Source organism: Coenobita brevimanus, chromosome 1, assembly GCF_032717465.1.
Source record: "Coenobita brevimanus isolate Jiangsu-jjx chromosome 1, ASM3271746v2, whole genome shotgun sequence".
NCBI lineage: Eukaryota > Metazoa > Arthropoda > Malacostraca > Decapoda > Coenobitidae > Coenobita > Coenobita brevimanus.
This window is the reverse complement of record NC_136954.1, coordinates 70,333,566-70,405,654: the sequence shown is the minus strand read 5'-3', so window position 1 is coordinate 70,405,654 and position 72,089 is coordinate 70,333,566. Positions and strand designations below refer to the sequence as shown.

General features: G+C 44.4%; 2 protein-coding genes across 3 annotated transcripts; both read left to right on the top strand.

Moving 5' to 3' along the window:
* The first annotated feature begins 28,904 nt into the window (after window positions 1-28,904).
* LOC145390634 (bestrophin-3-like) lies at window positions 28,905-47,781 on the top strand. Of its 2 annotated transcripts, XM_080265454.1 has the most exons (10): window positions 28,905-29,241; window positions 32,409-32,571; window positions 33,606-33,716; window positions 34,046-34,217; window positions 34,744-34,873; window positions 35,280-35,404; window positions 35,893-36,006; window positions 36,470-36,703; window positions 37,805-37,963; window positions 45,881-47,781. In XM_080265454.1, exons 2-10 carry the CDS (start codon window positions 32,501-32,503, stop codon window positions 45,884-45,886), a joined length of 1,122 nt encoding a protein of 373 aa, XP_080121580.1. In that variant the 5' UTR covers window positions 28,905-29,241; window positions 32,409-32,500; the 3' UTR covers window positions 45,887-47,781. The 2 variants fall into 2 exon arrangements, with proteins under 2 accessions (XP_080121580.1, XP_080121616.1); XM_080265490.1 differs by lacking the exon at window positions 33,606-33,716.
* A 4,023-nt stretch (window positions 47,782-51,804) lies between these two features.
* Window positions 51,805-62,013, top strand: LOC145403284 (uncharacterized). The gene is made up of 9 exons (XM_080275109.1): window positions 51,805-51,815; window positions 53,200-53,258; window positions 54,407-54,516; window positions 54,857-55,048; window positions 56,970-57,114; window positions 58,168-58,288; window positions 59,473-59,605; window positions 59,969-60,114; window positions 61,518-62,013. Exons 1-9 carry the CDS (start codon window positions 51,805-51,807, stop codon window positions 61,714-61,716), a joined length of 1,116 nt encoding a protein of 371 aa, XP_080131235.1. The 3' UTR covers window positions 61,717-62,013.
* The last annotated feature ends 10,076 nt before the right edge of the window (window positions 62,014-72,089 follow it).

The following is a 72,089-nucleotide window of genomic DNA, read 5'->3' as shown; positions in this document are numbered from 1 at the left end:
CTTCCATGCTTCCCTACTCCTTATCACAGCTGTCAGTGATTCAGCAACATTTCTACCCTGCTGTACCCATTCAAGCAATTCCTTCCATCCTTACTCAGCACACTACTTAAGTACGGTACTTGGATGCACTCTCATTCTCTTGTTTCCTCGCCATCCAGCCTTACTGTGTATATTGTGACTTCTTTTCCCTCAAGACCATTGCTTGACTCATATATACATTCTCTTTTAGATTCCATTTCCTATGTACATCCCCAGACTCATTCACCAAGCATTGCAGTTCACATTCATCCTCACAATACAGTATCATCAGCAAGCAGTAGTTCCGGAAGTTTCCACTCCTTACCCTCTCTTATTAGGCACTCCAGTATATTCACATCCCTGCCTATTATCTCTTTTATAGCACCCACCATATACAAATTGAACTATCACAGAGACATGACATGCAGAAACATGACACAAGGAGACATGACACAAGGTATGACAGAGAGGCATGACACAAAGAGGCATGAGATTCTTGTCCTTATGCAGATTCATTTCCCATACCTCATTGGCAGAATAAGATAGTACTGTGGCCCAACATCCTTTCCATAGCACTTCTTCATGACTAGCAACATATTATAGTCTTGTTTCAACTAGCATTTACACAGGAAAAAAGGGAATTTAATCCCCAGTTAAACAGAGCCTAATTGAATAAAGTCTTCAAAATACCCGCATCCCCCATACCTGCAGAGTGAGCCAACACCATCAGATATATATGGGCAGCCCTGTATTATGGTTTAGTAAATTGTGGGCTGCTGTTGCTGTGGCCCTGTATTCCTCTGAACCAGTATAGTGTCAGCTTCAGCATTTTTGCCGATACAGTATTTACTCCCAGACTAAATAAAACAGTGTCAGTTAATTGTAGCTTATCTGTGTGTGCTAATCATCTAGCTTCTTGAATGAGATGTGGCTAAATGAGCTGAGAAATTTTGCTAAGGATATATGCATGTCATTTTCCAAAGTAGACTGCTGAAAGATGCACACACACATGTCAGAAAAAGATTATTAGAGAATAATCTCTGTTGTAAGAAAGAGAGGCCCCATATTGCCTTATTTCTTTGATTAAATTGCAGTATTTAGTTTGTCCAGCATTGACTCTAATTTTTTTAGTTAAAATGAACCTGGGACCACCACAACAGCAGGTATCATCAGCCCCAAAGATCGTAAATGAATGTGGCAAATGAAAGGACTTTTGCAAAAGCCATAGTGCTTTTTTACCAAACAGTAAAAAGTGGTGTTTTGCATATATTTCCTGAAGTATTGATTTTGGTTGTTATATTTGTATGCCTGTTTTCATGTAATGATGTGTGACTTTTGCATTATTATTATTATTATTATTATTTTTGCCATGTCATAGTGATATACTGCACAGTCAGCCACAGGAAAAAATATGCTGGAAAAAAATATGTACTCTAGTCCTTGCTTGGAAGATTTTAAGTGGCAACAGGTCAGCTATGAAATTGTTTTCCTCACTCTATATTTCCCCCTGCCTATGACCTCCAGTCTTTGAAATGGAATGTGTGCAGGAATTTCAGAATTAACAGATCTTGACATTGGCTTTCTTTTGTGTATTATTTCATGTAGCCTTCAGTTTCTCCTTCTCTGCATTAAAAAGAAAAATGTATTGCCCTAAATAGCACTGAGAATTTAAAACTAACAAGCATCCTTAGTTAACAGCCATTTATGTCAAAGATTAATGAGCATCTTGAGTTGTATTGCCTTATTTATATCCAGGAATAACAATCGTATTGAGTCGATTCCCTTCATTTATGTCAGAGATTAATAAGATTTTTCCCTGCATATATACGAACATTTGTTGCTAATATGGTTTATTTATTTATTTATTTATTTTTTTCTCCTGTGGCTGACTGTATGTTTATATATTGATGTGGGTATTTTTTGGTGCGTGTTTACTTCTGTTGATTTATTCTATAGCCAGTTTGCTTTCCCCTGACATACATTCTTAACCTCTTGCTTGGATTATGGCCAAGTGTAGTCAGACTGGAGTGTTAATTTGAATAGTAACCAAGGAGTCTCAGACCTACTACTTCACTAAGGCTTATAAAATTTTATGTAGCCACAGAGATTCATAACATTTTACCTTGGATTATGGCCAAGTGTAGTCAGACTTAGTTAATTTGAATAGTAACCAAGGAGACTCATCCCTGCCTCATCACCAAGGCCTATTGAATTTTATACCCCAGTGATTTAGTACTGAAGGTATAAAAGAATTTGAATAGTAACCAAGGAGACTCATCCCTGCCTCATCACCAAGGCCTATTGAATTTTATACCCCAATGATTTAGTACTGAAGGTATAAAAGTTGCCTCGTTTTGTCAGATGAAACTAAACTGGCTGTAGTTATGTATGTGTTGAATGGTAATATGTTATCTTTATATATCTATTCTTATATGTAACTGTGGGAAAATGTGCCCATTTTATGTCATCTTTAGGTGTTTAAAATCTCATACCTATATCATATGAGAAGATCCTATGGTACCTAATGGACTTAACTATTTTCATATACTGTTTTATATCACACAGTCATTTGCCATAGTTTCCTAAGCATGTACAAGAACTAATTTGCCTGTCAGGTCCCTATCGTCTATTAAACTCATGGCATCTCAGAAATCAGCAATGTTATGTGATGAGCAGATTATTTTGTGCAGTATGCAGTATATATTAAGTTAGGCAGACCATGTTGTTTAAAGTAAGCTCTCTAACGTCACAGGCAATGGTTTATACATTTTAAGAATTACTATCATTATGCTTATTCTTAGGCTATGCTGTCGATATTTCTCCTACATTGTTGCGTTTTCTTTGTGTATCGTTTGGGTGTTTGTGGTGGTGTTGGTGTCTTGGCTTAGGTTGTGGTTGTAATTTATTCGAGAGAGAGAGAAATACGTAAATGACAGTGATTTGATATTGGTGTTGGAATGAGCCAGGATGTGTGATGTCCCCATGGTTGTGTGTGTGTGTGTAAGATACTGGAATTTGAATGGTGAGTGAATGAGTGTCAGAGTCATTTCAGTGGGATTGCAGTTGGCTAGTTTCTCTCTCTTTTGGGGGTCCTCCTTGCTTTGTGGGGCTTGAAAAGAGAAAAAAATGGTTACGATGATGATTGGTTACCAAGATGATGATGATGGTGATGAGGAGGCTTAGTCCACTTGACAAGGCATGGCGCTGATAGGTCTCCCACTTTAAAGCTTGTTCATTCTTTGTTCCTCGTTCACTGGAAATAAAATTGAGAGAGAGAAATTGGGAGAGAAACCTTGCCCTAGTGCTAAAAATCATTACAAGCCTCTGACCCTTCCATCACCTATAATGAGAGTGTTTCCCCCCACCTTCCCTTAACATAAAAATTAATTCTTATATCTTATTCCTTTGTCAATACATGATAAACCTATTAGGTCAAAATTATGCTGTTTTAAGGAATATTTACTGTGTATATCTTGGCTTGTAATTCCACTTGATTGACTACAGATATCCTGGCAGTGCCAAAGATGTATGTTGAAGGATTGTTTGTTGTGGTAGTGTGGTGTGGTGTGGAAGGAGGCCTTGCACTGTGGTACATGTGGTGAGTGTTTTGTGGTAGTGTGGTGTGATAGTGTGTGTGGTGCATGTGTGTTGTGGTGTGGGAGGAGCCATTAAACTGTGGGCATAGTGTATTGTCTGTGAGATGCATATTGTGTTGGCATTAAAGTAGAGAAAGGTGATTGTGTTGAAGTCTGGTTATACTCATTTCACTGTAACTTGGCACAGATTTTAATGTTTTTGCAGCTTTTAACATTTCCGACTGGCAGAACCAAAATATTAGAGCTGCATTCTTTCCATAGCTTTTCATCGTGACAGGCATCATATTTTAATGCTTTTTACCGTTTTCTTGCAACTCAGCATTCATGAGAAAGCATAAGCCATTTTTAGACCAAGTTAAAGAGAGAGAGAGTATAGATGTAATTGTTTTTCTCTGGGTGTGGTTGTTTGAAGGGTGAGTGTCTCGTGATGATTTTCAAAGGCTTCTGTTGTGTACTTAGGTAGTAGCTATGTACCGTCTGAAATAGGGGAAATAAAGTTAGAAAAAAAAAAGAGAGAAAGTGGATGGCGGCCACAGCCACTGGCGGACTGCACTTAGGCTACTGGTATTGCAGATGGTCGGAGCCGGTGACCTGTACTGTGAAATTCCATATGCTTTTCACAGCACAGTTCCTCTGGAATGGGGGCCGTTTTAAGGGGATAGGAAAGAAAATATGTATCCTCGTGAAATTTAGTGTTGGGAATAGGATGAGAGAGGTTTTTGAAGCACTCTGTGTAGTGTAAGGTTTGATTCCATGCTTTCTGTAGCATTTTTTCATAACAAGCATCATACTTTAGTACATATATACTATGCTTACAACTCAGCATCTGTGAGAGAGCACAAGGCATTTTTAGACCAAGTTAAAGTAAAAAGAAGGAGAGAAAATAAGTGTATTTATGTTTCTCTGGGTATGGTTGTTCCTGAAGGGTGGGTGTCTGGTGATGGTTTTTGAAGACTCGTGTTTGGCTGAAGACTTTTGGATAGCTGTAGTGGCCTCGTGTGTATAGGTAGTAGCTATGTACAGTCTGAAATAATATAGTATATGTTTTGTCTGAATGGGGGCCGTTTTAGGGGGGAGAAAAAAAGAATGTATCAATTATATCTTTGTGAAATTTAGTGCTGGGTGTAGGATGAGAACAGATGTTTTTGAAGCACTCGTGTAGGTTTTGAATGGGTGTAGTTGCTGGGTAGTGAGTGTATACAGTAGCTAAAACAAGTATCTGTGCAGGAGGGGGTCAGTGTTCCCATAAATCTGAATGTAACAAGTGATAGGAGGGTTGATATACGTGATCTCGCCCACTTCTCTTTAGTGTTACCGTACAAGAATCGTATTACATTTGATTACTGTCTCTCAGTATAGGGAGACAGTTTTTATCACAGATAATATTTGGTGTACATAGTCCATCTGTCTGTAATCAGGCACCATGATCCCATAAGGGGTGGTCATTTGTGTTTGAGTTGGTTATTTTACAGGGAGAGGCACTAACCCCCTGCCAAGAACTTGTCCACACGCAGGGAACACATATGGTTGGGTTATATGGTTACCACTCAGCGTTGTAAATAGTTTCCTGGCTGACAGGGAACCTTTAGGCTTGTCACTCAGTGTAAAGCCACCTGAAAAGAAAGAGGAGTAATGAAAAGTGACAGAATGGATTTATATAGCCCTGGAATTAATGCATACAAACTGCCTTGACACTGAATGCCACATGATAATTGAACCATAAGATTAAGTGTATTATTCAGGAACCTGATTTATTAAACATCCCACTGCCATAGCTCTGCCAGGACCATCTATCTATCTATCTATCTATTGCCAGACGCCTTAATCCCGTAAGGGGTGGCCACAAACAAATCGCCTTCCTGTCACCCTGTCCCCTGCAAATTCATTGCCCTGCTCCCAGTTCACACACCCCTCTCTAATATACCTCTCCACTCCATCCCTCCATCTCATCCTTGGCCTCCCCCTCCCTCTTCCCCTCTCCATCTCACATACACTCTCCTCGTCAGTCTCTCACTCGGCATCCTCTCCACATGGCCAGGACCAGCTTGCGGCAATATCACATTTCACAATGTTAACACTTAATTTAGGATGCCATATCAGATGCCTATCAGTACAGAGAGAAGTGATATACTGTTTAGAGAGAGAGGCTATTGTTTACTCGAAGATATATGCTCTTACAAAAATGGAAGGTCAGACCTTTACGAGATTATTGCATCCTAAAATGTATTAGTGTGAATAATATCATAAAGCTGTTTACACTGTTACAAGCTTTATGCCCCGGATATTATCACCATAACTCTTCAGTCTTAAACGCAGTGTCCAGGCAACTCAAAATGAACAGATCTTGATTTTTTTTTAAGGAGCAGTCATGCAGGCTTCTGTTCCTTCTTCTTTGCATTAAAAAAAAATTCCTTATGTAGTATGCAAAGATACTTGTTTTAGCCACTCAGCAGTATGAAAAAAATAAGCTTTTCAGAACAGTTCCTTTAGGATGGAGGTCGTTTAGGTAGGGGAAAAACATTGTGTGAGGTGTTAAGTAGAGGAAGAAGAGAGAAGTGTAGTGCTGGGTATAGGAAGAAGAGGGAAGTGTAGTGCTGGGTATAGGAAGAAGAGGGAAGTGTAGTGCCGGGTATAGGAAGAAGAGGGAAGTGTTGTGCTGGGTAGAGGAGGAAGAGGGAAGTTTAGTGTTGGGTAGTGGAGAAAGAGGGAAGTGTAGTGCTGAGTAGAGGAAGAAGTGGAAAATGTAGTGTTGGTTAGAGGAGGAAGAGGGATGTTGTTGAGGCAGTGCATGTAGTGTTATAGGCTTTGAATGGTTGTAGTGGCTAGGTAATACAGAATAGGAAAAAAGAAAAATAGGAAAAGTAACACAAAAATGGCTGCATGTTTTATTTGGATGGAGGTCATCTTTTAATTAATTTGGGGCAGTGGTTAAGTGACAGGCCTCGTACAGCTTCCTTGGTGATTTGAATGGCCATAGTGCTGTTATTTTCCTCTGACAAAGTGGGACCAGACCGGAGGGCCAATTAAGTAATAATCAAGGAGACTCATTCCTGTCTCGTTACTAAATTCCATTATGTTTCCTGGAATTGGTCCAGTTGTCAGATAAAAATAACTTGTTATGAAGAGGTGTACATAGTGAGGCTGGGGGGAGGAGGCAGCCTTATAAGTCTGTGTGGGGATCTTCTTGGGGTGTGGTGGTGGTTTACGTGTTTGTGTTTTTCTGGATTGAGAGTCCCTTGGTTTCCTTGTGTCTTGTGTGTTCAGCGACGACGGATCTTTGGCATTGAGAACACCAGCTGGTATTGCATTGGTGTTGGTCTGGAATGGGGAAAGTCATGGAGTTGATAATTATGAAATGCTCATGTAGAGAAAAATGTGAGGTACTCAGGATTCCAGAGACTTAAATGGTCAGTGAGTAAGCATCTGGCCCTATTCACTGGACATGGCTTGGTTATATAAGTGCCACCACAGCACCAGCTTTTTATAACAATTAGGTGCGGAAGGTGAGAAGTGTGAATGTAAGGGATAGGGTTACGAGAGGCAGACTGAAAAAGACCTGGGATGAGATCATAGTGTGTGACTTCAGGTATAAGGAACTGAACAGGGAGGCAGCCAGAGACCAAGCAGCCAATAGGTGACCAAGGCCAACACAAGCATGTTGGAGCCTTTACAAATGATATGATACGAACGATACAGAAATACCGAACCACTTCTTCAGGCCCGTCATGCACTCTTTAAAGTTATTGCAGCACCTCAGGAGGTATATGCATAGGATTGAAATATATTTCAGCACGTCCTTTGAGATCTGCAGGCACATTTTCCACACTTATTACAAACTGAATATGTGTAAATTGTGAGTTTTGTTTGTGTGTAATGCCAGCAAAAAGTAATTCCTCATTTAATAATTGATGTATATTCCTGTAAATTGCTGATAGGTGAACATTGCTTTAAGTTAGGGTTGGGTCCCAGCAAGAGGGACTTTTCTCATGTATTTAAGGATCATATTTAAGGCAGCAATTAATTATGAATATATGTATTTGTATTTTTTTTTTTTATAGTGAATTGACTTTGCTCTTTCACAGCACACTGTTGAGATTAAGAAGTATATTATGTGAAAAGAGTTTGTATTTTTGACTGACAGATTAATAAAGAAACTGTGCTTAGTGAAAGTATCTTAAATGAGGAATTAATGACGTGGGCTTCACAGTATTTGTTATTTTGATTACTTGACTCTAACAGGCGACTTTTGAAGATTAAACTAATGATACGTACCTCTTGTTGGCATTATATATACTACAAACAAAAACATTTTTGAATGTTATTCTGTTTTAGTATTTCATATGTTTATTGGCTTGTAGTAGGCTTCCTCCCTCCATCTGCCCCTTCTTCCTCCTCGTTTTTCTCTTTCCTCCTCCTTGTTTTTCTCTTTTCTCTTTCCTCCTCCTCCTCCTCATAATCCTCCTCCTCCCCCTCCTGCTCCTGCTCCTCCTCCTAATCCTAATCCTCCTCCTCCCCCTCCCCCTCCCCCTCCTTCTAATCCTCCCCCTCCTCCCCCTCCTTCTAATCCTCCCCCTCCTCCCCCTCCTCCTATTTCTCCCCCTCCTGCTCCTTTACCTCCTCCTCTTCCTCCTTCACTTCCTCCTCTTCCTCCCATCCAACATGTCAACCACCACCATCACCATCACCCTGCAACCCTCCCTACCACCACCACCACTACCACCACCCTGCCACCACCACCACCACCACCCTGCCACCACCACCACCCTGCACCCCACCCTGCCACCACCACCACCCTGCCACCACCACCACCCTGCACCCCACCCTGCCACCACCACCACTTTGCACCCCACCCTACCACCACCACTTTGCACCCCACCCTACCACCACCACCCTGCACCCCACCCTACCACCACCACTTTGCACCCCACCCTACCACCACCACTTTGCACCCCACCCTACCACCACCACTTTGCACCCCACCCTACCACCACTACTTTGCACCCCACCACCACTCTGCACCCCACCACCACTCTGCACGCCACACTACCACCACCACCACCACCACCCTGCCACCACCCTGCACCCCACCCTGCCACCACCACCCTGTCACCACCACCACCCTGCCGCCACCACCACCACCACCATCCTGCACCCCACCCTGCCACCACCACCACCATCCTGCATCCCACCCTACCACCACCACCACCACCAGGCACCCCACCCTACCACCACCTCCCTGCACCCCACCCCACCCTACCACCACCTCCCTGCACCCCACCCCACCCTACCACCACCTCCCTGCACCCCACCCCACCCTACCACCACCTCCCTGCACCCCACCCTACCACCACCACCCTGCACCCCACCCTACCACCTCCACCCTGCACCCCACCCTACCACCACCACCCTGCACCCCACCCTACCACCACCTCCCTGCACCCCACCCTACCACCACCACCTCCCTCTCCCTGCACCCCACCCTACCACCACCACCTCCCTCTCCCTGCACCCCACCCTACCACCACCACCACCTCCCTCTCCCTGCACCCCACCCTACCACCACCACCACCACCTCCCTCTCCCTGCACCCCACCCTACCACCACCACCACCACCTCCCTCTCCCTGCACCCCACCCTACCACCACCACCACCTCCCTCTCCCTGCACCCCACCCAACCACCACCACCATCTCCCTCTCCCTGCACCCCACCCTACCACCACCACCACCTCCCTCTCTCTCTCTCTCCCTCTCCCTGCACCCCACCCTACCACCACCACCTCCCTCTCCCTGCACCCCACCCTACCACCACCACCACCACCACCACCTCCCTCTCCCTGCACCCCACCCTACCACCACCACCACCACCACCTCCCTCTCCCTGCACCCCACCCTACCACCACCACCACCACCACCCCCTCCCTCTCCCTCTCCCTGCACCCCACCCTACCACCACCACCACCACCACCACCTCCCTCTCCCTCTCCCTGCACCCCACCCTACCACCACCACCACCACCACCACCTCCCTCTCCCTCTCCCTGCACCCCACCCTACCACCACCACCACCACCTCCCTCTCCCTCTCCCTGCACCCCACCCTACCACCACCACCACCACCTCCCTCTCCCTCTCCCTCTCCCTGCACCCCACCCTACCACCACCACCTCCCTCTCCCTCTCCCTGCACCCCACCCTACCACCACCACCACCACCTCCCTCTCCCTGCACCCCACCCTACCACCACCACCTCCTTCTCCCTGCACCCCACCCTACCACCACCACCTCCCTCTCTCTGCACCCCACCCTTCCACCACCACCTCCCTCTCTCTGCACCCCACCCTTCCACCACCACCACCACCTCCCTCTCTCTGCACCCCACCCTTCCACCACCACCTCCCTCTCTCTGCACCCCACCCTTCCACCACCACCACCACCTTGCACCCCACCCTTCCACCACCACCACCACCACCCTGCACCCCACCCTTCCACCACCACCACCACCACCCTGCACCCCACCCTTCCACCACCACCACCACCACCACCACCACCCTGCACCCCACCCTTCCACCACCACCACCACCACCACCACCACCCTGCACCCCACCCTTCCACCACCACCACCACCTCCTTGCACTCCACCCTTCCACCACCACCTCCACCTCCTTGCACTCCACCCTTCCACCACCACCACCACCACCTCCTTGCACTCCACCCTTCCACCACCACCACCACCACCACCTAGCACACCACCCATCCACCACCACCACCACCACCTCCTTGCACTCCACCCTTCCACCACCACCTCCTTGCACTCCACCCTTCCACCACCACCACCACCACCTCCTTGCACTCCACCCTTCCACCACCACCACCACCACCTCCTTGCACTCCACCCTTCCACCACCACCACCACCACCTCCTTGCACTCCACCCTTCCACCACCACCACCACCACCTCCTTGCACTCCACCCTTCCACCACCACCACCACCACCTCCTTGCACTCCACCCTTCCACCACACCCTTCCACCACACCACCCTGCAACCTTACTTGACCTACTATTTTCCCTTCCCAGTCTTCTGCCCTACACTACCATGCTCCTTTGCCTCTACTCTGCCTCCCCCCCTTCCCCCTCAGGACTGCTACTTTGCCATCCCTAAGCTGTTCTGTCCTGTCCTGTTTTGCCGTGTCTTACCTGCCCTGCGCTCTTGCTGTGCCCTGCGCTCTTGCTGTGCCCTGCCATCCCTCGTGTGTCCTCCCTGCCATCCTTTCTCTGCCACACTCACCTGTCTCTGCTCTGCTGTCCTGGAACGTGCCCTGCTCTTGTCTGCTGCTCTTTTACCCTCCTTTGCCTTGCCATTTATGTTTTATATATTTTCTGTATATATATGTTCATGCTTTGCTTTTGTATGTTAGTCATGTCTTATATATTCTGAAGCCGATATTTTGCTAAGTCCCTAAGTCATGTTGCTGGTATTTTTTCCAAGTCCCCAAGTCATGTTTTCTCAATATTTTCAAAGTCCCAAAATTTTTCAATGTCCATCAATAGTCGGCTTCTGTATAAGTACTGTACTAAGTGAGATATATATCTGTATATATACTATGCATATGTCTATTGGTATATAAGTACTAAGTGATATATATACTATGCATATGTCTATTGGTATATAAGTACTAAGTGATATATATACTATGCATATGTCTATTGGTATATCTTTTTCTGATATTATTCAAAGTCCACTTTTATATATATAGACTTTGAATAATATCATAAAAAGAATACCAATAGACATATGTATAGTGTATATATCACTTAGTGCTTATATACCAGTAGACATACAGTATGTATAGTATATATATATATAAAATATATATATAAGTTGTATAAAGGTATATATATATATAAAATATATATATAAGTTGTATAAAGGTATATATAATAAACACAGTAGTAAAATACATGGGTTTTATTTCCACAAGATGTACACAAGAGTGAAGGATGTCAAAAAAAAAACTATCTCGATAAATCGGCCAGAGAAATACGGACTGGTAACCCTGAGGGTTGCCAGTCCGTATTTTCGTGGCCGATTTATCGAGATAGGTTCTGTGCCCTACCCCAAGATGCTTCCAAGAGCGTGCCCTTCAAATCACTATGTAGATGCCATGTCTTGTATTGCTCTGCCCAGCTAATGCCAGGCAGAGCTATACAAGAACACATGGCATACAACAGAGTGATCAAAAGGGCTACTTAACATGCATTGCTAAACACTGTGTGCACCACGCAACGTGTGTTTGCTAAGGCATGTTAAACAGGAAGCAATGCACCATTAGTCAACATGGCATACAGTATAACAAAGACATGAGTCAAAATGGCACATATCAAAGGACTGAGTAGGGCCAATTTACCCCTTCAGTACGGACTTTATTCCTGCTGACGCCACACGATTTCATTCAGCTAAGGAGCGGTAGGGGAGGGCAGGGCAAGGCTGGGTATTGAAAAGGGGGGGGGGGTGGACTTCATACTGGAGGGGTAGGGGAGGGCAGGACAAGGTAGGGATGGTACGAGAAATCTAAGCTGAATAAAATACTCTGGCAGCAGCAAGAATAAACCTGATTAAAATCATCTAGGATGTAGCAACAATAAACAAAAATCATCACGGTACTGAAGGAGTTCAAAGATACTAAAGCACTGGTTGTGATGCATGATAAATATTAAGAAATTCACATTCCACTGAACATAATTTTAATCACTTCAACTTAGGCCTATTTTTCTTTCTTTTCCAGCTGTGTCACATAACTCGAGACATAGACAGACAATACTATGGCTCAAAATCCTTTTCATAGTATGTTTGTGACTTGCATCATGTTTTTAAATTTTATTACAACTCTTAATTCTGGCTGGAAAGATTAAAATTTTAGGCTAAATTAAAGTTCACAGTATAATTGCACCAAAATATATCTTTACAAATACGTAACTCATGGCCATTTTACTCTAACCCAAAATGTGAAGGTGTGGACAAGCTATCTACCTCCTCCTATAGCCTGACTCCATAATCCTGCAAGGGTACATATTGCCTCCCTGTCCCCTGCAATCTCACTGCCCTCCCCCCAACTTGAACCCCCCCCCTCTCATATACCTCTCCTCTCCTACCCTCTTTCATCCTCGGTCTCCTTCCACCTCAATCACACACCCTTTCCTAATTAGTCTCATACTCTCCAGCCCCCAAACTTACACCCTTCTCATGTACACTCACGACCACTAATTTCTGCTCAGGGGTGCCGCTTTCCTACCCCTGTATTCCCAAGGGAGAGAGGAGGGGGGGACCAAATGAGCTCCACCCGCCTCTGCCCCAGCTCCCTACTTCCCCCATCCCCCTACCCAACCTCCTCCCCTCCACCCATCATTCTTAACTGGCGGTCACATCTCATGCTATCCTCATACTTAACACTACATCACACTACTAATACACAAACCACTAGGATATGTAAAAAGTATATTAACTATGAACACGCTGCAGCAAGAAATTAATGCATTATAACGTTGATAGTAAAACAAAAACGTTAACGGCCATTCTACATGCTTGTGTGTGTGTGTGTGCGAGCGTGCGTGCGTGTCCGTGTGTGTGCAATGCAGTGTACCCAACGCATGAGGCCTGTGGTGGCTATGGTTAACGTTTTTGTTTTACTGTCAACGTCATAATGCATTAATTTCCTGCTGCAGCGTATTGATAGTTAGAGGATTTTTACATATAGTGTTTTACGTTTGTATTAGTAGTGGGACCAAGAGAGTTACGTATCAAATCAACTTGAGATGCAACTGCCACTTATGAATGACAGGCCTGGGGGTACGGGTATGGGGAAGGGTTGAGAGCTGAGGTAAAGGGGGGTGGCGTTCGTTTCGTCCCCCTACCCTCTTCCCTTGGGTATACAGGGGTAGGAAAGAGTCAATCCTGAGCAGGAATTAGTGATCGTTAGTGTATCTCTCCACTCCATCCCTCCATCTCATCCTTGGTCTACCCCTCCACCTCAATCATACACTCCATCCCTCCATCTCATCCTTGGTCTCCCCCCCCCCTCTCCACCTCAATCACACACTCCTATTTTAATTAGTTGCACTCTCCATCCCCCTTAACTTCCACAATCCTCTATCGTATACCTCTCTACTCCATTCCTACATCTCACCCTTGGTCACCCCCTCCACCTCAATCACATACACTCTCCAGGTTAATTCTCTATCCTCTCCACTCCATCCCTCCATTTCATCCTCGGTCTCCCACTTTAATTTTTGGAGCAAAAGGCAACAGAATAAACTATCAATTCTGACTAGACTCGTGGAATGCTGCCGTAACATACCTAACATTAGCAGAGCGTCCCTTAAAAAAAAAAAATCCTGATATAACGGCCACAAGTTACAAATTTAACAACTGGTAACATTTCTCGCCTTTAAGACTTTATTCCCTTAAAAAAAAAAAAAAAAATCGAAAAAAAACTTATGCTTTTCTGAAGAGCCTCCTACAGTTTACACGCCTTATTAATTTCTTGATCATAATTATAATACAGACACGCATCTTAACCGAGACGGCCTTTAGTTTCAATTTATCACTCATGGTCTGGTGCAAGTAGGCAACTAATATAGTATATATGAAATCAGTATGCTATTCCTGGCCTACCCAGCCATTTCATACCCATGCAACTGGTCTTTAAGTCAAACATGATAGATGAACAGGATAGCAGCTAATTTTTAGGCAATGTTGTTCCCAGTACGATTTAAGTTAATATTTTTTTTAATGAAAAGAAGAAGGAACCAAATGCTGGAAAGCGTGGAAGATTTTTTCCTCGAACAAAAGCTTAAAAGCTACGAGCTGAATTCATGATCCGCTATTTCGAGATGCCTAGACACAAGCATATAAAAGACTGGAGGGTCATAGGCAGTAGGAAATTAAGGGGAAGGCAGTTCCATAGCTGAACTATTGCATACATGAAGGACTGAGGGAAATGGTTTACTCTTGCATTAGAGTTGGACAGAAAAGGGATGAGAGTTCGCTGCTTGACAGGTGCTATGCACCCATCGTAGTTGTGGATGCATGTACGCATATAGTTAATGGATGCATGTACGCATATAGTTAAAAGGACCAGTGACCAATGATGTAGCAAAAGAAATGAGATAAATATGCAACAGATGTCAGAGAAAAACTGGCACGCTGCATCGTTGTGTGCCATTAAGCAAAATGTCGAGAAGTTTAAAATAATTTTGTCTTCACTGGGATCATGGAATTTTTTTTAGCTGCAGTTCTCGGGCTGCGTGTTCTGTATTTCAAGAGCTGCCTAAATACTTCACTAATTGCCAAAACAACCGACTTAAGATTTTAAAAAGCAATTAATTTTACTACATCCAAAATATCGGAAATTCTAAGACTGCCTTGTCAAAATCAAGCAGTTTTTCAAATTATAAAAGTCTTAAAGGGCTAAGAATGTGTACTCCAAGAGATAAAATAGTGTACAGGTAATCCAAAAGAGATAAAATATTAAAACATAAAACAGTCATATATTGGAATAAAGAAAACATTTTACAGTGACAACACAAATATATAAGCAATGGATGTGGGATCATGAGGAAAAAAATATGTTAAAATCTAAATGAGTGAAGAACTGCTGAAAAATCAAAGGGTCTGACTGAATAGCTGAGAGATGCTCCCATATCCACAAATACAGACAGTGCATATACAGATGTCCTCGTTTAATGTCACATGTATGGCCTAAACTAACAGTATTCCCTCCATACAACAGGTAATGAAAAGTTTGTACCCTGACTATGCTCTATAGGAACACTTCAACTGTCAAAGCTGGGAAAAAAAGGGGAGGGGACGGGAGTTGCACTTTTTGATCCTTTGTTATGAGGTACGAATTAGTCTTCTGGGTGTCTACATTCGTTTTGTATTGCTTACAAGCTCTAACATGCACGAGTCGGCCTTGGTCACCTTATGGTAACCCTACATGCTTTTCAATCTCCGGCAGTCTCCATGTTCAGTCCCTTATCCCTGAGGTCTCACTATGACTTCACCCCAGGTCTTTCTTTGGTCTGCTTCTCACAACTCTGCCCTCAACGTTCACACCTCTCACCCTCCACACCCAACTGTCATCCTCCATCCTCTCTACATGTCCAAACCATCTCGATCTACCCCTCCTCATCATTACACCAATACATTCAAGCCCCATCCATCCTCTCAACTCTTCAGATGCAATCCTAACACCCTCCCCCCCAAGGCCTTTCGTTCAAGGATGCACTAGATAAATCTAAGCATTATCGTTTCTGAATGTCTGACCATACAAACAACTTCTTGCTTCACTTCCCAGGTCTCACCACCATACAGCATTACACTCATACAAAGATCCCTTAGCACTTAGTACTAAGGGAAAGCCCTCTCAATGTCAGGAGAGGCAACAGCTCCCTGAACTACTTCCACCCATTCCTTACCCTAGCCACAGAGCTAACTCCAGCCCCACCTCCAGCACATAACAGGTCCCCCAAATAACAAAACTCCTCACACTCAAAAGACTCACAAGCAATATCAACCCTTTCATGCCTGAACCTCTATGCTCTCCTGGACACACCACACACACCAAATTAGCATTTTTCAATTTACCTCTAATACAACCACAACTACATCTCTTATGTACCCACTTATCATCAACACTGAACAAGATGCAGTTAATTCCCACACTCTTGTCACAAACTGCACATGGTCACACACACACACACACACACACACACACACACATACACACACAATGCTTTGACATTACCGTCACCAACCCCACATCACTTTTTGGCCATATCAACCTTCCAGTCTCACTACACATACACACTGCCATCAACTGAGACAAAAGGGAATAGGGATCTGTCAGGTTTGAAAACATGCTAAAACAAGGAAACTTCCAGGCAATGGAGAGGGTTGCCTTCGTGACGTGGCACAGTCTCCTTGGTTACTTACAAGTCATAATGTGCTATAGCAATAAAACGTCATAGGCACAGGAGACTTGTTTTCATGAGTCTCCTTGGTTACTAGTCTTATTAACAAACTTTACAGGTACTGGAAAGGGTTGCCTTCACAAGTCTCCTTCGTTACTAGTCATTTACCTCCCTGACCATAATGGCTGACTACAGGAGTCTCCTTGGTTACTACTTACTAGTCATATACCTCCCTAGCCTATATACAACTATACATTAGTTCTTTCAGTAACTTTCCACAGCACTTCATGACTAACACAGGAGGACTCTGTATATACAACTGTAGTTCTTTCACCTTAACTTGGCCAAGATCTATCCTCTGGCAGTTTATATCACTTAGATCTGTAGCAAAAACACATAAGACAGCAATGCCTCTAGATCATCTCCATTCCACAGCACTTCTTGGTGACTAGCATCACCAATTTTAATATGTCACAGTGAAACACTTAAGATTCAAAAGATGTTAATTTTAGGCCAAGTTAAAGCAAAAAGAAAATTCAGTCTTAACACATTACCAATTTCCTTGAAACATATTCATTTATACAGCTGGTTGATCTTGATGTCTTGATACAACTTCAAGCATGTTTAAAGTCAACTCACCTCCTGCAAATACAAAAAAAAATACATTAATGGGTTTGTTTTCATCTGATGGAACTGGACCACTCCCCAAACTAAAATACTAAGCTGTGGTTCTTTAGGCACCAGCCACCCAAACCCACTCGACCACCAGGTATTTCCACACGAAACCACCAGGCACCTCAGTACACTAGCCCACCCGGCACCTCAATACACTAAACCACCAGGCACCTAAACACACTAAACCACCAGGCACCTAAACACTGGACCACCAGGCACCCACACAGGCACCTCAACCCACTAGACCACCTGGCACCTCAACCCACTAGACCACCAGGCACCTAAACACACTAAACCACCAAGCGATGCTGTTCCCCCACACCAGACACAATCCCAGCAGGGGTGGCCTCTGCGATCAAGCTGCCACTCCCCTCCAATTGACCCTAAGTAGAAATATGCGTTAGAACTCATTAACCCTTTAACTATAATGACAGTGCTACCTCAACACTATTGAAATCTTATGCTGAAAGACATAACTGAAGGCTGTATCTAACCCAGCCATCTCCAGAGTCTATCTAACCCAGCCATCTCAAGAGTCTATCTAACCCAGCCATCTCAAGAGTCTAACCCAGCCATCTCAAGACTCTAACGGCCGTAGTCTTAAACTGTGGGAAGGCGTTCACCTTGCCCTATCCGCATCTTCTGGTAGTCCTAAAGCACGAATGGGAGAGCGTTCCCCAGTGAACTGGAAAGGATTACCACAGGGTAGTACTGGAATCCGCGGGGAGTCTCATAGCACCCCTTCGCATGCCCCTTCGTCATATTATAGCAGCCTTGTGCAAAGAAAACGAAGTAGAATTTGTAGGCCCCTATGGTGTGTGTGAGATGGGCATTTTAATGATAAAAACAGTGTAAAGAACAAATAAGCGTTTAATATTTTTATCAATTTAAATGACTTCACCGCTACTACGGGGATGCTTAATTTACAAAGATAAATACTGTATCCACTTCCATTTTATTTCTCAATATTTCTACCAAGCTATTTATCAGATATGGTGCATGATACTTTTATAATTAGTCTGATTAGGACGTGAAATAATTCCTACTGTACAGAATGGCCGAGTGCTACCTAAACAGACGAATGGTGCACAGCCAGTTGGTTTGAATTACGAAGTGTCATTTGCGTTCGGTGAGCTTTTACAAGTCCGCACTATTTTGTTTTGGCTTGGCAGTATATCTTTCTGGTGTATTTTGGTGTGATCCGAACGAATTTGGCTTTTATCTCCGGTGTTCATGATTGGTTTTCAAATTAACCCCCACCCCCACCCCGTGTATTCGGGGATTGGATTTCGGGGTTCTGGGTGAGAAGAATGGCAAAAACAAGCATTTGGGGCAGAAATATAGTCAAAATCGGTATGACCAGCCAAGGCGTATTCGTAAGGTTATTACTGACCGCATGAACTCTTATGAAGCTATGTCTGACACCGAATTTTTCCAGCAGCGCAGGATCTCCAAATACTGTATGCATTCTCCTATACAGAGTATTTAAGAATAAATACCAGTCTTTAATAAGTGAAGAGGTAAGACTTGCAATCATTAATAGATTATATTGTGTGAATATTAGAAACTGTCATATGTACTGTTTTTATTTTAAGATTTTGAATTTTAAAATTAATCAGTGTTAGCAACTCTCTTCCGCGCCTACCCACACGAAGGGGTGCGCTCTCCCGCTTTCAAGATTACCACTTCCGTTGAAGGTGTGAGCTTCCACCTCGAGGGGGGTGCGGGAAGGGTAACCTCTGCCCTCAGTTGCAAGACTACGGGCGTAACACCCACTAAACCCAATTGCCATATTCTCCACATGCCCAGTTAAATGAACCAATTAAATATTAGTACTGCACTTGTTTAAGTATTATCGTACTTTTTATTTTTTCTGTGCCTGCCCTCCTCTCTTCCTATTTCTCCCATCTTCCTGTCACTTCTTATTGCTTTTCTTTCCTTTACAGGTGGCTTTACACTGAGTGACAAGCCAAATGGTTTCCTGTAAGCCAAGAGACCATTTACAATGCTGGGTGGTAACCATATAACCAAACCATACGTGCTCCCTACGTGTCAACAAGTGGGCTGGTGGAGGGTTAGTGCCCCTCCCCGTAAAACAAAGTCAAATGGCCACCCCTTACGGGATTATGGCTTCTGGCAATAGACAGGTAGATTTTACTTCTGCTCTCACCTATTCTGGATAAAATATAAATTCTTCTAATATCGCCATACTCTGCATAAAGCTTCCTAATACCTCTTCCTGAGTGATTCATTTTTACACCTTATTGTCTTCCTCTGGACAAAACTTAGGCCTCAGAGTTTCAGTGACAACCATTCTCTAATACTTCTTGAACAATTTGCTATATGCTCTATTAACCTGCTCTAACAGTACTGACATGATTTGAGATTAATTATGCTACTGAACGAAGTGCTATGGCAAAGGCATTTATGTAGTGTACTGTCATTGTGGCATTAGGAAACATTAAGCTATATTAAAATATAAAAGAACTAAAAAGCTATAACATTAAGACTAAAAAACCTCCCATCTCATTTCAATTTCTCAACCCTACGAACAATGAAATACCTATTGCCTAGCTATACTGTAGTCTTAATCACCTGATGGAACTGGGTCACTCCCACTATAGTGATTGCACTCAAATTCATTAGCTTTATAGGTATGGAAGTGGGTATGAGTCTTCCTTGTTACTACAGCCAGTTTGTTTACACTGGACAGAACCTACACTCCAATAGATTATGGTTGCATGAAATTCGGTTTTTCTATCAATAGCCAGACGTCTGATCTCGTAAGGGGTGGCCAAACACTTAACTATCCGTCTGCCAATTGCCTGCCCTCCCTCCTACTCTCACCCCCCTCTCTCCCATCTCTCTGCTCCATCCCTCCATCTCATCCTTACTTGTAATGTAGGAATGAGTGCCTTTGGTCAGTTCAACCTTCCATAATTACCTACACTAACAGCTGTAAGTGCCTTGGGAAGTTAATAAAATAAAACAAACAACAGGGTCTTATCTGAACAGACTTCCTCCACTCGCCAAGTTAACGAGGCCCCTTCGCTCTGGGCAGCCCCCTCTACAAGTACAGGCCTTGAATCCGGATATGGTGGCCACCAATTCACCACAATGTCAACCGTGCTGCCCTTCAAACTCACACACCTGAAAAAGAAAAATCCTTGTAAGTAATCGCCCTTAAAAAAACTACGAAAAAAAAATATCCATAAACATACTAAAACACCAAAATTCCCCACCCCAACCTGAGCTCCACACCAACCCCCAATTTCCACACCCGTCCACCCCACCCCAACGTCCACACACAGCTCTGTTATCGTTCTATTTTCAGCTGTTCCAATTTCAATTATCTGAGAAAGCTTTAGAAAGTTAATACTCAGGAGTGTTTACAATAAAAACAAACCAGTATCATGAAAGCAATCAAGAGGGAGGGAAAAGGAGTTAACAGCTTACCAAGATCGCAGCCAGCCTTCACCGTCACACCTCAAGCCAAAATGATCAAAAGCCGGCAAGTTCCTCCCCCTGCAGATTCTTTCCTCCCCCACCCCCAAATTCTTTCCTCCCCCCCCCCGGTCCTTCCCTCCCTACCTCCCCCTCCAAAAACTTGCCTGTTTCCACCACCTCTCTCTTCCCCTCCATTCCCACCCACCCCCCTCTCTCTCTCCTTTCTTCCTTTCCTTTCCTTTCCTCCATTTCCCCTCCTCATGTCTGCTTTCCTTTCCTTTGTACTCCTTCCCCCCTTAGCTTCTCCCTCCCCTCTACCCCCTCCTTCCCCTTTACCTCCTCCCTCCCCTCCACCTCTTTCCCCCTTTACCTCCTCCCTCCCCTCTACCCCTTTCTTCCCCCTTTACCTCCTCCCTCCCCTTCACCCCCCCCTCTCTCCCCTTCCTCCTCCTCGTTCTTCCATTCTCTCTGGCTTTCTAGGCTGTCTATGACATTCGAAATTTTAGGGCCAAAAATAATTAACACACACACACACACACACACACACACACACAGGATATGCTGTTCCGTGGATACCGTCTGCTAATGTGGAAAATACAAGTACCTATAAAGATAAGGCAGACATCTTTCCACACCAGCGTGGAAAATGTCTTCGCTGCCCATGACTGCTATTTTGTGCAATCAAGAATATTACGACATGATCTGAATGCATCACCATGTAACGATATGTAGATCTATCACAGTTAGAGCAGTGAATAATACCGATCTAAAACAATGAATAACAATGCCACCTGCACCCATCCGACGGAAGCAACTCGTTCCGTAAATCATGTGTACTTGAATATCGACTGACTCTGGCACAGTAAGATGGCCACCAATGACTTCACGGATTGGCCGTGATTCAAAATACTTACGCCGTTAAGTTATTTTCCTACTGTCTGTAGATAAAATGTAATTCCTATGTGTCTGGTTACCTGTATATATTTATCACGTCGGGTCAGAGTAAGGATTGAAACTGTTCTATGGTTGGGTATTGTATTACCTGTTAGGTGTAAATAAACAAATTTCAGCATTTACAGAAGCATTATTTTGTTATCTTAACCATTTAACTTCCGTGTGGATCATTCAGGCCAGGTATTAATTCATTACACACACCTACTCCTGCAATACCCATACCTACCACATATATATATCTCATGTTAGTTGTACCAGCATCACGTTTTCTGTCATACTGACCATTAAACGAGAACGTGTGGATTTACGGCAATGCTTCCCTCCACAACTTTCCCTCCACCTCCCCTCCTTTCCTCCACCCGCCCTCTCTCTCTAATTTCTAATCCTTCATTTCCTTTCCTTCCTTTCCCCTCCTTGTCTTTCCACTTCTTGTCATATTTCTTCCCTCCACATCTTCCTCCTGCCTGGAAAGCACGCTTCCTCCACTGCCCCCTCCCTCCTTCCCCCTTACCTCCTCCCTCCCCTCCACACCCTCCTTCCTCCTCCCTCCCTTCTAACCCCTCTTTCCTCCTCCCTCAATTCAACCCCTCCTCCCTCCCCCCTGCCCTTCTCGTTCTTCCATTCTCTCTCTTTCTTGATCATTTGAAATTTTGGACCCACATATATAATTACACACATACACACACACACACACACACACACACACACACACAATCTACTGGATGATGATACCTACACCAATAATCAATCTCTCTCTCTCTCTCTCTCTCTCTCTCTCTCTCTCTCTTTCTCTCCACCCAGCTCCTCCCATTCCATCTCCGACGTGACCCTTACCCTCCCAACACCTTCACGCCATTTGCACACACGGCTCTACACGCACACCAACACACACACACATGGTCATAGACGCTCATTATCATACACGTACACGATGATACACGCACACGACCATTAAGGCGAATGGATGTACACACGCGCACACACTGTAACGTTCCACACACACACACACACACACACACACACGTCGATATTGGGTAAATTAAAGATATGAAGCAAAAACGCGAAGGAAATATCCCGGGTGGTTGGGTGGGGATGGGGGGGGGATAAGGGAGGGGAAGAAGGGTTAGTGGAGGTGGAGGGGAGGAATGATAGAAGGTGGAGGCTGGCTGGAGAGAGGAACAGGAGGGAGGAGGCGGGAAGGAAGAACAGGGTGGAAAGGAGAGAGGGGTGGGAAGGGAACAAGAGGAGAGAGGGAGAAAGAAGGGCTGGGAAAGACAGTGATGTAGGGATGGATGCAGGAGAAAGCGTAAAGAGTTTGAAGGAGTAGTGGGGGCGAGGGAAGGAGGGTAATGGGAGAGGGGGAAGTAAAGATGGAAGGGGGAATAAAGAAAATGGGGAGAGGAGAATGGATAACATGGAAGGGAGAGAGGAGGGGGGAGGTGTGGGGAGAAGGGGCGAGGTGTAAGGGAAAATTCCAGACGTTTCTCTTAAGCTGCTAACAGTCGCCTAGAGATAATAAAAACGACGTCATCGTGGTGAAAGGGTAAAGCAGAAGACCTAAAGGTTGAAGAAAGAGTGACTGAGTAAGGGTGGTAGGAAGAGGAGGAAAGAAAGATGGGAGGGAAGGAGGACAAAGGAGGCCAGAGAGGAGGACGGAAGGATGAGGGGAAGGATGGTAGGACATGAGGCAGAGAATGTCGCGTGAGGGATTGGGAGTGTTAAGGGAGTGCGACTGGGAGGTGAATGGGATGCGTGAGAGGTTAAGGGGGAGCGACTGGGAGGTGAATGGGGCGCGTGCCAGACGGGGAGTGTTAAGGAGGAGCGAGTGGGAGGTGAATGGGACGCGCGAGGGACTGGGAGTGTTAAGGGAGTGCGAGTGGGAGGTGAATGGGACGCGTGAGGGTGGTTCCTAGATTCCCCACCCACTCCCAACACCCACACTGTTCTCCTGTGTTGCCGGGACAGATCAGTCTGCCCTGCATCATTTTATACTTCCCATAACGATATCCATTTCATGCTTAATGGCGTCTGTTTTACGCACCGTAATTGCAGGATTGATTATTGATATTATGAAGCAACCAAAATGCGTGTGCTGCTCACACCAGCAGACTGAGCCGTGCCCACAACATGTAATATACCGCCAGGTGAGTGTCAGGAGAGGTGCAGTGTGTAAGTCACGCTGTATGTACTATTACACACACGAATATGAAGGAAGGTGTAATACACAGGGTGTCCCACGAAAAGTGGACCAAATTTCTTGAGGTTATTCTTCGACTAACTTTATGTTAAAAAAGGCTACATCAACATGAGTCCAATTCTCAACCGTTATGGAGGTACAATTAATAATATCCTGGTGTAAAACTGGCTTCCCTCACAAGTCACCCACCTCATTCAATCCCGTAAGATCTGAATCGACACATCTCAACCAACATATATTTCTAACTCGTTCATGCCGGAAATTTCTTCGAATGTTATGCGGGATGAAGATCAGTGTTCATGGTTATGTCGGCACGAAAATGGTACACGGTCGACGAATTCCGCTGTTTTTATTACGGGTTTACAACAAGAGGAAGAAAAATCGTTAGAGAAGGAAGACAGTAAGCCCAAACGCAACAACAGTTATCGAGTATAGCATCATGGTCCCCTATTCTCCCTCCATCTCCTTTCCTCCCTCTCCCTCTACCCCTCTAATCTCCCTCTTCCTCTCCCTTCCCCCTCAGCTGCCATCCCCTCACCCTCTTCCACGAAGCTTCCCCCTCTGACCCAGGCCCTAAGCTGTGTGGAGGCCAGTGGATTCTTCATTGTTGTGGTTACAGTATGTGATGCACCAGCCTGGGTTGGGGACATTGTACTAACACTGCCTTAGGGTGTGTGTGTGTGTGTGTGTGTAATTCACCGGGTCGGTCAGGATCACTTGATGGTCGTGATCGTCAGCTTTTACCCTCCCGGAAGGGAGCTGACAGCTCATATAGTCCGATCTAAGGGCAAGGCTGTGACCTTCACACACGCACACACCCGTCCCCTTGCTCAAGGGGGACAGTAACCACCCACTTCGTCAGTGAAACTTTTCGCAACCTGAGCGAGGCGCGAACTCCCGTCCACCAGTTGGCAGGCGAGAGCGTTACCACTGCACCAGCGAGCGGTGTGTGTGTGTGTGTGTGTGTGTGTGTGTGTGTGTGTGTGTGTGTGTGTGTGTGTGTGTGTGTGTGTGTGTGTGTGTGTGTGTGTGTGTGTGTGTGTGTGTGTGTGTGTGTGTGTGTGCATAAACCGGTAAGAATTTCTTTACATGAGCGTATACATGAAAATAAATGTAAAGTTCTTGTATATGTCTGTGTATATCAACGTGTATAGGAATATGCATTACGACTCTCTAAAATATACGATACACAACCAAGTCTCTTTTCCCTCCCAAGATAAATGCAGTCATAGGTTTCTCCACAACACGCACGCACGCACGCACTATCCTCCCTCTCTCTCTCTTGTAATTCCACTCAATATTTTCTTCTCTCTTCCTTTATCTCCATCTTGCTTCTGCTTCCCTCTCCCCACGCCTTATTCTCTGCTTCCTCCTTCCTCTTCATGTCTTCCTCCTTATCTCCCATTCCAGTTCTTTAATTCTTCCCCTCCTCCGTCTTTCTCTCTTCCTCCTCCCTTCCTCCGCTTCTTTAGACTCACCCTCGCCTGTTCTTTTGCTCTCTCTCTCTCTCTCCTCTCTCTCTCTCTCTCTCTCTCTCTCTCTCTCTCTCTCTCTCTCTCTCTCTCTCTCTCTCTCTCTCTCAGATAACCACCTTCGTACTCTCGCTCCAATGAACTCAGCAGCGCAGAAAGACACATGGCCGAGCAGTGTGAGATAAGTGTGTGTGTGTGTGTGTGTGTGTGTGTGTGTGTGTGTGTGTGTGTGTGTGTGTGTGTGTGTGTGTGTGTGTAAGAGAGAGAGAGAGAGAGAGAGAGAGAGAAATAAATTAAGAGGAAGAGTTGCAATAAAAAAAGAGATAATTGGCCAATATCTCTGCGTGTCAAAATTAGTGGCGGATTTATAGCAGTTATTCAAGAATGAAAAGAGGAGGAATAGGAGGAGGAGGAGGAGGAGGACAATGGGAGGATGGGGAGGAGGAGGATGTAGAGGAAGAGGAGAATAAAGATGAGGAGGATGAAGAGGAGGAGGATGGGGAGGTTGATGGGGGACGAGGAGGATAGGGAGGAGGAGGAGGAGGAAGAGGAGGATGGAGAGGAGGAGGAGGAGGAGGAGGAGGAGGAAGAGGAGGAGGAGGAAGAAGACGAAGGAGGAGGAGGAGGCAGAAAGGGAAATAGTAATTGTAACTGTGTGGGAGGGGAAGTATAGGCTAATTGTGTAGGTTTAAAGCACGTGATCGGTCAGAGTACCCGCAAGTTATTACATCATCTTTATCGTACTCATTAACAATTAGTACTATACCCTTTTTACTCTAACCTGGCCTAAAATTATCACATCCCCATCTTGGTTGTTGATTTGTAACAGTACATCAACACTGCTATGCTAGAAATATACATACTGTTAAAGCATACATGTATACACGTGGCATAATGAAGTGTATAAGCATCCCTGACCCAACCACACATTAACTATTCGCAGCTACAAAATATCCAGTTAAAAATCCCATAATATCCAGCTAAATATCCCATAATATCCAGCTAAAAATCCCAGACTAAATCATCATCACGTTTAGAAAATTACATGTACGACACCGGCAGGTAGGTAGGTAAGCGCTATCACAACGTTTAAGTACTTGGGTAGTGTGATGTGTAAGGATGGAGGTTTGGAGGGTGAAGTGTTTGAAAGGGTACAGCAGGGAAGAAAGGTTGCTGGTTCCTTGAAAGCAATGATAAGAAACAGGGAAGTCAGCATGGAAGTGAAAAAGTTACTACATGACAGTATTGTGATACCAACTCTAACGTATGGAAATGAAGCTTGGACGTTGTTGGAAGGACACAAGTCAAGTGTGAAAGCAGTGGAAATGAGTTATTTAAGGAGGAGCCTGTGGAGTCACATGGAGAGACAGGCTGACGAATGAGGATATAAAGGAGCGTTGTGGTGTGGATGTGGATGTGATAGGAAGCGTTATGAGGAACACACTGAGGTGGTTTGGCCATGTGGAAAGGATGGAGGGTGAAAGACTGACGAAGAGAGTGTATATGAGTGAGGTGGAGGGGGGAAGAGGGAGGGGGACGCCAAGGATGAGATGAAGGGATGGGATGGAGAGGTATATGAGAGAGGGGGGTGTGAGTTGGGAGCAGGGCAGTGAAATGGCGGGGGACAAGGTGACGTGGAGGCGATTTGTTTGTGGCCACCCCAAACGGGATTAAGGCGTCTGGCAATAGATAGATAGATAGATAATCATAAAAATAAATGGAACAAATAGTGTGAATATTTACCCTCTTACCTTCTAAAGAACTGATTCCTGGCTAATCTCCGACTCAAAATACCTGTACTGCCTGGCTCTCTCCCTCCACGGCCCTGCTGTGCCACACTCCTCTGAGGAAATATAATGATGCTAAATAATCCTCACATGAGTGCCTTGTTGTCCCAAGAGCCTGTGGAACCGCAATGTCGGCCACTGTACGCCCTTCATCCACAGTCTCTGGAACTACCCCTTCGGAGGAAGTCTCTGGCTCGGCCCACTGTCATCTGGGGGCCAAGCTGGACACCCCTCTCACTCTCCTCACAGGTATAGTCCCCTGGAGGAGCTGCCGTTCGAGGAGTGGTGGCAGGGCCCTATCCTGGGAGAGGGGATCCAGGCCCTACAGGTTGCCCCTGGACAACAGCCGGTGCTGACGGACGCCACCCGGAAGGGACGCCGCAGGCAGCTCCTGATGGCGGTTCGGCCCAGTGGTGACCGCAGCCCCCAGCCACCCAGGGACGTCCCCAGAGCCTCAGGGCAAGACCTCCCAAGCCCGTCCCACCGACGACCCGCCATCAGGAGCAGGCAACGACAGGCGCGTCTGCTGGCTTTGTTCAGCCCCAGTCCCGAGGGCCACCTCCCAGGTCGAGGCCCCACCAGGAAAGGGCCTCCCTGTACACCAGACCACAGCCACACCTGGACGACCTCACCCCCTTGTAGTAGTCCCGTGCCCCTTACGGGAGGGTAGGCCCAACGACCAGCCTTCCACGCCTGGGTGCCACTTATGATCAGCCCAGATTTCAGCAGCCCATGAAGCCCAGTAATGTAATCCCAGTGTCAACATATGAACCAGGGACTGACAGTGTCTGTGTTATATGTCTTATTCATACCTGTGGTACAGTGAAGCCTGACAGTATCCATACTCGACATAATGGCACCTCTAATGTTTCATTCATTCATTCATTGCCAGACGCCATGTATCCCAAACGGGGTGGCCAACGGCTTAGAGTTAATTGTTTTACAGGGAGGGGCACTAATCCTCCACCAACCCCACTTGACACGTAGGGATGCCAACAGCATCTGGTGTTCCCAGGCGGTCACCCATCCAAGTACTAACCAGACCCAACGTACTTCTAATGTACAGTGAGAATTCCCTAAGTCTAGAACCAACGAGTGATACACTAGGACGGTACGGTAAAGACTGTTCAGACTGTGCCTACAACCACTGTGTATTGTTGATGAACAGTCCTGACCTACGGTGACTACACTTGTATATGCTGTGTGCAGTAATTGTTGTATACCAAAGCCTGACATTGGCCATATAACCTGTATTGTATATAATTGTTGTATATTGTAATGAAATCAAATTAATGCAATATATGTGTAAGGGTGGTCTGCCGAGTTTTTATGCCCTGTTCCTCTTGCTATGTGTTCTGGTTCCGGCCTAGGAAGGAAACCCTGCTCAGTAGCTAGTGTTCTTAGGACGAGAAGTCGACCTAAAAACACCTAGCATAACAGCTACTCCCGACATTTGAGGCAGGAGTGACCAGTTGGTCGTCCCTAAGTGACATTATACTTTGCCTGTTAATCCACAGAGGTCACATCCACTTGGAGTGACAACCCATTAGAACACCAGGTATCAATTTGGTTATATGGTTACCACCCAGCTTACTAAAATTCATTGGGCACAATAAATAATTTGGCTTGTCATTCAGGTTAATCACCTGAAATCAGAACTACATCGAATGAGTGGATGGTGGACGGTAGGTGTAGCTGATACCTCTGCTAAAATTAGCGGTGACAGGCTAGCCAGCAGTGCCAAGCTCCCACCCTCAGTCTCTCACTCGCTTTATAGAACAGTATGTGACGGGAGACAACTTAAAAGTGTTTGTCGATAATACTGGGATTAGAGCAAGTGAAATCTAATGTTCCCGTCGATTCTCGCGTTGTGTGAACAGAAAGAGAACTATTTCACATCTGATGTTCAGGACAGAGCCATTTCACTTTCCGTGGTGCCAGAAAAGCTATTTTCATTTCTCGTGGTGTCAAGAAAGTTGCAAGTTTATTTTCTCGTGATATTTTGAAAAGAGCTATTCCACCTTTTGCAGTGTCAGAACAAAGCAAATTCACTTTCGTGGTGTTAGAAAAAAAAAATCACTTTTCGTGGTTATCAAGTGAGGTATTTCACTTTTCGTCGTGATCAGAGGTGAGACACTTAACTTATCTTGGTGTGATGTATGTAACTTGTCGTGGTGTTCAGAAAAGAGCAAGTTCACTTTTTCGTGGTGTTCAGAAAAAAGCAAGTTCTCTTTCTCGTGGCGTTCAGGAAAGAGAGAAATTATTTTGTGGTGTTCAGAAAACATTTTTTTTTTTTTCCAATAACCATTCCACCACCGGAAAGAGGGGACTTCACGCGATGGTGCAGACACAGCCGGGCGGTGGAGACGCCCGGTTATACAGACGTCCTTCATCTCCCTTCTTATACCCCGAAAGGAGGATATTAACAACACTGGGCGCCTTTTTATATATTCTTACCGTCTCCAAGGACGCATTCAAGAGGAGGAGTTTTCATTGCTGGCTGATAGTTCTACATAAAAGCAATTATGCCTTTAATGTGTGTGTGTGTGTGTGTGTGTGTGTGTGTGTGTGTGTGTGTGTGTGTGTGTGTGTGTGTGTGTGTGTGTGTGTGTGTGTGTGTGTGTGTGTGTGTGTGTTATATTTAAACAACAGTGAGCAAATCATTTGCATCTCTCTCTCTCTCTCTCTCTCTCTCTCTCTCTCAGGCCATAGCTAGAACTGATAATTAGAGTTGTCCTGAAATGAAGGGTTCGTGGTGCCAGTATTCAAGCTCCTGTAACTCGCTTTTAGCTTTATACAATTGCTGGCGTCAGTTGGAATAAATCCAGGAGCTGCCCCGACCACTGAAGGGTTCATGGTATCAGTATTAACACTCAGGCCCCTATGGCTGAATCCAAGCTGAATAAAACTGCCTGAATTTAGATGAAACAGCATACTAAACTTGTTCCGGCCATGAGAGGGCTATCATTCCTTCGCTTCTAGTGCTCCTACACTTCAATAAAGTCGGTTGGAGATACTCTGACTAAGGCTGCCTTTCTACTGAAGTCAATCATCCTCCTTTCGGGGGACAAGGAAGGTGTTGAAGGATGTTTGTATAACCAGGTAGAGGCGTATAGTAGGCTAGTTATATCAGAACCACCACGTGACGGCACCCATCGCCCTCATCACGAGATGACGTTATGTATTTGTACAAACTTACGCCAGACATTATTCACCTGAAGGAGAGAGAGAGAGAGAGAGAGAGAGAGAGAGAGAGAGACAGACAGACAGACAGACAGACAGACAGACTCAGAGACAGAGAGAGAGAGAGACAGACAGACAGAGACTGAGAGAGAGAGAGAGAGAGAGAGAGAGAGAGAGACAGACAGACAGACAGACAGACAGACAGACAGACAGACAGACAAACAGAGAGAGAGAAAGAGAGAGAGAGAGGCAAGTTACAATCCTCAGAACTACTTCAGTACAATCACTTCGATAACAACATCGTATTATTACCATTAATATTACATTAGTAGCAGTAGTAGTAGTATTTTCATCATCATCATCACCACTGTTGAAAATTATACATTACTACCACTACTACTTCTGCTACCACAACTACTACTACTACCACGACTACTACTACTATTCATAATATTACTACTACTCTTCCTCCCCTTCCTCCTTCTCTCGTCCAAACATCAAAACATTGAAGTATGCATAATTAAACATAATAGCCGTTGACACCTGGCTATATTCTCTCTCTCTCTCTCTCTCTCTCTCTCTCTCTCTCTCTCTCTCTCTCTCTCTCTCTCTCACACACACACACACACACACACACACACACACACACACACTTTTGGCAACCCTTCCTCGCGTCTTCCTTTCCCAAGATAAACAAAAGAATGTTACTTGATAGGAAATGATGGTTGAATGTTGGTTGGGTGAGAATGTTGGTTGGCGTGCTGGTTGAATGTTGGTGGCTGTCAGTAATGTTGGTAAGGGAGTGCATGAACGCTGGTCGATGGAAATTATATTGAATGTTGGTTGTAGTGATAGCTCAATGTTGGTGGTTGTCAGTAATGTTGGTAGAAGAGGAATTGAAAGTTGGTAGTCGGCAGCAATGTTGGCAGAAGTGCTGGATGCAAGCTGGTGATAGTAAAGTTGGCAGAGGAGGAATGAATACTGATGAGCTATTTATAAGGTGTTGGTTGAACGTTTAAGATGGTACATTCTTTCTCTCTCTCTCTCTCTCTCTCTCTCTCTCTCTCTCTCTCTCTCTCTCTCTCTCTCTCTCAATGTTGGTTCAAAGAGTATAATATGTTTTAAAGCAGCTGGCAACGCCTTAGTGGTGGTGTGCCAAGTTTTCTGAGTTCTTAGCCAATTTTTTGTTGCTACCTGACGAGAGACAGACAGACAGACAGACAGACAGACAGACAGACAAGTGCAGAGTAATGATGACAGACATATATGAAAGGCAAATATACGAAGACCGAGACAGACACACAGACACAGACGGACGGACAGACAGACAGACAGAGTAAAGAAGACAGTCAAATATGAAAGGCAAATATACGAAGACCGAGAGAGAGAGAGAGAGAGAGAGAGAGAGAGAGAGGAAGTACTAAAATCATTTTAGCCAGGGCTGTCAATCTCTCTCTCTCTCTTTCTTTCTCTCTCTCTCTCTCTCTCTCTCTCTCTCTCTCTCTCTCTCTCTCTCTTTCTCTTTATCTATCTATCTATCTATCTATCTATCTATCTGTCTATCTATCTCTCTCTACACCAACGACTATCACCATTGAAATTACCACTCTCGTCTACATTTCACGGCAACAACTACCACCACCACCACCACAGCTACCATAATGCCTGTCACACTACTGCAACCATGTACCATCAACAAATCTTATGAATTCCAAGAACTATCACAACTAGTACCACCACTACCATCACCACCATAACAACAATAACAGCAATCTAATCCCACTCACAGGGTAATTACCTTCCCCAGCGCCTTTACCATACAACTCAAATCACCACCAAAATTCAATCGAATATTCCTTGGCCCATGACCCACATATCCGCGAAGTTTCATTGAAATTCATCTTTAATTTTTTTAGATATCGGAACTCATGACATATCTTTGGGACAAGTACAGACACGCAGACAAACAGGGATGAAATCATAACCTAATCCGGCTTCGTTGGCGGAGATCTACTACTATTACTGTACTACTACTACTACTACTTCTGCTACTACTATACCACCACCACGACAACCACCATCGCTAACCAAACCGGTTCTTCTGCGTTTCAGAAACTACCTCAACTGCTTAAGGCCTTCAGATATAAGGAATTACCAGGACAAGTAGTACCTCAGAGCGTCTCACGACCCAGACTTCGTTCAAGATGGTTGTTCAATACACCAACAAAATCGCTGATACTCAAGGGTTCGGATCTTTTATTAGGCTATTATTAAGGTAAGAGAATGTTGTGCTCACTCTCTCTCTCTCTCTCTCTCTCTCTCTCTCTCTCTCTCTCTCTCTCTCTCTCTGTATACATACATACATACAAATATATACCGTGTATATATATATATATACATACATACATAGACCTTTATATAATGGACTTCAATAGATCGGAATTCGCTTTTAATGGAATCGAGGAGCTACTGAACTCAATTCCTACATATCGGAAAAAGTCCGATAAAGCCAGAAGCAGTCCAGACTGCCTGACCACTTCAGCTATGTTCACCACCACAAGGTAAACAAAAGACATGTTTATCAGTGTACAGTACAGTGCAGCACAACACTGGATTACTGTATGTGCTTCAGGAGCACTTTCACCACTATCAGAGCCTTAGAGGTAGCTGGTTAATCTTCATGATGGCCACGGACGTGTTGTAAGTACCCTGTACACTGCTAAATATTTTCCATACCCACTTCTAATGTCTCATTCTCTGGTTCCTTTTCATTTATTTCATGGTGTCTGTCCCTTATTTATGTGAACAGGGTCTTAAATAGGTGCTGTGCATGTCTGGTAGGGAGTTATTTAGGTGGTTTTCAAAGTTATGTTGGGTTGGGGGTCCATAAGTACCTGTCCAGGGGCATTTTCCCAACTCCCAGACAAACCCAAGGCCCGGACATGCCTTTGGCTCTATTACGTCGGATCTTGGAGGGATTACTGTGTAATTATACATATACATCCATCTACCTGTCTATTTATCTGTTTGTGTCTGTCCTGTCTAGCTAGCTAGCTAGCTGTCTGTTTTTGGCTTGGTTTATGTGGCTGTCTGTCTGTCTAGTAGCCGATTTCGGAAAAACCACTGAACTGAATCGCATAATATTTTTAAAAATGACTGAGGACCATCAAAGAAACAGGAGCAGTTTTAGCCAAAAATGGTCATAGGTTAAGGCCAGAAAGGGGGGTATGGTATACTGTATACTCCACTGGTGAAGGTATACCCTTCCTGGTGCTGTAGTCAGAGTTTAATTCCTGGCTCTCCCAACAGATGGCGTGGCAGTGTCTACAAGCTCGTATGGAGGGATGTTTTAGTGTACCTAGTCCTCTACTGCTCAGTGTCAATCACTTACCGATTTGCCCTCGACGCAACGCAGCGGGAGTGAGTTGGAGAGAGAGAGAGAGAGAGAGAGAGAGAGTGTGTGTGTGTGTGTGTGTGTGCAGGGAGGGGGGTCATTTCACTGGGCATGCTACTGATTAGTTCTCCCTCAATCGTATTTTTTCTTGCTCTCTGAACGCTGCCTTACCCCATCCTCAGGTGAGAAAAAAAAAAAAAAAAAAAAGAGAGAGAGAGGTCAAAATGATGATGATGATGAGAGAGAGAGGCTACTTCATACTGTCCACATTTGAGAAAGTGTCACTTACCCCATTTTGAGAGAGAGAGAGAGAGGGGGGGAATCAATCAGAGCTATCATCTTATTTTTCTTGCAGAACGTTTGAGAAAGTGTCACTCCACTGCGGGCACTTTCGCAACCTGATCCCCATCTCTTTCGTGCTGGGTTTCTACGTGTCGCTGATCGTGTCGCGGTGGTGGGGGATGTACCTTGCCATGCCCTGGCCTGACACTGCCGCTATACTGCTGTCTACGCACTTCCACGGCACGGCAAGTGAAATCAAAGGGCGTTCTTGCCGTTGTAGTTGTTGTTGTTGGTAGTGGTGGTGATGGTCCCTGGATCATCTATCTGTCTGTCTATCTGTACCCATATGCTTTAATACCAGAAGGGTTGGCCACACAAATTTTCTCCATGTCGCCCTGTCCTCCAGCAGGCCGTCCTACCCCAGCTCACGTCACCCACAGCCATATACCTGTCCACCGCTCCTCCATGTCGCCCTATCTTTCACCATCAGGCTGTCTTTACTTCTACCCTCATCACCCTAAATCATATACCTTTCTATCCCATCCCTCCACCTTATCCTCGGCCTCCCTCTCCCACTCGCCCTATTTCCTTCGTTCTGTCTCCACGTGTCACTGTGCCACACTATTACAAAACAGACACTTTCACCATAACTTCAACAAAAGACCTGATGATGCGGGCAATTTCCTGCGGCTCACTGGGTTCTCATCCACACGTACACTATGACAACATGAGCACTCCTCCAACATTCGCTTAATAAAAGACGCATTTCAGGATGCTCGAAGTCGAATGATGCGGTGTACGGTGATCCGCTACCTCAACGTGGGGATGATGATGACCTTCTGCATGATTGCCCCGGCTGTTAAGAAAAATTTCCCTACGCTGGATCAGATGGTGGAGGCAGGTGAGAGAGAGAGAGACAGAGAGACAGAGACAGACAGACAGACAGGAGGGGGAGAAGAGGTAGCGATAGGAGACCAGGGGGAAAACGAGAATAGACAATACTTTGAGTGACTTCTGCGGGAAGGAGACCCTGGGAAGATGAAGAGGGAAGTGTGAGAAAGAGGGAGAGAAAGGAATTGGGAGGAGGAAGAGAGAAGAGCTAGAGAATGAAGAAAGTAGGAGAGAAGAGCTGAAGAATGAAGAGAGGAGGAGAATTAGCAATGGTAAGGAGAGGAAGAGATAAAGAAATAGGGGAAAGAGAGAGGAGGTAAAGGTAACAAGGAGGGGTGGAAAAGGAAAGCAAACAGTGAAGTATGACAAGACTTTCACACCCCCATTTTTTTCTCTCTCTCCCTCTGTCCACGTAGGCTACTTGACGGAGAATGAGAAGGAGACGCTGGAAAGACTGGAAAGAAAATCGACCCAGCACAAGACCTACATGCCTTTCCTGTGGGCCTGCAAGGTGATTGAGCGAGGACGGAGGGAAGGCAAGGTTAGTTGTGGGGCTGGAGGGGTTGTAATAGCAGTAGTAGTAGTAGTAGTAGTTAGTGGTGGTAGTAGTAGTAGTGGCTGTGGTGGTAGCAGTAGCAGTAGTAGTAGTAGTAGCAGTAGTAGTAGTAGTAGTAGTAGTAGTAGTTAGTGGTGATGGTAGTAGTAGTAGTAGTAATAGAAGCAGTGGTAGTAGTAGTTGCAGTAGTAATAGTAGTAATAGTGGCAGTAGTAGTAGTAGTAACAGTAGCAGTAACAGTAGTTAATGGTTGTAGTAGTAGTAATAGTAGCAGTAGCAGTAGTTAATGATTGCAATTTCAGTAGTAGTTGTAGTTAATGGTTGTAGGAGCAGTAGTAGAAGTAGCAGTGGTAGCAGTAGCGGTTAGTGGTAGGGAGAAGAAGGAGGAGGAGGAGGAGGAGGAGGAGGAGGAGGAGGAGGAGGTGATTGTGATGATGATGATGATGATTACGATGGGTCCTCTCGTAACTCAGGTGAAGGACGAGATCTCGCAAAAGGCGCTGACCGACGAGGTGCTTCGTCTGCGTGGTTGTTGTGGTGACTTGCTGGGCTGGGACTCGTACAACATCCCTCTTGTATACACACAGGTCAGCTGTATTATTATTATTATTATTATTATTATTATTATGGTGGTTGGTGGGGATGACCATTATCCACTCAATGTGCTGCTTACTTCTTCCTTCACCTTTATCATACTTTTTCTGTGTCTGCCCTCCACTCTTCCTATTTTTCCCACCCTTACTGTCACTTTTTATTACCCTCCTTTCCATTTCAGGTGGCTGTACATTGAGTGACAATCAAAATGGTTTCCTGTAAGTTAGGGAACCATTTACAACGCTACGTTTTAACCATTACCGACCCATACGTGTTCCCTACGTGTCAACAACTGCCTTGGCGCAGAGTTAGTGCCCCTCTCCGTAAAACAACTAACTGAAAGTCAAACAGCCACCCTAGTAGTAGTAGTTAGTAGAGTCAATACCACTACATTTATGATTATATTGATTTTATGATTATTAATATTATTATTATTATTATTGTTATCATTCACAGGTGGTCACAATAGCAGTCTACTCCTTCTTCATGTTCTCCGTGCTTGGCGAACAGTTCCTAGACCCCGCCAAGAAGTACCCCAACAACTACATCGATCTCTACGTCCCCGTCTTCTCCCTGCTTCAGTTTGTCTTCTACATCGGCTGGCTCAAAGTGGCGGAAAGCCTCATCAATCCGTTTGGAGAAGACGAACATGATTTTGAATTTGTAGCCCTGTTAAAAAGACACTTAGAGGCTAGTGTTTTTGTGTGTTTATTTAAATTATTTGTGTAACCATTGATCTGTTCACATATCCATTTGTCTGTGTCTCTCTCTCTCCGCCTACGTCCATTTATCTATCTACGTATATCTACTGCATGTCTGTTAATTTATCTTATGTTCATTTACCTATGTTTATGTCTTATCTTTTTTCATCCATCTACTGTATCTGTCCATATCTATCTATCTGCCAGTCTGTCTATCTATCCATCTATCGATATATCTATCTGTAGCCAGACATCATGATCCCTATCCTCCGTCAACGGTCCGCCCTTCCGGAAACTCTCCACCCTTCTTCACATATCTTGCCACTCCATTCCTCCACTTCATCCTTGGTCTGTCCCTCCCCCTGACCCCCTCCACCTCACGCACATACTCTTTCCTGGCCAGTCTCTCTCTCTCTCTCTCTCTCTCTCTCTCTCTCTCTCTCTCTCTATATATATATATATATATATATATATATATATATATATATGCCTACCTACCTATCTATCTATGGCCAGACTCTTTAATCCCGTACCAGGGTGCCACAAACAAATCGCCTCCATATCGCCCTGTCCCCTGCCATTTCGCTGCCCCCCCCCCCAACTTACACCTCCACACTCTCGCATACCTCTCTTCTCCATCCCTCCACCTCATCCTCGATCTGCCCTTCCCGTTGTCCCCCTCCACCTCACTCACATGCACTCTTCTGGTCAGTCTTTCATCCTCAGTTCTCTCCAGTTGGCCAGATCGTCTCAAGGAACCCACATAACACTGTCCGGCACATTCACATCAAAACCATAACGCTCCTTAACCTCCTCACTTGCCTGTCTACCTATACACGTAACTCGGCATTATAATGAGTGGATGACATGAGTCTCATTGTGTTAATACCGTACTGCCGCCACACATCTTACTGACTGGGTGATTGTGCTGAAGTAGGCTACCCCTAGAATGGTTTCAGAAGCGTACTGGGACACCAACAGGCCGCCCTTCCTCCATCTCACACCACCCTCATTCATACACCTTCCCATGGCCCTACACCTCATCCCCTCCCCTCCTCCCTCTCTCCAAGTCAATCTCACCATTCCACAGATGTCCTACTTACTGGGTGACTGTGCTGAAGTAGGCTACCCCACCATGGTCTCGGAAGCATACTGGGACACCACTTTGGCTGCCCAGAACGAGGCTGCCCAGTTCACCCAACACCCAGGCTTCTCACACGCCAACCAGTTCGCCCTTAACACCAACATGGCAAGTATGACGATAACTGAGTGTGTGTAGGTGTGGATACTCATGATTTTTTTTATTTTTATGCCTCTAAAGAGTGCGTAGGTGTGAACAGCCCCTGATTATGTATTACTGAACCCATATCCTTAAAACTGAGTGTCCTAACGTGTGAATAACCCCTGATTTTGTATTACTAGACCCATATCATTAAAACTGAGTGTGCGTAGGTGTGAATAACCCCTGATGTTGTATTACTAGACCCTATAAATAAAACTCAGTGTCCTAACGGGCGAAAAAAAAAAATGAATTTGTATTACTAGACCTGAGTGTGCTTAGGTGTCAATAACCGCTGATTTTGTATTATTAGACCCCTGACCACCACTTGGCGGTGGGACTCAAGGTCCAAAGGAAATGGAGAAATAGAAGATGGGATGGACAGGAGGAAGTTCATACAAGGAGGGTGGAAAGGTTGCAAGAGGATGGAAAAAAGGCAGAATATAAGAGAGAAGTGGAGCAGTGATAGCGTAAATATGGACTGGAGAAGATGGGGGATGTGAAAGGTGTGTGCAAGATATTCACAGAAGAAATCTGTCCAGCACGTGAGGCGGCGTGTGGGATGAAAAGAAGACGAAAGGGGGTGCAGGGAACAACATGGTGGAATGAAGAGGTGAGACAGGCTGTGGCACAAAAGAAGAAAGCATACCACATAGTGAGTGGATGAGAAACAGAGGTGTGGAAGAAGTTGAGAGACGGAAGAGAGAGTTATATGCAGAGAGGAAGAGAGAGGTGAAAAGATTGGTAAGAGGGAGTATGAAGTCTTGCACTGAACTTAGTCAATTTCACTCAGAAGTCCGTTCTCTTCACAGTGCGTACTCTTGTCTAATTTATGCTCCATTGTAACTTACTAAGTGTTGCACTCTGCACTTTAACTTTTCCCACTCTTCTAACCATTTTCTAAAGCAAAAACAAACAAGTCTATTTACACTAAATTTTGTTCCAAAATTGTCTTCTTACTCACAACTGTAAATCCTTAACACAACACACTGTTTTTTTCACTGCACAACACTGTAAATTCCCGTGTGGTCTAGTGGAGAAGTTCTTGCTGTTTAACCACTGTCAGAGTCCGAGAGTATCACTGGCAGGTGACCTAGGGGTGCGTCGCTGGGTCGTGGTGATGGCGTACCCACTGCAGACGACTCTGAAGATAGACGCGAACTCACGTCGAGCGGTGACTCCACCGTGGCTGATGTGCTGGGCTGTGGCTCGGAGCATGAGGGCCTGTCTTGTGGAGGCAACGGAGTGGAGCCAGGGCTGGGCACAGCGGGGGTCACGGGCCTGAAAAAACTGTCAATCGTTGATTGACGCAAGGAACGACGATTCTGACGATTGATGATGCGCTGCCTGAAAGCACGCACTTCCTCCACAAGTCCCAAGGGCCCCATCTCCCTGTCGCAGTCCGGGTGTTCCAGGTAGTCAAGAACGAACTCTAGGTGTTCCCGGAGTGTGCTCAGCTTGGGGATGGCTGGAGTAGTGTCATGCTGAGAGTAGTCCGCATCATCGTCGCCGTCCTCGTCGGAATCTTCAAGCTGGGTACTGACACCTGCAACTGAAGATGCGATCTCGATATCAGACAATGTCTGATACCCAGGATCGCCCTCGTCGTCATCCAACCACTCACGCACATCGTCCACATCAACATCGTCGCCATGCGTACGTAGACGTGCATGGAAGTCATCCACGTCAAAACCTAGGAAATCGTACTCCACATCCGTTCCAAGAAGCAGAGGAGACCAACGGTTTTCTAGAGTCTTGACAAGGACTTCCTTCCATGCACTGGCCCAGTTGTAGATTGCAGACTTGATGTTGTAGCGGCAAAGGTTTTCCAAAGTCCGCTGGCCTCGCGTGTCCTGTCCCTCCCTGCGCTCGTCCTCGTCCTCGAGAACAACCATCACCTCGTCCAGGAACTTCCTTCGGTATAGGCGCTTTGTTGCCACGATCACTCCTTGGTCCATTGGTTGGATGAGAGCAGTCGTATTAGGTGGCAGAAACATGCACCTAATCCGGCCATTCTCAACCAACAAGTCCTTGTCGCACGGGTGGGTAGGTGCATTGTCGAGGAGAAGGAGGGCCTTTACCTGGTCGCGCGGGATTCCCAGTGTCTTCGTCTGGTAATGTATGACCTCCTTGATGAAGTGGCGGTGGAACCAGTCTTTGAAGATCTGGGCTGTAAACCATGCCTTCAAAGAATGGTACCAGACGACAGGAAGGACATCCATCACCCCACGAAGACACCGAGGCTGCTTTGCACAGCCAACAATAACGGGCTTAAGCCAGTGCATGCCGTTAGCATTGGCACAACACAAAGCAGATATCCGTTGCTTGGAGAGCTTGCGGCCAGGTACACGCTTCTCCGTCTCCTCGGCTAGAGTGTTCGTTGGCAAAAAGCGATAGAATAAACCAGTTTCGTCAGCACTGTAGACTTGATCGAGAGTGAGGCCCTCCCTGTCGATCAAGCCCTTCACCTTGTGCCGAAACTCGTCGACTCCATCCTCGTTAGCGTCCAAAGCTTCGCCATGAGCTTTACGGTTGGTAAGGCCATGCCGTAAGTTGAACGCGATGAGCCAACCCTCGGATGCCTTGAAGTCTAGGGCGTCATGAAGCCTGGCGAACTTCTCAGCAGCAGCCTTCAGCTCCGTACCACATACCATCACACCAGCAGCACGTTGCTGCCGATACCAAATCAACGTGGAGCAGTCGACTTCAGCAAACTTGGGAATAAACATCACCTTCCTCTCCACGTTGCGTTTGCTTCTCGACAAGAAGTCAGCCGTGTACTGCATGAGTTTGTCTCAGGATCTTTTGATATTGAACAAAGTAGATTAGGCCAGGTTGAACTCGCGGAGGATGCGGGAAGAAGACCACCACGCATCTACTTTCTCCAATATCTCCCGTTTCTTATCCAGAGTCAACACCACTCTCTTCCTCTTCTCAGGCGGCAGGGCCATCATCACACACACAAAGGAGAGGCACGAGAGCAGCAGGAGTGCCTGCAGCAGGTAAGGCACCACCACAAAAGCGAGCGCATGGGCAGCCATGACGACAAGCGTACAATCACGACGAGAGACAGGCGGAAAGTGGGGAGGATGCAGCGGCGCTCTATCGGACGTCGGAGGAATGACGCGCCACAACAAAGCTGTCCCATGCCGCGTGCGCCAAGTTCAATTTACGGGCGGGAAAAATTAGGTTTTTTTATTCGAATTTTTTGCGGTTTTCGGACCATTTTGGGAATATTGGATCCCGGGACGATTAGGTCCGGTTAGTGGGGATGTTCGGATATTGGGCGTTCGAATATTAGAGGGATTACTGTATATACACCATGTAGGACAGGAGTGAGAGAGAAAAAGACAGATTTATGGATGAGCTGGATGAAGTATAGGGAGAAATGCCCTGGAGCTATAAAATGATTGTAATGGGGGATATGAATGGAAGAGTAGGCTCTAGTCCTGAGGATGACATAATGGGCTGTTATGGAGTACCAGGAGAAAATGATAATGGGAAGCGACTAAACGATACGTGTCAGGAGAGGAGGTTGTGCATTTGTAACTCGTATTTCAAACACAAAGATGCACATAAATATACACGGTATAGAGGAAACAGGGATCGTGCTGAAAGAAGCCTGATTGATTACGTGCTCGTAAAGAGGTCGATGATGGGAATGGCTGCCGATACAAGGGCTGTGAGAGGATGTTATGGAGGTCTGTCACATCATATGATTGATGTATGCAAGATTAAGCTGAGAGGAGTGAGGTGGATCAGGAGAGAGAGGAGCAATCAGGGAGAAAGACTGAAAGTTGAGAAGCTGAGGATCAAAGAAATGGCAGATGATTACAGGACCAAAGTAGAGGAGGAGTTAGAATTAGTGAACTGGAATGAAATGGATCTGGACAGCCTGTGGAATGCATATAGGGCTTGCTTAGTTAGGAATGCTAAAGTGGTGTGTGGTGTGGCAAGAGTAACAATAAAGAAGAAAGGTATGGCATGGTGGGATGAGGAGGTTAAGAGAGCAGTGGAGGAAAAGAGGAAGAAGTAGTTGAAAAGTGGTTACAGGATAGGGGTTAAGTTGAGATAAGAGCTGAGTATATTGAGAGCAAGAAGCACGTAAAGAGACTAGTGAAGGGGAAAAAGAAGGAGGTAAATGATGATCTAGGAAGAAAAATGAATGCGAACTACTCTGAAAATAGGAAGTTATTCTGGAATGAGGTGTGGAAATGTAGAGGTGAAAGCAGAAAGAAATATGATGGTGTGAAGGATGCAGGTGGTAGATTATTAACCCATGGAGATGAAGGAAAGACCAGATGGAAAGAATATTTTGAAAGCCTGGTGAATGGGAATAGAGAAAGAGAGAAGAGCTGCTGTAAACATGATTGGTTTTGGGGTTGTGCAGAGAAGGAACGCAGTGCCAGGAGACATGACACTCGCACAGGTGAACTGTGAAGCGGCTGAAAAATGGGAAAGCAGCTGGGGTTGATGAGGTGTATGCAGAGATGCTTAAGTGTAGTGGAAAGCGTGGAATGAAGTGATTGTTGGAGATATGCAAGAAGGCATGGATGAGTGAAACTGTGCCTGCAGAGTAGAAAAAGGCTGTGACTGCACTCCTGTACAAAAATAAAGGTGAGCGAAGTGAGTGCAAGTATTATCGTGGCATAAGTTTATTGAGTGTGGTAGGGAAGGTATATGGAAGAATTATTACAGAGAAAGTAAGAGAGATATCAGAAGTCCAAGTAAGTGATGAACAGGGTGGCTTTAGGAGTGGCGAAGGATGTGTGGATCAAATATTTACAGTGAGACAGATAGCAGAGAAGGCTTGTGAGACGAACCATAAGGTGTTTATGGCATTCATGGATCTGGAAAAAGCATACGACAAAACAGACAGAGAGGGATTGTGGAAAATTTTGCGCATGTACGGTGTAGATGGTAAGCTGTTAGGTACTGTCAAGTGTTTTTATGATGGTTGTGACGCATGTGTACGGGTTAATGGGCATCTAAGTGAATGGTTCACGATCGATGTGGGTGTGTGACAAGGTTGTGTGATGTCCCCATGGTTGTTCAATATATACATATGGATGAGGTGATGAGAAAAGTAAGAACACGAGTAATGGAGAGAGGGATGGCGTTAGTTATGAATGGTGATGGGTGGAATATCTCAAATTTGCTGATGATGCAGTACTGCTTGCAAGTACCGGACAAGAACTTGGTAGGCTAGTGCAGAGTTTTGCTGATGTCTGTGAGCATCGTGCCTTAAGAGTAAATGTAGAAAAGAGTAAAGTGATGGTTACTGAGAGAGAAGGTGACTATCAGTGTGATGTTACAGTGAATGAAGAGAGACTGGAATTGGCGAGAGAGTTCAAATACCTGGATAGAGTGATAGAAGGGAGGAAAATATGCAAAAGAAGTGGAAAGTCAAGTGACACAAGGAAGAAAAGTAGCTGGTGCAATGAAGGCCTTGATAAGAAACAGAAGCTTGAGTGTTGCAGCTGCATGAGGCGTACATGAGGGAGTGTTAGTGCCAACTTCAATATGTGGATGTGAGACTATTGTGTGTCATGAAAATGAAAAGTCAAGAGTAAAAGCAGTGGAGATGGGACTGCTGAGGAATGTATGTGGAGTACAGAGAGTGGATAGGACACGAAATAATGTGATTCGGGAAAGGGGTGGAGTGAGGAAGTCAGTGAACACCAGAATTGAAGAGAGTGTACTAAAATGGTATGGTCATGTGGAGAGAATGGATAACAATACAGTGGTGAAAAAGGTATATCTGAGTGAATCTGAAGGAGAAAGGAGGCGAGGTAGACCAAGGAGAAGGTGGAGAGATATGGTGAATGAGTGTGTGAGGAAGAGAGGTTTGGAAGTTGGTGAGGCTAGGGAACTGACAAGAGATCAAGCTGGCTGGATGAATGTTGTGAGAAGAAGTACATGATCAGGGATTTTGGCACCCCTATTAATGTGGCAGCGTCCAGATTGACTCAATCGGATACGTTTATGTGAAGCTACAGAACGTGGTAAATGTTTTTGGCATATCCGATACAGTCACGATTCCGGGGGCTTGAATGACGAGTGAATGGAAGCATAGCCCATTGGACTGGGCAAATCTGGGCTGTCTGGACATTGCTACTCCTCACCCTGCCCTTGGCTGTGAAGGAGGTCCAGATGATGATTATGATGCTAATGATGATATATATGGACCTTCTTGTATACAAGTGACATGGAAGAATAAATTCAGGTGTAAGAGGCACACCAAATCGCTAAGAAAACGGCGCTTTGAAGCACTCAGTGATGCCTAGATACCCTAAAGCTTGGCATATTTGTAGGCAAGTGCACCACACGGATCCTTCACCCGGGAGATGGAAATGGTACGCAGTGTGGAGTCAACATCTCTGTAAGAGACATCCGTGCGTTGGTCCTGCTCACACTGTGACCTTGGTGTTGAAGATCAAGAAAACAAGAACATATTCAGGGCAGGAAATGCACATGGGAGAGGGAAGAAACAGAGATGACAAGGAGCCAACCGTAAGCCATAAGGGAAGAGCCATGCGTATGCCACTAATATGGAACCATGTGTGAGGTACAAGGACAGTCGTTTGGAAGTGTGTAGCTGATAAAAACCATGGGAACCTCCTCCATCATTCACACACACACACACACACACACACACACACACACACACACACACACACACACACACACACACACACACACACACACACACACACACACACACACACACACACACACACACACACACAAAACAGCATCTCCAGGAACAATATGAAAGTACAATACAAGTATGGAGGGGTATGTGAATATATTGTATGTAGACATACATGATTAAGTCATGATGGTGTGGGTTAATAATGCTATTGTTGCAATTCCAAGTTCATGTGGACTTGAGTCCAGCAGATGCAGGAAAATGGCCACTTCAACAGGGCTCTCCCAGAGAACCTTTGAGATTATGTTGAAGGACTGTCTGTGTTGTGAGAGCGGAATGCATGAGGTGATTATATTGTGGTGTGGGAGAATATTTTGTGGTGAGGACACATAGGGCATTGGTTGTGGGTTGTATTCTGTGTTTGTACCAATGTAGGGAAGAGTGATGGCAGATATGTAATGCATGGTAGTGTGGATTAAGGCAGTCTAATACTTATTTTTGATGGCCCTTGAGGTGAAAATGCCCCTAAGCATAGTTTAGGAATCATCACTGCCCCTAACTTCCGATCCTAACCTCACAGCAGAGCAGCCCTTTCTCTGAGGCTCAACAGTTCTCTAACATGCCACGCACCTCCATATGTCACAATGAGACATAATACATATGTGCATGCATATATGGTAGTGTTGTTACTGTTCTCTTGTTCCATACCCAAACTGAATGTGAACTTAGTTGGCTTGCATACTGAAATTCCCATTCTCCCACAGTTCACCATCCTAGGAAGGAAGTGGGGTAGAGAGGGAGATGAGGGATGTTTGTTTAGCCTGCCCAGTTGTATTGGTGCAACCCACGTGAGAGAGACTATCCAACGACTGTCAATTGTTTACATACATACATACCTGCGTGCATCTTGAAAGGCAGTGTTTTTACATGAAGGTGTCCGCCTTGTTCCCTAAACAGCATGGTCTACTGCAATATCCCAGTCAGATTCAATCACTCCCTGCCAAATAAATAAACATATAAATAAATATATAAATAAATGAGTAAATACATGGCGATGGACAGACACGTGAGGTAAAGATAGGATTTCGGTGAGTTGAGAGGAGAGTGAATGTGTGTGTGTGTGGCCCAGTTCACCTGTCCCTAGGTGGGATAAAAGGCCATGATGATGATGATGATGATGATGATTATGGTAATGACGATGATGAACATGATGATTCTCATTTTCTCTCCTACAGATGTGAGATGAGCTGAACTGACAAGATGACATAAAGGCAGCCATACAGTGTCCATTATAAGGTCATTGTGATCTTGTAAGATGTCTTCCTTAGCGATTTATTTTCTTATTATGCCTCAATATCTTGTTATATGCATTTAACAAAATGCATGTTGATATAAAAGCATATAAATAATGTACACACGAGAATGTTATGGTGTAATTTAAGTGGGTTTTGGAATTTCATAACATCTTCCTTCACAATTTGTTTTTTCACAATGCACCTCAAACTCCTGCACTGTTTATTGACAGAAACTTAGTATATAATAGACTACACAAATAACACTCAAAAGAATGTTATGGTGTAATCTAAGATACTGTGATTTTGCGTATGATTTCTTTCTCACCGCGTGCTGGTCTGGTGTTCACCCGGATTGACCCAAGAGGTGACTGGAGGTGTTTCAATCATATAATGCCAACAAGGAGAGTTGGCTAGTCATCTACCCTTAAATGAACTGGACTATGGCAGCCTAGCCTTGGGTCCCTACTCCTCAAAAAGGATAATATGGGGCTGGTTGTCACCAATGCTGAATCATCTGTACAGGATGGTACATAAGCAGTGTTCCACTAGAAACTTTCCTGGTGGCATAGTATGTATTGCAGGGATGGTTCAGTCTGCTGGTGTGGGCGTGGGTGTGGCAGGGGGAAAGGGGATGAATAAATGATGCAGTACAGCAGTCACAGTAGTTGTAACTGTATCCCCAGATTCATCTGAAGAATGAACCCAGCAGATTGTAGGCTGAAGCAGTCCCCCTCTTGCAGCCTACCATCCTCAGAGATTTGTACACCCAGGAAGCAGAGCCTTCCAACTATGTCAGTAGCACCAAGCAAAGGCGCCCCTTTCCAGCAGGGCAGACATTGAAACATATGATAAATAGCCCAACGCAGTGGAATAGGTGCATTATACATGGACCACTCTGCATAAGGTGATTGTGTCCGTTAATTATATTTGATGCAACATCCTGTTAGATTACTTAGCTCTGATGTCAGGCATACATATTAGCAATAGTAAAGCACAGTATATGATAATATTTTACTTAATGTTTAAGCTCAAACAATGTGTCTTCTGTACTGTAAAACTCCAATCTATCAGATCATCCACTATGTTCTGTTTACTCGAACTTGGCCTAAAACTGCTGTCTTCATCTTGAATTCTTAGTTGTAACGATAGATTAAGACTAGAATCTGATGCTAATTACGAACCAGCACTATGGAAAGGATGTAGAACTATAGTATTATCTTTCTGCCACTGAGTGACAAGAAACAGCCACAGAAGGAACGAAAATTCAGGCCAGGCTAAGATGAATTATACAGTAGTGCTGAAAGACTCATGTTTACTTTCACCTCAACAACTCTGTAATCCAGCCATTCCATCATCTCAGCTAAACCGACAGCCATAACTTAATCTTTCCTGATGTGTGTGTAGCTTTAGTTGTTATTATTGCGAGCACAATATGTGCTTGTGTATGTGTGTTAGTGATTGATGTGCATGTATACACATTCACTTTAACTAGGCATAAATCTGTCATCCCTCCATCTTAAATCTTGAGGTGTAACAACAGATTAACAGTAAAACAAGACGCAAACAACAAAAAGTCATTCTTTCGAAAGGATGAAGAATTGTTGTATTGTCCTCTTCTGCAACTGGGAATTTGGGATGGCCACTGGGCTTTCCTTACATACTTCAGGAGTGGCTGTACTTTCTTTTTATCTGACGGAAATGTGTAACACAACCTGAATGACTGCATAAAATTTCAAGAGTCCTATGAAATAGGTCTGATTCTCCTTGGTTACCAGTGCAATCGGCCTGCTAGTCTGATACACTTGGCCATCAACCAACAACTGAGCTGGTATGGATTAAGGGATCTTTGGCAGGTTTGAGTAAGTAATTTGTGGTAGGTGGGGGCGACCATCATCCACTCACTTGATGTAGTGCTGCCTACTTCCTTAGCTTTTATCATTCTTTTTCTGTGCCTGCCCTCCTCTCTTCCTATTTCTCCTATCTTTCCTGTCACTTCTTATTCCTTTTCTTTCCTTTGCAGGTGGCTTTACATTGAGTGACAAGCCAAGTGGTTTCCTGTAAGCCAAGAAACCATTTACAACGCTGGGTGGTAACCATATAACCAAACCATACGTGCTCCCTACGTGTCAACAAGTGGGTTGGTGGAGGGTTGGTGCCCCTCCCTGTAAAACAACTAACTCAGTGTCAAGTGGCCACCCTTTGCGGGATTGTGGTGTCTGGCAATAGATAGATAGATAGAGTAAGTAATCCCTCCTTCATCTGGACATAATAGAGCCAAAGGCATGTCCAGGTAGTGGCAACATCCGGATAATGAACACTATTCCCCTACCACACCCAGACCCTACCTATACCCTAACCCAACCTATGCCTAACTTATTCGTACAGCACCAATGCTTAATTTGGCAGTATTTTCTGGTCATTCAGGTATATTTAGACATCAAAACACACATAGGAATATCCAATGTAATGCTAAACACCAAGATGGCAAGAACAAAATGGACTGGAGTTAAAAGTCTATTGAAGTTTTAGTTATCATCTGGCAGAACTGGGCCTCTGCTACAGCCTAAATATTATGTCATGGTTGCATTAAATTCGATGAGCCTTGGTTATGAAGAATGAATCTTCTTTGGTACTAGTCAAACTTATCCTGCAATATGGTCACATCTGGCTGTTACCTGATTGGCAGTACAGATCTTAATCAGATGAAAATTAAAATGTAAGAATTTGTGTGGTGGTAGGCTAGGGCGCCCATCATTCACTCTCCCTGATTTCGCTGCCCTCAGATGACTGTTCGGGGTGACAAGCCTAATGGTTTCCTGTACCCAAGTAACTTTACTACAAAGAATGATAGTTATCTAGCCAAATGAAGCTGGATGTTTTAGTGGATTAAGATGTTCCAGTCAGAGTTGGCTCATATGGGTTCTATCCAATTGGACATTGAGGTTTCTGTTCTTATAATGCCACTCTGGGAGGAAGCTGGTCATTCTTACCTTAAATGTTTGGATCGAGTAGCCTAACCCAGGGCTCCTACACTTCTGATGGAGTGTGGTAGACTAGACTTCAAAATATTTAGTGTAAAAAGGTCTTTGAAATAAATTTGGCCCCTTTCCATGAACTCTTAGTTACCCAAATTAGTATAGCATAGTGCATGTCAGAGCACTGGCATATCACTTTGTACTGTCGTTCATGCTATTGTGGGCCTAGGCTTATCTGGATGTGGACCCAGTGCACGCCAACGTTACTAGGAAATTGAGGCAACATATTGACACTGCTTGGAGTTGTTCTTCTTTTTGTTGTAAAATTAGGACAGATCCTGGAAATGGAGGGGTTACATGCAACACTATCTATATATCTATTGCCAAACGCCTTAATCCCTTACGGAGTGGCCACAAACAAATTGCCTCCACATACGCCCTGTCCCACGCCATTTCACTGCCCTGCTCCCAACTCACACCCCCCTCTCTCATATAGGCTACCTCTCCACTCCATTCCTCCATCTCATCCTCGGCCTCCCCCTCCCTCTCCCCCCCCTCCACATCACTCACATCCACTCTCCACGTCAGTCTCTCACCCTCCATCCTCTCCACATGGCCAAACCACCTCAGTGTGTTCCTCCTAATTCTTCCTATCACATCCACATCCACACCACAACGCTCCTTTATATCCTCATTTGTCAGCCTGTCTTTCCATGCGACTCCACAGGCTCCTCTTAAATAACTCGTTTCCACTGCTCTCACTCTTGACCTGTGTCCTTCCAACAACGTCCAAGCTTCACATACGTTGGAGTTTGTATCACAATAGTCATGTAGTAACTTCTTCGGGTGACTTTACATTCCCTCTTCTGTCTTTCTTTTTCATTCTTTCCTCTTCCTTCTGCCTGTGGGTGACTCTGCACTGAGTGACAAGCCAAATGGTTTCCTGTACACCAGGAAACCATTTACTACGCTGGGTGGTAACCATATAACCAAAGTTTGGCGCCTGGTGGTTTAGTGGGCAATTGTGGAGCTCCAATCGGATTGAGCCGGTGAAGGTTTATATCCAAGGGATGGTTGGGGTTTATTGCTCACGTAATGCCACTCAGGACCAACTTGCCTAGCCCCGGGCTCCTACGCTCCTCATGGGGCAATGTAGGATTGGATGATGATGATGATAACTTTTTCACTCCCATGCTCACTTTCCTGTTTCTTACTGCTTTCAAGGAACCAGCAACCTTTCTTCCTTGTTGTACCCTTTCAATCACTTCACCCAACAAACTTCCATCCTTACTCATCACACTCCCCAAGTACTTAAACGTACTCACATTTTCCATTTCCTCACCATCCAACCTCACTGTACATTCACTGACTTCACCTCTCTCAAAGTCCATCACTTTACTCTTCCCTACATTCACCTTTAGATTCCGTTTCTTACTCTCCCAGACTCATCCACCAAGCCTTGCAGCTCCCCTTCGTCTTCACTTAACAACAGCATTAACAAACCCCTTTAAATCAAGAGGGCCTTATCAAGTTGAATAAGATTATCTGATACCAGCAAAAATTAACCAACAATGGGGGGTTTGGTGGAGACCTACCCCCCCCCTCCTCCTTCTTTGTCTCACCCACGGCCCTCATTAAAATTTTTAATTATTTAATATATGCACTCTGTGCAGCAGCACCCATCCCCTATCCCAGAATATAAGGCTTGGCCCCATCTTGCCCCCTAAAAAGGTCATTACCCGAATTCACGGGGTAAAGTCAGAGTTCAGGCAAGTACAGGTATTCAAATTTGGCGCTTAATGGGCTTGATGTGAAGAATGAAAGCAAGGAAAAAGGTGGGATAAAAAACAGGAAGAAAATACCGAAAAATATACACTAAAACAGACAAAAAATAATACAGGATTTTCTTACTACTGTATAACTAAAAACTGTGCTGTAACAAAATTAGTCTACGGTATAGGGCAGTACTAGTATTAGTTTCGTATTCCTCATTGTTGTGGTTATTCGATGGAAGTCCTGCTGACCTGATTATATTACAAATCCTAAGTATTGGTCGACAGATGGATGGTTTTTGCATTTTCTTTGTTAATAAGACCTGTTTGCTTAATCTGGGGGGAACCACGCAGTGGATTATAGTTGTTACGAGTGATGGGGGAAGGGCAGTTCGTCTCAGTTGGGAAAACTTCAGATGACCACTGATTTTGGATAAATGCTGGTAGACAAGCATTATTTGAGGCAGTAGAAGCACCTTACCAATTCAGTTCTTCATCCTGATAGTGAACAGTTTTAAGGCCATAATTGACCACTATTTAGGCAAGTAGGGGGGGCTATATATGAGCCAGCGCAGGCTTACTGCCCAGATCCTGAACCGACCACCTCATCAAGACTAGCTTTGGGGTGGCCTTGGTAAGCTATAAATAAACTTATCATGCGAAACCTGTTTCCCTGTTCTTAGCTGCCCCCCTGTGACAACTCTTGTTTGATTCGTCAGGGTAACGGTGGGAGGGTTTGGTTTGGTATGATCTTCCTCCCATAGGAGGACCTGGCTGTATAAGGGCCCGCCAAAGAAAAGCTTCTGACTTAAGAGGGCTCTAAAGAGCTGCTCCATATGGTGTGAGGCTGGCCAAATTCCCCCCAGCAGATGGAGGAACCAAGGAGGGAGGGCCATCGACGACCAGGTCGGTAGGAGGGACAGTATAATAAGCCTTCCCCCCTTGGCTGCTGGCGTCAGAAAGTGGGTCTCACCGAGTTCAGGAGTGGAGGTGTAGCCTCAGCAAGAGATGGACGGCGAGTCTCCGGTGGCGGAAGGGACCGACCTAAGTGTTTAACTAAACCTAACTTTAACTAGCATAACTGCCTACCTAATGAAAGATGAGAGGCAAAAGAGCCATGGCTCATGGGTATAGTCTCTTCTCTGAGATTCTCTGATGTACCGGTAGTTGTTGTTACATTTTTAAAATGCATTAATACTGGGGCTATTAACTACATGTTCAGGGAGACTGTTCCAGTTGGTTATTACTCTCATTTCAAAGAATTCGTTTTGATGTTCAATGCTGTGGTTTTGATTATTTAAGACTGTGTCCTCTGGTTTCAACCTGTGAATGGATTCCTCTTGCTGCAAGTTGCAAAAACTGATCAGCATCAACATTTGAAAACCATTCAGTATTTCAAAGACTTAGGAATTGAGAGAACACATGCCAAAGTATATAGTAACGAAATATTAGCTCAATATATACCTTGGTAAAGCCGTGGATGAATATCGAAGTGTCTGATTCCCTATTGGAATGTATGGTTTTCATTTTCTTTTTCTTTTTCGGTTTCAGTTTCAGTTTTGAAGGTTCAAACATGCTTGCATGGGTCGGCCTTGGTCACCATGGCACTATATTCGAAATTCACCAGCGCAGCCAGGGCTGTATTGAGCAGTCGCACTCGGAACAGCCCAGGCTGTATAGAGCGGTTAATGGGTTAAAGTAAATTCATCCACTCACTTGATGTAGTGCTGCCTACTTCTTCCTCAGCCTTTATCATTCTTTTTCTGTGCCTGCACTCCTCTCTACCTGTTTCTCCCATCTTTCCTGTCACTTCTTATTGCTTTTCTTTCCTTTACAGGTGGCTTTACATTGACTGACAAGCCTAATGGTTTTCTGTAAGCCAAGAAACCATTTACAACGCTGGGTGGTAACCATATAACCAAACAATTACGTGCTCCCTACGTGTCATCAAGTGGGTTGGTGGAGGGTTAGTGACCCTTCCTGTAAAACAAATAACTCAGAGTCAAATGGCCACCCCTAATGGGATTATGGCATCAGGCAATAGATAGGTAGATAGTATTGTTGAATGCTTAAACGTCTGATATTGGGAGGTAAAAATGTAGCCAATATTTTTCCTTCATTGGCTGTACATCCTTTACATCCTTTCTTTGTGCCTGATGCTGTGTTCTTGTTTCAATCTCTTCTTACAGTTCAGCATTCAGAATGGATAAATGGTGATTTTAGGTCTAGTTGTTGTGAAGCAGTACAGTAAGAAAAATGTGTCTCATGGAACAGGACCACTTCTGCAACATGAATATTAGGTCATGGTTGCCTGAAATTTAGTAAGCCTTAGTTATGAAGTAGGAATAAGTTTCTTTGGTTAATGAACGATATGATTATAAACGATACAAATATATATACAGTAAATCTATCCTCCAATCTGACAACACTTGGCCATCAACCAAGCTGCAAGGGGATAGGGATCTTTGTTAGGTTGAACAGGCACACTTTAATACTTGCGGTGATGTTTCAGGTACCCTGAAAGCATGGCAACCTCCAGTGGAAGCCCAGAGGCATTGGGATCAAAGAGAGGTGAGCCCTTAAATTTATTTATTTATTTTTATTTTTTTTTTCCCTTTGGCTGAAAGAACTCCCACAGTATGGTAGCCGCCATATAAGTTGTCACATCAAGTCAGTCAGATCAAATGATACCATACTCCTGTATGTCAGAGTGTAGGCTATATGTCATAGCTATTCAACTGGCAGCCTTTGGGCCAAATCTGGCTGTTGAGTTGTTTTTTGGTCCTTTGGCAGACTTCAAAGAATACAAGTATCATTATCATCACCGTCATCCAATCCTACATTGCCCTATGAGGAGCGTAGGAGCCTGAGGCTAGGCAAGTTGGTCCTGACATTTAAGATGAGAGAGACCTGCCTCGCTCATCCCTGAGTGGCATTACGTGAGCAATACACCCCAACCATCCCTGGGATATTAACCTTCACCAGCTCAATCTGATTAGAGCTCCGTTATTACCCACTAAATCACCAAGCGTCAAAATTTGGATATATGGTTACCACCCAGCATAGTAAGTGGTTTCCTGGTGTGCAGGAAACCATTTGGCCTGTCACTCGGTGTAAAGTCACCCACAGGCAGAAGGAAGAGGAAAGAATCAAGGAAAGAAAGACAGAAGAGGACTTGTAAAGTCACCCTTAGGCAGAAGAATGAGGAAAGAAAGACAGACGAGGATGAAAGGAAAGAAGCTTGGAGGAGAGAAAGGGGCAGTAAACAAACATAAAACAGAAAATTTTGCATTTTTCTTTTTATTTATATGTTCAGCAGAAATTGTAAGAGCAAATTATACTGTACGTGAATTTTTCTTTTCGTTCTGTGTATAAGTGTTTAGATTGAGGAAAAGCCATCCGTCCATCAAAGGACCTAAAATAAAATTATGGTCCTTCTGTCAATCTTAAGTTTCATAATTTGGCCCTACTCCCAAAGTACTTGAACAGCCCTGGTATATATTAATCCTAGAAGGGGTGGCCACAAACAAATTACCTCCATATCACCCTGGTCTCTGTCATCAGACTGCCCTCCCGCCAGTTTATCTTTGATTTCCCCATCCCTCTCTGCCTCACTCACATATACTGTCCTACCCAGTCTCTCATTCTCCATTCTCTTCATGTGTCCAGACTATCTCATGGTACCCCTGACGCCTAGCACATCCATGTTTCCTTTGAAGAAATGTCCACCATACAGCTGATGTACTCTGTGGACTGGGAATTCAACCAAATGCCCGAACCAGCTAGACAGATTACTTCCCAACAGTTGCTGGAAACTGTTGGGAGAAATGTGAGATTTGTAGTAGCATTTGGAACAGCATATAAATCCCAACCTGGACTGTGGCTCAGTTTACTTGTGACATCAGTTTCATGTGCAATACTGCATTTTATATTCTTTCTTACAGCAACACAAAGGCAGTGCTGGCAGTCTCCAAGCACACAACCAAGCACTTTACATTGAGTTGCTTTGAAGTCAGAAATAAGTAGTTTTTTTGCTCCTGTGTCCATAATTATGAACCAGCATTATGTCTTGGAGTTGTTTCCTTTGGAGCACCATTTTACCAACACTATTTAAACTTTAGCACTTTATCTTTCCTTGTGTCTGGATTTTTACCTTGTCCTATCTTTAGGTGGGAAAGAGGTTAGTAGTGATGGTGATGATGATGATAATATATATTTTCTTTCCTGCACCAAACCCAGGGTCTCTTAGCTCCCAGCCCAGCACGGCAGAGTATATAGAGGCACTGCGCTCATGGCTGACGCAAGTGTATCAAATGCACTGTTTAGCTGCATCATTCCCATATTTCCTGGCATCTGTGCAGGTGAGGAAATATCTCTAAGTTTATCTATCAATACATCTATAAGTACCGGGTATCCGTTCATCTCTTTCCCTGTTAATCTATCTATAATAATAATAATAATAATAATAATAATCAATCCATCCATCATCCAATCCTATGTTGCCTCATGAGGAGCATAGGAGCCTAGGGCTAGGCAAGTTGGTCCTGACATTTAAGATGAGAGGGCTCAGCCTCACTCATCCCTGAGTGGCATTATGTGAGCAATAAGCCCCAACCACCCCTTGGATATAAACCTACACAGGTTCAATCCGATTGGAGCGCCTTAATTAGCTACCCACTAAACCACCAGGCGCCATTATTTGGTCATATGGTTACCACCCAGCAAAGGAAATGGTTTCCTCATGTACAGGAAACCATTTGGCTTGTCACTCAATGTAGAGTCACCAATAGGCAGAAGGAAGAGGAAAGAATGAAGGAAAGAAATTAGAAGAGGAAGTGTAAAGTCACCTGTAGGAAGAAGGATGGGGAACGAATGAAGGAAAGAAAGACAGAAGAGGAAGGAAGGAAGAGAGGAAAGGGCAAACACCCAAAGCAGCACGACATCGAGTGAGTGGATGGTTAGCGCCCCCACCTACCACAATAATGATAAAATTAATAACAACTGGTATTTCTCAAAAGCACCAGTTCTTCTAAAGAATTTACCAGTGCACATAATCTCAAAATACCAGTGTGACTGTCAGTTCATATGTAACACAGCATCATATTCATGCACTACCTGTACAGGGTTTCTCAGGAGGAAAGAGGATAACTTTGGGAAGTGATAAATGAGGGAATTTTGAGGAAAAGATCTATTTTAATGTAGGTCCAGGTTTCAGCTGTTACAGGTTTACAGTTACTAATAACATTGTGTGTGAAAATTGTCATCATCATCATCCAATCCAACGTTGCCCCACGAGAAGCGTAGGAGCTTGGGGCTAGGCAAGTTGGTCCTGACATTTAAGATGAGAGTGACCAGCCTCACTCATCCCTGAGTGGTATTGTATGAGCAATAAACCCCAACCACCCCTTGGATATAAACTTTCATGGGCTGAATCTAATTGGAGCACCATAATTACCCACTAAATCACCAGGCGCCAAAATTTGGTTATATGGTTACCACTCGGCGTAGTAAATGGTTTCCTGGTGCATTTGACTTGTCACTCAGTGTAGAGTTACCCACAGCCAGATGTAAGAGGAAAGAATGAAGGAAAGAAAGACAGAAGAGGGAGTGTAAAGTCACCCATAGGCAGAAGGACGAGGAAAAAATGAAAGAAAGAGAAACAGAAGAGGATAGAAGGAAAGAAGGATGGAGGAGTCTCCTTCATAATTCTTCCGTAAAGTCATCAGTAATCGTAGCTTTGTAACAACTGAGAATTGGATCCATGTTAATACAGTATGTTTTTAATTAGAACTCCTTCATCTGTCATTTCATAAAGCTATGCCTTCTCTTTGAACACCTTGTACATAGCTGAAGAGGTCTTTATGGTGATGATGAAAAGTCCCCCTTGTTTTACGCAGTCTAATGTACTTTATCCTGCAAATCCTCTGCACACTCAGATCACTCAGACACTTGATACTGTCTTGTTAAATGTGTGGAAGAGAAAATCCAAATTTCCCAGAATTCCATCTTTTGGCTTGCTAGAAAATCATTTTGGTTTCAAATACCTGTATACAGTATGCTTAATGATCTACTCTATTCACATAATTGAGTTAGGAGTCAGGATTCCAGGGGCTTGAATGGTGAGTGAATGAGTGTGTGGCCAATTGAATTTGAAAGGTTTTTAGTTCATTTCTCCTTTAATCAGATTTTTCTCACTCTCTGGACCCACCCTCACCCCATCCTTAGGTGGGAAAAGAGGGATGGATGATGGTATAATTGTTGACTGAAGTGTATCTATTTCAGGCTGCCCAGAGCTCCATCCCTCCCCCCACCATGGCTGCCTCAACCACCCCTGTCCCTCCCCAACCATCCCCACCCAGGACACCAGCCCCTCCACCTCAACAGCAACAACAGCAGCAACAGCAACAACAACAACAGAATCAAAGAGGTAAGAATGCTCAGGGTCTTCCATCCTCTTCTGTCTTTCTTTCCTTCATTCTTTCCTCATCCTTCTGCCTATGGGTGACTTTACATTTCCTCGTCCATCTTTCTTTCCTTCATTCTTTCCTCTTCCTTCTGCCTGTGGGTGATTCTACACTGAGTGACAAGCCAAATGGTTTCCTGTACACCAGAAAACCATTTACTGTGCTGGGTGGTAACTATATGACCAAATTTTGGCACCTGGTGATTTAGTGGGTAATTACAGTGCTCCAGTCGGATTGGGTCCAGTTACATTGGTACCACCACATGAAGGCATATTTCTCCCAGGAAATGAAGAGATTTGAATACTACACAAACAGCAAACACTTCTGGTTTCAAAATTGTCTGCCTACACAGTGTTATCATCACAGACAGACCTAGAAATACAGAATTACAACACTGCATTAATTTTACCCTTTATCCATAAGAAAAATCCATGCACAGATGTGTTTACGAAGCTGAAAGTGTTCAAAATATAGCCTCTGCATACATACATGTACCTTTTGTATACAGGTATGGAATACAGAATACAGGCCATGTGGAAGAGATTGCTGACTGAGACATTCTGATCACATGACCACCAGGAACAACAATAAGTAAAAACTGCATTTGCTTTTATCAATAGGTCTATATATCTTCAGTATATGCCTGTCCCTCTGTCTGTATGTCTGTCTGTCTGTCTATCTTTGTCTGTCATCAGATAGACCCCAGCCATTCCTTGAATTTTCGCATATCTATCTGTAGTCTGACAACAACAGGAGACAGCCTGGCACTAGAGTTTTAAAAAAAAAAAAAAAAAAAAAAAAAAAAAAAAACTGCATACTCTATCTATCATCTTAAGCCACAATCTTTAATTGGATTTAAAACCTTGTATTTCTCACCCAGGTGTGGAAAACAAGACTTTACTTTTGTACATTTGAGGCAAGGGTGACCAATTGCTCATCCATGAGTGGCATAGTTGTATATGATCAGTAAACCCCAACTATCCCTTAGACTTAAACCCTTATATTTTGGTGTGCAGGTGTGGAATACAGGATACCAGCCCTATGGAAGAGACTGCTGGCGGAGGCAATTGACTTCTTGCTGCTTATCGCTATTAAGTTAGCTGTCACATTTGCTGCTGTTGATGCTTTTGGTCTCCTGTGAGTATTATTATCCTTATCATTATCAGTAGTCATTATAATTAACCTGCAATTCATTATTCATGTTCAGATGAGTCTAGGACCACAACAACAGCAATTTTGTTGTCATCATCATCATCATCATCAACACATGCAGTGTGCACTGCCATTGATTCTTTTTATCTTCTGTGAGTGACTGCCTTTGCAGCAGTTCATTGTCATATGGACACAGTAGTGTACTGGTGATACCTGTAGTTGTAATGCCAGGCTCATCTTGCATCGAAATTGTTGAACTGCAGGGTTAAATTTCCCCCCTCCTGCATTCCACCAGCCTCCTTTTGGGGGTCAGGGAAGGCGTTGAGTGATGTTTGTATAACCAGGCAGTGTAGCAGTTTGGTTATATCAGTGCCACCACAGTTACCATTCACCTACAGTCTACTACTGTCATCATCACTTCAGTGCCCTTTGACTATAAACTCATGTACACTAAAAGGTGTAAAGTCTGAGACACTATAATTTTTCAGGTGAAAGGTTAAGATTTATGACCTAAAGCACTTTGGAAGTGGCATGTTGTCAGATTATTGGCAGAGTCCCACTGTTTCCCATGTCATCCCAGGTTGAATAGTTGATTGCTCATCACTCACCAGGCCTTGTGATACAGAGGATTCCTTACTTTTTCTACAGTAATTCCTCCATGTACCATTCCTCTGACATTACCCAGCCACAAGTAAACTGAATCAAAATCCAAGCTGAGACTCTCATGCTGTCATGGATCGTATTGCACATCTCAGATTTTTTTTTTTTTCCTCTACAGGTCCCAGCTACTCTTGGGAAACACTTAGCTGATTTTGTGACTTGGTTCAGCTTCCAGTTCATAGAAAATATCAGCTGTGTTATGGCCAAATGAAAGACTGACTAAGAGGGTGAATGTAGGTGAAGTGGAGAGAGGGGGAGGGAGGAGGAGACCGAGGATGAGGTGGAGGGATGGAGTTGTTAGGTATATGAGGGAGGAGGAGTGAGTTGGGGGGAGGGCAGTCAAATGGTGAGTGACAGAGCGACTTGGAGGTGTTTTGTTTACGGTCACCCTTTGGAGGATTAGGGCGTCGGGCTATAGATAGATAGATAGAATTTGATTTCCTTTATTTTATAGTTCCAAGCACTTGTAATTGTAACATATTGTAATTTCTAAAACTGTAATTTTTCAGGTCAAAGGTTGAAAAGTATGACCTGGAAAACCTTGGAACTGACCTGTTGTCTGACTATCGACTGACCCTAACCCTCACCTATGACATCCTTGTTCTGGAGCTCATTCATCGTGTGGGCAGCTGCGTCTTTGAGGTGGGTATAGTAGTAGTAGGGATGGTAGTGGTTATAATCATAGTAATAATACCGGAAAAGACCTGGAATGAGGCCATAGAGTGTGGTCAAAGGGATAAGGGACTGAATAGGAAGGCTGCCAAATACTGAGCAGCATGGAGAACCACCATTAGATGCCTAAGGCAGACACATACAAGCATGTTGGAACCTTTATAAATTATACGACTATTTGATATGATAACGAATAATAATAGCAGTCGTAGTAGTGGCAGTAGTTGTACTGCATTTACATCGAAGCAAAGGGAGAAGTGCGGGTGGAGCAGTGCCAGGCAAGAATGTGGCGGTGCTGGTGATGATGATTATGTACCAGCCTCTCTCTTGCAGGCACTGTGTTTGCATCGAGGCACAGGGGGAGGCGTGGGTGGAGCAACACCAGGCAAGAAAGTGGTAGGACTGCGAGTAGTGCATTGTCAGTGGCTGGCTCCAACCACACATGATCAGGCACTCATATACCCTGCCACAGATTTGGGGTGAGTTGATGCATTATGTTCCATCTTTTGACAAGTCAGTTGTGTATGTTTTACCATGCCTGTAATAAATTTGCTTTCACCTGACAGAACTGGAAAGCTCTCACAACTTGAATAATATTTCATTGTTGGAGGAAATTAGATCCTTTGCTTATGAAGTAGGAATGAGTGTTCTTGGTTACTAGTCAGATTTACCCTCCAGTCAATGTACACTTGGCCATCAACATTGCTGAAATAGGTTAGGAGTCTTTGTCAGGATAAACACACACAATAGTACGCAGCTGAAAGAGCCAACTTTCATTTCTAGGACTGGATAGATCTGGGTCACACACACACTTTCATTCATCATCCAAGACCCAGGCTTTCTGGCTTTACCTGATAAGTATACTTCTTCACGTGTAGCTCTGTGTGTACATGTCAGACAAAGTCATTAGCGCCCTTATATTTCAGACCTGATTAAACTGATAAATCTGTGGGACAGTGGAGTACCCATGATCCAGTACAAGGTAAGAGAATTGGTCGCTGACTACAGATAGGCTAGCTAAGATTGCTTTTACATCATCGCTTATTGTATATTACATCAAGTGGTCTAGTGGTTAGAATGTTCCAGTCAGAGTGATGGCCTCCTGTATGTTAGATTCCCAAGTTTTTTTTTTTTTTTTTAATCAGGGGAAGTCTGTGGGTTGTCTGCCTATAAATGTACTGGATTTTGCCAGTCTAGCCTTAGGCCCCTACACCTTAAAAGGGTTAATATGGGATTGGCTGGTACAGATACATTTTCATCATCGTCATCATCATGACCTTTTTTCCCCACCCATACTCTGTTCAGTTTAACTAGATGTAAAATTGCCATCTCCATCTTGAATGCTCAGTTATAACTAATGGTAACACTAGAATATGGTGCTAGTCTTGAAGAAATGGAGTGAAAAGGATGTGAAGCCTTAATATTTTCATATTCTGAATGGTGATAAAATGTGTTTGTTAAAACAGGGAGACACGAAGGCAGTTTGTTGGTGGCCAACCGCTCCTGACTATAGATTGATCAATAGATGGATAGACAGCTTAAATAACGAATAGCTGTTAAAAAATCGACCTACCACTAAGCCAGCCCTTATATTCGGCACCAGATTATGTAATGTTGTGATCCCATCCCTAAAGATGTTCTCATTGATGTTCCTGTCCCCAGTATGGTGCATCTTCTTGTGCCTCAAGTACAAGGATAGTGGTAACACTTTGCAGTTGTTAGAACAGAGTGACATGGAGACAATTTGTTTGTGGCTATCCCCTCCAGGATTAAGGCATCTGGGGATAGACTGATAAATTGATAGAAAGGCAACTGAAACAAGGATACTGTAGGGAAAAAAAAAAACAGCAACTTGCCACAATCTTCCTCTACTTGCCAACAGGTTGTGTCGTGCTGTGGTGCGGTCGGCCCTAAAGACATTCTCGCTGATGTTCCTCTTCCCCGTATGGTGCACCTTCTTCTCCCTACACCACAGCCGAACTTTCTATGACGTTGTGGCAGGGTCCGTTGTGGTCGAGGAGGGCCCTATAGCGCGACCTCAGAACAACAGGAATGATGATAATAATAACAACATGCGTTAATTTGATGTCCATTCTTCATTCTCATTTATGATGTCACCTTGTTCTTTTCCTGTTCTTTTCAAGCCAGCGAATTCTTCAGCGTCTTTAATGTTGAGGAAGTGCCCATAGTCCATCCCCGGAAACAGCAGAAGAAGCAGGATTGAATATGCTAATAACAATCTGCAATAATCTGGTGTGCATTTTTTCAGCATGATGGCACCTTGTTCTCTTCTTGTTAGGTTCTTGTTCTTTTCGTACCTGCAGTTTCAATAACAACAGCAACAGAATTGATAGTTATAATAATAATAATCCATCCATTCATCCATCATCCAATCTTATGTTGCCCCATGAGGAGCAAAGGAGCCTGAGACTAGGCAAGTTGGTTCTGACATTTAAGAGTGACCAGCCTCACTCATCCCGAGTGGCATTACGTGAGCAATAAACCCCAACCATCCCTTGGATATAAACCTTCACTGGCTTAGTCCGATTGGAGCGCCTTAATTGCTCACTAAGCCAATAGCTGCCATAATTTGGTAATGTAGTTACCACCCAGCATGGTAAATGGTTTCTTGGTGTACAGGAAACCATTTGGCTTGTCACCCAGTGTAGAGTCACCCATAGGCAGAAGGAAGAGGAAAGGGCAGACACTCAAAGCTGCACTACATCAAGTGAGTGGATGGTGAGTGCCCACACCTACCACATAATGATGATGATGATGATGACGATGATGATGATGATGATAATAATAGTAATAACAGCATATGTTATTGTGATGTGCTATATCCTTTGTACACTAACTTGGCCTAAAATTAACAATCAATTAGACCAAGAAAATTGGTACTGGTCATGATGAAATGGTGTGGAAAGGATGTAGAGCCATAACAGTATATTTTTCTGGCACATACCCTAGTTAAACATGCTGCAAAAGGATGAAAGTCTGGGCCACGTTTAGGTGAGACAAGTACAGTTTGGTATGCATTCTTCCCATTTCATCACACCTGCAGTTTCTTCAGTCTTTACATTTTCTGTTAAGATCCAATAGAGTCCCCTAAGAACAATAACAGCAGCAGGAATGATTATAATACAGTAATAATAATAATAATTTAAGCAATATGCATTGGCTTTGGGGTTCATTCTTCTTAACAAGCTTAACCCCTGGGTGCCTGGCAGTTTTTACCACCACCAGCCTCTCTGAATGAGCAATTTTCCCAGAATTACTTGTTTTCAAACCTTAATACCTCGGAAAGTATAGCAGTTCGAGAAACAAATTAAAAACTATTACTCACCAACTCTTCTTGTGAATGATAGCATCCTCATGTTTGTTGGTGGTCCCGCTGATGAGTAGGGACATATAGAAGACAGGTTACTGTTGGCTCTTGAGTTGGGCTGTGTCCGACTTGGAGCGCACAGCCCAGACTTTGGTCTTGGTGTCCACACTCTGGCCAATGTTTGTAACACCGACTTCCCAGGAAGAGTGGTGCGTTTGTAACACTGCCTGACCTCTTGCCATGGAATTTTCCATTTAGTAACCAATCTCCCCTCTTTCCCTACTCACAGCTATGGTATGTTCACATTTGAACATGAAAAAGCACTCTGGATAAAGTGCAATCTTGCACTCGTGACACTGATGGACCGTTTCCTCACGAGCAATAGGCCTACGTTTTGTCATTAAACACACATGACAATGCCCGTATGTCACTCGCCCTGCAGGTGTTTGAGCCAGATTGATGAGATAATCTCTTCCCAGGTACTGTGCACTAGCCAACCTGTCAGCCAGTGGCACCTGGTGCACTTACCTCCTTCCACCTGCAACCTCAACAGTTCAATACCTTTCAAGGAGCTGCTGTGCTAGGTCTTTCCCAAACTCTCGTAAGAAAAGACTCTTACCCACAACCTCCTTGTAAAGTATGTAACTGTTCAGAATACTGATATCCAAAAGGTGCAGGAATGCCATTTTATACCATCTGCAAGATTTCTGAAGGCAATATGCTGTACATCTCTAATCTGCATGTCAGATTTATCCACAAGCCTCATGTTGGTGTTGTAATCATTGACAACATCTGGCCTCAACAATGGTTGCCTTGTCTTGTAGTTTGTCTTGCCAGTGTCCTACAAAACCTCACAGTGAACTGTCATATGCATATTGACCTTTCGCTTGTCGTGCAACTGAAGGGCCAACATGCTGCCACATTTCTGGGTTAACAGGGCACCTTTTTCAGTCTTTTCTGGGAATGGTGGAAAATTCCGTCTTCGGGCACGAAAATTTCCAAAGGACCCAGCCCCATGTGGAAGTAAATACTACGTCAGTGCCGGAGAAGTGTAGTAATTGTCGATGTACAAGATGTGGTTTTTGTAGAAGTACCAGTCCATCGGCACGTTTACAACAACAGCAGAAAACCCATGGGGATTATCGCTGGGTATATCCTCAGCTGTAGCCAAGTACACTATCACATCTAGCACATTTCCATCCTTGCAACTGCATAAGACACAGAAATTTAGGCCAGAGTGATGCCGTTTGGAAGGCACATACTGAATAAATGCTAAAAGCTTCCGGAATAAAACAAGTTGCTCGTCAATAACCACTTTCTGAATGGCTGGAAAAGCCTGATAAATGACTCATTCAGCATGGTAAAAATATATAATCAGGCAGTAAAGCAGGTGTCTTACTGATGCCACCACAAACCATGTCAATCCAGCGACATAGTGGGCACTTCGAAGTAGAAAATAATTTGATCTTGGACAGGAGAGAGCGAGATTAAATTTTTTGTCATTTAATCTGTCTCTGAAGAAGTTTCTTATTTCATTTAAATATAGGTTTTAATAATCCAGGCAGTGATCATCTTTGTTCATTTTTACTTCTGGTAATGGCCTTGCACATTATATCTGTATAGGGAGTTTGTTTTAATGTCCATGTATTGTGATAAACAATTTTTTGTATATATGTATTATAATATACCTGTACCTTTATTATTTCTTTTTTCAACCTTGTTGCACATTAAAACCCCCAGTATTCCAGCATTACAATATTCCAGCCTTGGCATCTCTAAAAATCATTATCTGACCTCCATTTCTACCCATTAAAATTGGGTCTGGTTAGTACTTGGATGGGTGACCGCCTGGGAACACCAGATGCTGTTGGCATAACGTTCTCCCTACGTGTCGAGTGGGGTTGGTGGAGGATTAGTGCCCCTCCCTGTAAAACAATTAACTCTAAGCCTTGGCCACCCCGTTTGGGATACATGGCGTCTGGCAATGAATGAATGAATGAAACCCATCATCCAATCCATTATTCCCCATCAGGAATGTACGGGTCTGGAGCTAGGCTATTCAGTCCAGAAACCTAAGGCTAGAGTGACCAGCTGCTCACCCCTTAATGGCATCACATGAAAAGAAACCCTAACCACCCCTCTGACTGGGAGGGAGGGGGGGGATTATGGTTGAGATTGTGAGGTGCAGTCAAGACTCTGGGGACCTGAATGGTGAGTGAAAATGTATGTGGTTCATTTCACTGGGGATAATGTTAAACAGTACAGTCATTTCTTGTTCTTCATAGCTGTTAGGGAACAGACACACCTGTGAATTAGTGAAAATCTCCAGTTAATGAAAACCCATCTAAAAAGACCCTGAGCCATAATTTAGCTCTGTGATTGACTAAAAACCTTTAGTCTCTGTCTATTGCCGGACGCCTTAATCCCATAAGAGATGGCCACAAATGAATCGTCTCCATGTCGTCCTGTCCCCCGGCATTTCACTACCCAGCTCATGCACCTGTCTCTCATATATCTCTCCACTCCATCTCATCCTTGCCCTCCCCCTCCCTCTCCCCCCTCCACCTCACTCACATACACTCTCCTTGTGAGAGTCTCACTCTCCATCCTCTCCACATGGCCAAACCACTTTAGTGTGTTTCTCCTAATGCATCCTATCACATCCACATCTACACCACAAACCTCCTTCACTTCCTCATTTGTCAGTCTGTCCCCCCATGTGACTCCACATGCTCCTCTCAAATAACTAATTTCCACTACTCTCACTCTTGACTTGTGTCCCTCCAAAAAGGTCCAAGCTTCACTTCCATACATCACAGTTAGTATCACAATACTGTCATGCAGCAACTTTTTCACCTCCATGCTCACTTCCCTGTTTCTTATCATTGCTTTCAAAGAACCAGCAACCTTTTTTCCTTGTTGTACCCTTTCAAGCACTTCACCCTCTAAACTTCCATCCTTACTCATCACACTACCCAAGTACTTAAACGCACTCACATTTTCTGTTTCCTCCTCATGTGACCTCACTGTACATTCAGTGACTTCATTTCTCTTGAAGACCATAACTTTACTCTTCCCTACATTTACCTTTAGATTCCTTTTCGTACACACTCTCCCAAACTCATTCACCAAGCCATGCACCTCCCCTTCATTTTCACTTAACAATGCAGTATCATCTGCAAACAAAAGCACAGGGAGTTTCCACATGCTGCCCTCTCTCATTAAGGCTGCTCCAACATCCACTGCCCTACCTTGTATCTCTTTTATAATCCCATCCATATATACAGCAGATTGAACAACCATGGAGACATGACACATCCCTGTTTCAATCCAACCTTCAGATACAAAAATTCACTCGGTTCACTGTCCACATGCACTGCAGCCTTAGCACACACTTACCTACTCTTCACGGCATTCAGCAACTTCCCATTTACTCCATACATTTTTAATACTTTCCACAATCCTTGTCTATCCACCCTGTCATATGCTTTCTCCAAATCCAAGAAGGCCGCATACAACTTCTTTCCCTTCTCTAAAAACTTTTCCACTAAAGACCTAAGGATGAATATCTGATCTACATGACCTCCCCTTGTTCTTCTCCAACTAATTCCTCTGTTACCTCCCTAACTCTGTCAATAAGTATCCTACCATACAGTTTTCCTATTACACTAAGATGAAAAATGCCTGTATGATTACCACATCCTTTATTTCCCCTTTCCTTTGTACAGGGGAATAACTATGCCTGACTTCCAATTCTCCAGGACTCTACCTTCCTCCCAGGCCAGTCTGCACATCTTCCACATCCATTCTACTACTACCTCTCCCAAATGCTTCAGCATTTCACGTGACACTCCGTCAGCTCCTAGGGCATTCCTCATTTTGACTTTCCTCACTGCTTCCACAACTTCCATCTTACTGATTTCGTACTCTCTTCTCACATCTCTCCTTTTCCCAGCCATTCCCCAGCCACTTATACTCGCATGACTTTCATTCTCTATGTTCAGCATTTCCTTTAAGTGTTCTCTCCAACTGCTCACCTTTTCTCCCTTCTCAACTAGTAATCTACCATTTTTATCTTTCACTCCCCAACTAATTTCTTTCACACCCTCACTAATTCTCTTTACCTCTTTCCAGAACATTTTCTTACATTCCCACCACTTTACCCTCAAATTCCTCATCCACTCACTTCTTATTCTCTCTTACTAATCTTTTCAACTTTCTCTTCCTCTCTACATATAACTCTCTCTTCCGTCTCTCTACTTCCTCCACACCCCTGTTTCTCATCCACACACCATATGCTTTTTTCTTTTGTGCCACAACCTCTCTCACCTCTACATTCCACCATGCTGTTCCTTGCACTCCCTTTCATCTTCTTTTCACCCCACACACCACGTCACATGCTGTACAGATTTCTTCTGTGAATATCTTGCACACACCTTCCACGTCCCCCATCTGCTCCAGTCCTTATTTACCCAGTCACTCCTCCACTCCTCTCTTATATTGTGTTTTTTCCATCCTCTCGTAACATATCCACCCTCCTTGTATAAACTACTTCCTCCTGTCCTTCCCTTCTTCTATTCTTCCACTTCATTTCAACCTTGACTTTCACCACCAACAAGTGGTGGCCAGAAAGCTCATTCTTCCAACCTCTAAAGCTCTTGCATCCATTACATACCTTCTCATTCTGTAATCAGCATACACAGTCAGTCATTGCCTTCCGTCCATTCAGTTCACCATCCACCCTTCTCATGACTCGCCACGTATACCTGTGATTTATTTTGTATCTGAAGAGGGTATTGGCTATCACCAACCCCCTCCTGGCACAAATGTCCACAAGAGCACTGCCATTCTCATCACTTCTGCAGGCACACCCCACTCACCAGTTACTCCATCCACTTTCGCATTCCCTACTTTTCCATTCATATTTCCAGTCAAAAATGCTCTCTCATTTCTTTCAAACTTTTTCATGCACGCTTCTACATTTGCCACTCTGCTTGCACGATCTTGCGTTGGCGCATACACACACACAATCACCCACATTGTAGTCCAACTTTCAATCTTTCCCACAGAATTCTTGAGCCAACTGATCCATATTTTCTTACATTCTCCTTCCATCTCTTGCACACAACAATACACACTCCTTCTTTTGCCCTCTCATTCTCACCCACTTCCGCACATACATATCCCATCCATACTCCCATTCTTTCACAGTCACCTCTCCATTTAGTTTCATTTACTCCACATAATCCACTTTTGCACCCTGAAGCACCTGGACAACCATTCTTTCTTTCACCTCATCATTTGCAGCACCCCTTACAGTGGTCCCTTGTGTTTAGCGATTTAATTTGTCTGGCGAAACCATTGCTAAATGCGAAGTGTACTTTGTATGGGAAAAATGTCAGTTAGTCTGCGCTTATCCTCCAAGTCAACCTTTTTGACCTGATTTCCTGCTTTAAGTGCTAAAAATGAAACACAGTGTATTGGTGATACATTATACAGATACAGTACTGTATGGTTATACATCTACTCACCAGAAAGGAGTGTGACTGTTGCTTGTTGTGACACAACAATGATACCCATGCGACCCATGTCCCATACCACCTTCCACAGCCTGCCTCAGTGTTGTGTGAACGGTCGCTGTAATGAGAAGTTTATTTGCTTATTTCTTTGTTCCTCAATTCCTCTCAGAACTCTGAGCATGTGGTTCCAAACTAACTTTAGTTATGCCTAAGCAGTAAGTGCTATGAACACAAGAAAGGCATTTATCCTAAATGAATATGTAAACTTGTTGGATGAAGTGGCATGTGGTGTGAGAGCTTAACCCCCAGGACACACAATTCAATCAACCGAACTTTTCTGAAAATCTGTATATGGAGCCGATTTTTTTTACTCTTGAACAGAAGTAAAAAGTATCATACCCAAGGTTTAGAGCTTGAATTTACACACCTTATGCCGCAAACCAGAGCATTATAGTCCAACTGGTTACTGAGATCAAAAACTGACACTGGCAACCCATGCATACTGTATAGGGAGAGGGGGGGAAAAAAAATTGCACCAACATTAATTTTGGTATTATAGAATGAAAGAACTTGGATTTTACACAAGCAAATGTATATATCATTCTCATATGTCAAATGTTTACCACATAGCCACAGCAAGAAAGTAGCATCTGGAGGTGGAGGGAGTATGAAGAGGTGGAGGGAGTATGAAGGGGTGGAAGGAGAATGAAGGGGTGGAGGGGGAAGAATGGCAGAGGATGATCGAGGGAGGATGGTGGGGGGAGTGTGGCATGGTTAAATCAGCTTTATGGAGGTAGGAGGAGCTGTGAGTCCAGTCACAAGCGAAGGAGGGGGGAGAGGGAACAAAGGTTTGGGGTTGAGGTAGGTGGCGAGAGGGTGGTGAGGGATTCACCCCTCCCCCATCATGAGTAGAGGGTTAGTGCCCCCTTGTGATTCATACTGGATGCTGATTTGCAGTACATACTTAAGCATAAATTGGAACTCACACTTGTACTCTGCCACATTTGTACGATCTGAAATTCTGTCAGTCCATCTGTCGCCAGACGGCTTAAACCCGTAAGGGATGGCCACAAACAAATCGCCTCCATGTCGCCCTGACCCCTGCCATTTCGTTTCCTTTCCCCCAACTGACAGCCCCCTATCTCATATACCTCTCAATACTCCAGCCTCCAACTCATCCTCGGTCTCCCCCTTCCTCTCCCTCGTCCACCTCATTCACATACAGTCTCCTAGTTAGTCTCTCACTCTCCATCCTCTCCACATGGCCTACTCTTTAAATGTTCTTGGCCTACCCTCGTTGACTCGAACTTGGCCATCTCTCCATTCTGAGTTGTAAAAACAGATGATCCTCAAAATACTAATCACGAAAACTTACTCTGGAAACGATGTAGAACAACAGTCATGTAATTTTTTGACACTAAGATGCTTGGAATAATCTACAAAAGGTTAAGGTGAAGGAACTATAAAGCCTTGGGCCACTGTGCTCCGTAGCCGGTAATATTACTTTTGGCTGATGTTTTCACTGTTCTGGGATCAGTTTTTGTTATTCCTGATTTTAGCAGGCCTCGAGAGAGAGGCAAACGTCTTCACAAATCATCGTCATCCGCCAAAAATGTTGCCGCAGAGAACCAACTGACATTTTTTTGCGGGAGTTTCAAAGGTCGCGTCGGATGATTCCCCTTCCCCCTCCAGCTTAACCTTTAATCCCTTCGCTGTGGTGACGTCATAGGCACTTAGTACGTACTACTGTCATACAATTTTTATTCATGTCTGCGCAGATTAAAGTGTCCTTCAAGTGGTGGCACCTCCCTATTGCCCGACAAGAGGTAAAGTGAAGGTTATAACTAATTCCAGCGCAGCCGCAGCTCAACTTTGACCCATTGAATGAGGTGATTTGGTGCAGGTTCTTGTTTACCTCGTGGTGTTAGATCGTAGTGTTATATGGCTGGATTTTTATTTCTTTTTCAGTTCTAATAAGATGAAGACCCGTGACCCCTTTCAGCTATGTTGATGGCCAAATGTAGTCAGACTTGAGAGGATGGCTTTGACTAATAGCCGAGGAGACTCATTCCTACCTCATAACTAAAGTTCATCGACTTACAAGCAACCACGGCTTAGTATTAAAGTTTGTAGGAGTGGCCCAGTTCCGTCAGATGGAAAGAAATTGACCATAGAGGCGTTATAATTTGTATAGTTTTAACGCTCCTGTACCATTTTGAGGTGTGTGTGTGTGTGTGTGTGTGTGTGTGTGTGTGTGTGTGTGTGTGTGTGTGTGTGTGTGTGTGTAAGAGACAGAGAGAGAGGTCAAGGGTAGCAGAGCACGTATAAAGGGTGACTTCAAGCACTTCACCTCACTTCACCCCCAGACTACAAGCATGAAGGTACGTCGTATGTGTGTTGCTGTGCTGGTGTTATGTGGTTTTGAGGTGTGGTGTGGTGGTTTGATGGGGTTTTGTGTGGTGGGATGGGGTGAGTTTTGGGTGAGGTGTTATGTGATGTAGCTTGATGTTTGGTGTGGTGTGGTGTGACGTGATGGGGCGTAATGTTGTGTGGTGTGATGTGTTGTAGTGCGGTGTGGCTTGATGTGTGGTGTGATGTGGTGTGGTGTGGCGTGATGTGGTGTGACATGATAATAGTATTGTGGGACCGCATCGTATTAAGGTACCAGTGATTTTCTTTTTTTTCCATGACGGAACTGAACCCCACCCTACAGCTTTCACTGAATCGTGGGCGCATGAAATTCGATGAGTTTTAAACATGAGGTATGAGTGAATCTCCCTGGTAACCAGCCATATCGATCCTTCAAGTCTTCTTACAGTTGGCCACCAACTAAAATGGATGGGTTCAGGAATTTTCGCCAGGAAAGCAGAAACGCTGTATAGTAATGATGTCAAATAACAATGAATCCGCTGTGTGCTGTAGCGGACTGCTTGTATATCCCCGATGTGAGAGGAAATCATGATCATGATCATCATTATCATCATCTAAACCTCTTTTCCAACCCAGGGATGGGATGAGGTAGGGTCCAGAGGCCAAGAAATAACCCGATAGATGGGAAAACTAGCCAAAAGCCCACACAGTTGAATGGGCCAAACTCTCATTCACTCGCCATTCAAGCCCTTGGAATCCTGACTGTTATACGCGTTCAAGTCATGTTTTAAGTGTCCTGAAAGGCAACTGATTCGTAGGGCAGAGAAATATCACTTTTTGGTACTGGAGAAGTAACCCGCTCCCACCCGCTTCCTCAGCCAGGGGCATAAGCGTGGAAGATCTTGGCAGTGTAGGGTAAGAAGTGCATGTGGAATTATGTGTTGGAGAGATTGTGTCTGTGAGGAATAACGTGTGCATTTCTGTGTCATACACTGGTGTAGGACTATTGTAGTTTAGTGGGTGTGGTGTGGTGTGATGTATGGTGGTTTGGTGTAGTGTTATGTAATATGGTGTAATGCGCTGTGGTGTGGTGTTATGAAATGTGGTGTAATGAAGAGTGATGTGGTGTGGTGTGGTAGGCTACTATGTAAAGTGTAAGGCAGTGTGGTGCGGTGTGGTGTGGTACTATGTAATGTGTCAGGCAGTGTAGTGTGGTGGGTCTGTCTGTAATGTGGTG

Coding starts and splice junctions, on each gene's coding strand:
- LOC145390634 (XM_080265454.1), top strand. CDS start 32,501: ATGGTTGTTCAATACACCAACAAAATCGCTGATACTCAAGGGTTCGGA. Junction 34,874..35,279: donor GGATCAGATGGTGGAGGCAG/GTGAGAGAGAGA, acceptor CTGTCCACGTAG/GCTACTTGACGGAGAATGAG. Junction 36,007..36,469: donor TCCCTCTTGTATACACACAG/GTCAGCTGTATT, acceptor TATCATTCACAG/GTGGTCACAATAGCAGTCTA.
- LOC145403284 (XM_080275109.1), top strand. Junction 53,259..54,406: donor GGCATTGGGATCAAAGAGAG/GTGAGCCCTTAA, acceptor TTTCCTTTGAAG/AAATGTCCACCATACAGCTG. Junction 59,606..59,968: donor TGGGCAGCTGCGTCTTTGAG/GTGGGTATAGTA, acceptor TCTCTCTTGCAG/GCACTGTGTTTGCATCGAGG.